Source organism: Bufo gargarizans, chromosome 6, assembly GCF_014858855.1.
Source record: "Bufo gargarizans isolate SCDJY-AF-19 chromosome 6, ASM1485885v1, whole genome shotgun sequence".
NCBI lineage: Eukaryota > Metazoa > Chordata > Amphibia > Anura > Bufonidae > Bufo > Bufo gargarizans.
The window spans coordinates 347,411,259-347,476,630 of record NC_058085.1 but is presented as its reverse complement, the minus strand read 5'-3'; the positions used below and the strand labels follow the sequence as shown (position 1 = coordinate 347,476,630).

The window sequence follows — 65,372 nt, the reverse complement described above, 5'->3', positions numbered from 1 at the left end:
GAATGCACGGGCACTGACCATGTGCACTCCATAGTGTGGATGCGGGCCCATTGACTTGAATGGGTCGGTGATCCGAAAAATACGACAATAGGACATGTCTCATCTTCTGCGGTGCGGAGGCACGGACCCAAAAGCCCACGGAAGCGCTTCCGATCCATCCGTGCTTCTGTTGGCAGTATCTTGCTGATCACAGACCCATTCAATTCAATGGGTCAGCATTCACACCACGGAGCGCGCACAGCCAGTGCCTGTATATTGTAGACCCGTACTTTACGGTCAGCAATACGGGCACGGAGCCCTTACATTTGTGGGCATGACCTTGTATTGGGGGTTTCCACTGTACAGGTACTTCAGGGGTTCTTCAAATGTGATGTAGTTTCTGAAAACCATTCCAGCAAAATCTGTACTCCCAAAGCCAATTGGCGCTCCTTCCCTTCTGAGCCCTGCCGTGTGCCCATACAGCAGCTTACATGTACATTTCTAGAATTACCCAGTAGAACCTGCCTATCTATTTAAAGGGTGTAGGTCTCTCTGATGGCACACAATGAGCACAACATATTGGGCACTAAACTGCCATATATGTTGAAATATTACTATTTTCATTTTGCACTGACCTGTGGCATCAAAATGATCACTCCAAAATGGGTCACTTTTTGAGAGTAACACTTATTTCACCCCGGAGCCTCTACAGTTGTCGGCACAAGCTGCATAAATCACCACATTGGGCCTGAAATGCACATATTGGTTGTTTCTAAAACCAGGAAAACCGCATCACAGGGTCTTGCTTTTCACACTGTGTTGTTAAATTTTCTGCTGTTAACTAGAGATGACCCCTGCCTAACGGAAACGGGGCGGATCCGTTTTGCAGCCCATAGACTTCTATTATGACGAAATGAATAACGGAATGCCTCTAAAGGCATTCCGTTATCCACATTCCGTCATAGAATTGCGTTATGGTCCAGAATCCATAACGCAATTCACTTTTTACCACCAAACAAAGTGTGAATGAATTTTAAAATATGTAATTCTCTAATCTCTACTGTTAACGCTTGATTTTACTGGAGAATGGATTAAAAAGGAAATCTGCCAAAAAAATACATTTTTAAAATTTCTCCTCAATTTTCCTTAAATTCCTGCGGAACACCTAAAAGATTAACAATTTGAGTTTCTAAAATGGGGTAATTTATGGGTGGTTTCTATTATTAAAACCCCTCAAAGTCACTTCAGAACTGAACTGGTCCTTAACCCCTTAAGGACCGGGCTCATTTTCACCTTAAGGACCGGGCCATTTTTTGCAAATCTGACCAGTGTCACTTTAAGTGCTCATAACTTTCAAACGCTTTGACTTACCCAGGCCGTTCTGAGATTGTTTTTTCGTCACATATTGTACTTCATGACACTGCTAAAATTGGGTCAAAAAAGTTATTTTTTTTGCATAAAAAAATACATTTTTTACCAAAAATTTTGAAAAATTAGCAAATTTCAAAGTTTCAGTTTCTCTACTTCTGTAATACATAGTAATACCCCCAAAAATTGTGATGACTTTACATTCCCCATATGTCTACTTCATGTTTGTAGCATTTTGGGAATGATATTTTATTTTTTGGGGATGTTACAAGGCTTAGAAGTTTAGAAGCAAATTTTGAAATTTTTGAGAAATCTTCAAAATCCCACTTTTTATGGACCAGTTCAGGTTTGAAGTCATATTGTGAGGCTTAGATAATAGAAACCTCCCAAAAATGACCCCATTCTAGAAACTACACCCCTCAAGGTATTCAAAACTGTTTTTTCAAACTTTATTAACCCTTTAGGTGTTCCACAAGAGTTAATGGCAGATGGAGAAACAATTTTGAAATTTCTATTTTTTGGAAAATTTTCCAATATAATAAATTTTTTCCAGGAGTAAAATAAGGGTTAACTGCCAAACAACACTCAAAATGGGTTGCCCTGATTCTGTAGTTTGCAAAAACACCCCATATGTGGTCGTAAACTACTGTTTGGCCGAACGGTAGCACATAGAAGGAGGGGAACACCATATGGGTTTTGGAAGGCAGATTTTGCAGGACTGGTTTTGTTTATACCATGTCCCATTTGAAGCCCCCTGTTGCACCCCTAGAATAGAAATTTCAAAAAAGTGACTCCATCTAAGAAAGTACACCCCTCAAGGTATTCAAAACTGGGTTTACAAACTTTGTTAACCCTTTAGGTGTTCCACAAGAGTTAATGGCAGATGGAGAAACAATTATGAAATTTCAATTTTTTGGAAAATTTTCCAATATAATCAATTTTTTCTAGGAGTAAAACAAGGGTTAACTGCCAAACAACACTCAAAATGGGTTGCCCTGATTCTGTAGTTTGCAGAAACACCCCATATGTGGTGGTAAACTACTATTTGGCTAAACGGCAGGACATAGAAGAAGGGGAACGCCATATGGTTTTTGGAAGGCAGATTTTGCTGGACTGGTTTATTTACACCATGTACCCTTTCAAGCCCCCTGATGCACCCCTAGAGTAGAAACTCCATAAAAGTGACCCCATCTAGGAAACTACGGGATAAGGTGGTTGTTGTTTTGGGACTATTTTTGGGGTAAATTTGATATTTGGTTGCTCTATATTACTCTTTTTTGAGGCAATGTAACAAAAAAATTAAAATCTAAAATTGTTTCTACATTCGCTATTTAGTTTTGTGGAACACCTAAAGGGTTAACATAGTTTGTAAAGTAACTTTTGAATACCTTGAGGGGTGTAGTTTCTTAGATGGGGTCACTTTTTTGGAGTTTCTAGTCTGGGCTACATCAGGGGGGGCTTCTAATGGGACATGGTGTCAAAAAAAAAACTGTCCATCAAAATCTGCCTTCCAGAAACCGTATGGCGTTCCCTTCGTTCTATGCCCTGCCGTGCGGCTATATAGCCATTTACGACCACATATGGGGTGTTTCTGCAAACGACAGAATCGGGGCAATAAATATTTAGTTTTGTTTGGCTGTTAACCCTTGCTTTATTACCGGCAAAATGGATTTAAATTGAAATTTTGCCCAAAAATAGGTGTTTTGGCACCGTTTTTATTTTATATTTTTAACACCGTTCATCCGAGGCGTTTGGTCAAAAGTTATTTTTATAGCGACGACTTTTACGCACGCGACGATGCCCAATATGTATGGCTCTCAGACTTTGGAGACACTAAGCAGGCATCCTAAAACTGCGGCCCTCCAGATGTTGTAAAACTACAATTCCCACCATGCCCTGCTGATGGCTGTAGGTTGTCTGGGCATGCTGGGAGTTATAGTTTTACAACATCTGGAGGGCCGCAGTTTGAGGATGCCTGCACTAAAACTAATATTTTTGGGGGAAAGAAAAATAGTTTTCGTGTCTCCAAAGTCTGAGAGCCATAGTGTTTTATGTTCTCTAGTGAACTGTTGGGGATTATAAAAATTTAGTACTCCATGGAAGTGTGATACTCCCTGAAGCAATCGATAACGCAGAGGCCCGGATGATCGGGGCACGTGTCGCACTGAGTGGTGGTGTCCTTCCGTATCCCCCTCCTGCGACACACTCTGCACTTTTTTTGGGTTCGTCCCTTCTTTCCAGTATGGGGGACCACACCTGGAAAGTGTTGGCCAGGGACGATCCGGGCGCCTCCAGTTCCCGAGGTACTCCGGCCTGCTCTTTCCCGGTCCGAAAAGATCAGGTCCTTGAGGACTGCCTCATAGAATTGGAGGAATGTCCCTGTGCTGCCAGCGCTTCGGGATAGTACAAAAGAGTTGTACATGGCAACCTGCACCAAGTAGACCGCAACTTTTTTGTACCATGCCCGGGTTTTGCGCATGGCGTTATATGGCGTGAGGACTTGATCCGAGAGATCAACTCCTCCCATATACCGATTGTAGTCGACGATACAATCGGGCTTGAGGACCGTTGCCGCGGTACCTCGCACAGGGACTGGGGTGGTGCCGTTACCGTGGATTGTGGACAGCATAAGGACATCCCTCTTGTCCTTATACCTGACCAGCAACAGGTTTCCACTGGTAAGTGCACGGGTCTCACCCCTGGGGATAGGTACCTGGAGGGGGTAGGCAGGGAGGCCGCGCTGATTTTTCCGCACGGTCCCACAAGCGAACGTAGATCTGGCGGCAAGGGACCTGAACAAGGGAATGCTGGTATAAAAGTTATCCACGTACAAGTGGTAACCATTATCCAGCAGTGGGTACATAAGGTCCCACACGAGTTTCCCGCTAACACCCAGAGTGGGGGGACATTCTGGGGGTTGAATACGGGAATCTCGCCCCTCGTACACACGAAATTTGTAAGTGTACCCTGAGGTACTCTCACAAATTTTGTATAGCTTCACGCCATACCTCGCTCGCTTTGTGGGAATATATTGGCGGAAACTGAGTCTCCCCTTGAACGCAATGAGCGACTCATCAACCGCGACCTCCCTTCCAGGTACGTAGGCCTGCTGAAATGTGGCCCCAAAGTGATCGATGACAGGCCGTATCTTATACAGCCGGTCATAGGCAGGATCACCTCGGGGTGGACATGCTGCATTATCGGAATAATGCAGACATTTCCGGATGGCCTCAAACCGGGAGCGTGTCATGACCATACTGTACAGTGGGGTCTGGTACAGGACGTCCCCACTCCAGTATTGCCTGACACTGGGTTTTTGGACTAGACCCATATGCAGCACGAGGCCCCAAAATGTCCTCATTTCGGCTGCACTGACCGGCGTCCAGCCACCGGGTCTAGCCAAAACTGAGCCTGGGTTTTGAGCGACGAACTGTTGGGCGTACAGATTCGTCTGCTCCACCATCAAATTCACCAGTGGGTTACTGAAAAAAAAACTAAAATAGTCAATTTCAGTAAACCCCACTGTGGGAATCTGGATTCCAGGATTGCCAGCGAAATCCGGAATCTCAGGCTCAAAGTCCACTGGGGGACACCAGCTAAGTTCATCGGCAGGGGTCTCCGGTGAACTTATTTGGTGGGCCGGGAAACCAGTACGAACCCCAGGGCGGCTCGTACTAGGGTGGGCCACAGGATCCCTAGCATGTGCGGCCCCTGGCTCCGCCTGGCGGCGTCTCCGCCGCCTTGGTGGCTCATCGTCATCCGATGATGATGAGGAGGATGCTGATGATAAGAGGAATGTGGGGTCATCCTCATCCTCACTGGGGCTCTCGGAGTCGGAGGCAATCTGGGCATATGCCTCCTCGGCCGAGAACACCCGGCGGGCCATGGGTGTGTGTGCGTGTAGGTGTGCGTGTGTGTAAAACTTTATTATATGTGCGTGTGTGTGGGGGCAACGGGTGTTCGCGTACTAAAAAAAGGAAAAAAGGGCAAGTGTTAGGAAAAAAAAAAAGTTGCTGATTAGCGGTACAACGCTGATCAGCGGTGGGGCAGGCGATGCGCTAACAGTGGACGGACGCTAAAAAGTGCCGACCAGTCAGCGAACGCAGAAAAAAAAGTGGTGGTGAGGGGGCTAGTGGTGGTGGTGGGGGGGGGGGGTTGGGGGGAGTGGTGGGGGGATGGGTGGAGGGGGCTGGTGGTGGTGGGGGGCTGGTAGGGGGGGGCAAGTGGCAGGGGGGGGTCTGGGGTCTGATAGATGGATCAAAAAAAGTTTTGTGTAAAAGTTAAAAGTTTTTTTTTTTTTTTTTTTCCTAACTAACTTTTCCCTTCTTTCCCTGCCTAACGATGCCTCTCCCTCACTGACCCTAACCTACCTGGGTGGCGATGGGTGCAGGAGGGTGATGGATGGCGATTAGGGGGACACAGGAGCTGGTGCTGGACGATGCTGCCGGGTGCTCGTGCAGAACAGGAAGAGGAGGGGAGAGAGGAGCGCAGGAAGTTTGAATCTCGCGCCTCTCTCCCCTGCACCAATCAGCACCCTGGACAGCAGTGTTCAGCACCAGGGCCAGCACCGCCTCCTCAAATCCTCGGACTGCGATTGGTGGTGTATAATTACGCCACCGATCGCAGTCTTTTTCCGGTTCATCGGGTCACCGGACACCCGAATGGACCGGAAACGCAGAAAACCGCAGGTCTGAATTGACCTGCGGTTTTCTGCGATCGCCGATACGGGGGGGTCAAATGACCCCCCCCTGCGTTGTTACGGGATGCCGGCTGAATGATTTCAGCCGAAATCCCGTTCCGATTAACCCCCGCGGCGCCGGAATGCCGATTTTAAGTCAGGACGTACCGGTACGCCCTTGGTCCTTAAGGACTCGGGAAATAGGGCGTACCGGTACGCCCTGTGTCCTTAAGGGGTTAAAAAAGTCAATTTTGGACATTTTCTTGAAAATGTGAAAAGTCGCTTCCAAAGATATGCCTTCTAGAGAGTTAATATAAAGTAGATATAAGGTGAATGTTAATTAAAGGGGTATTCCGATCACAGACAATGGGGGCATATCGCTAGGAGGTGGTGGCCGGAGGATCCCAGATTTCCCGGGGTCCAGCCACCGTCAAACGCTCTCACCATACAAGTGAATGGGAGCGCACAGATGCGCGGCCACAGCTCCCATTCATTTCTATAGGGCCGATGGAAATAGCAGAGCCAGCGGCTATTTTTGGTTGCCCCACAGAAATAAATGGAGCGCGGCAGCGCATGTGCAGGGCGCCCCCGGCCACTCCGTTCTTGGTGTAGGTGCAGATCCCAGAGGTGGGACCCGCACCTCTCAGACACCTCCTAGCGATATGCCCCCATTGTCTGTGATGGGAATACCACTTTAAAAACTATTTTGTGAGGTATCACCAACTGTCTTAGAAGCAGAACATTTTTAATTTTGAAAATGGATTTTTTTTCCCCAAATTTTCTGCAAATTTGGGATTTTTTTAATGAATGAAATTAAAACATTTACCACTAACATGAAGTACGTGTCAAAAAAAATCATCAGTGGGTCTATGTCAGTGTTGGGCCACTGCAAGACTTACCGGGGTCCTTATGATTTACTTGTAAATTTAAGTGCAATATGGTGAATGCTTCTCAGATCTGTAAAGTCTATGATATTAGAAGGCAAACCACAGTAAATGTTTAACCCTTTATTATTTCATGTGACAGATTTCTATGTACATTGTCCAAAATTCTATGCAATTCAACAGATATAAAAAAAATATTCCCACTTTAAAGGGGTTCTCCAGGAAACAAATATTGATGGCCCGATCCTCATCAATATCAGACTGGTGGGGTCCGACACACCTGCCGATCTGCTGTTTCAGGCTGCGCAGCGGGAAACTATATTGTAAACATAGGTGAAGGCGGACAGCACCATATACTGTGTTGTGACCGTTCTGGGGTACTGCAGCTCAGCTCCCATTCAAGTGAACAGGAGGAGGAACTACACATTGTCCAGAGCCTTCTGCTTACATCCGTACTCTGGTAATTTCCAGCACTGCAGCGGCCCAAAACAGCTGATCACTGGAGGTACTGGGAGTCGGACCCCCACCGATCTGAAATTATGACCTATCCTGAGGATAGGCTATCAATATCTGTAACCCAGAGAACCCCTTTACGGTACTTTCCCACTTGCATTTTTCTTTTCCGGTATTGAGTTCCGTCCTAGGGGCTCTATACTGGAAAAGAACTGATCAGTTTATCACCATGCATTGTGAATGGAGAGCAATCCGTTCAGGATGCATCAGGAGGTCTTCAGTTCAGTCTTTTGACTGATCAGGACAAAGATAAAACCGCTGCATGCTATGGTTTTATCTCCGGCTAAAAAAACTTAAATGAAAAAAAATAAATGACAGATCGTTTTTTTTTTTTTAGATGACACCGGAAAGACAGATCCGGCATTTCAATGCATTTTTGTGACTGATCAGGATCCTGATCAGTCTTACAAATGCCATCAGTTGGCATACGTTTTCCAGCAACGGAACTGCTTGCCGGATCACTCTGCCGCAAGTGTGAAAGTAGCCTTAATAATTCATTAGTAATTGCGACGCCGTCATCAGTATTCTAAACCTGAAAAAACCCTTTAATGTGCAGTAAATGTCGCATCTATCTACCTAATAAATAATACTCTCGTGTATATGAGACATGGCCCCAGGAGGACATTGATTACCGGGTACGTTTGGTTCATGCACCGATTTCCCCTTCTGTCCATTTACATTCAATTTTTAAGGGTTTGTTTGAGATTAGAAAAAAGGGGTTTGCTTAATTTTTCATATACAGCGCTACCCTTCTTCATGGGCTGTATCTGGTATTGCACCTCAGCTCCATTTACATGAATACTGCAATACCAGACATGACCCATGAAGAAGGGTGGCGCTGTTGTTGATTTTTTTTTTTTTATCTCACACAAACCCTTTAACTGCACCAATTAAACACCAATCTCTGCATCTCTGCCCTGGCCGACCAGCTTTCTTTGGGCTTATTTTCTCTGCTTTCTCCTAAGAGCTATGACGTGTCAGGGCGGTACAGAGTGGACGTGTCAGGGGGCGGTACAGAGTGGACGTGTCAGGGCGGTACAGAGTGGACGTGTGCAGGGGATGGAGTCAGGACGATGGCCGGTGAGGCGGTCCCTACAGGAGTGGTATACGCGAAGGCTCCCACAGCTTACGAGCCAGGTCCCGGCACTGCTGGATGATGAACTCCGGCGGGATAATGCCCAGGTGCAGGGTCAGCAGCTCGTAGCACTTCACCACCTCCGTCTGGTGATGGTTAATGTAATATCGAAGTAATTTCCTAGAGGGAAAAGATTTTTTTTTTTTTTTAGTAAATTTGGCACAAACCTGTCAAATTCCAAAAATCAATCATTGCAGACATCATATAGTACAGGACAATCTCTAATAAAGATAGAACCAGCCCTGTACCTCACATGGACCCAGAGATCTCCACATTCATTGCTCCAATTCTTCTAAGAATTTTTTTTTCCAGCTGGCAGCTCGGGGGTGTGTCCCTTCTGCTGCAGTTCTCCCTATCACAGCTCGGAGGAAGGGAGTGTCCATCCTGCCACAACTCTCTCCTCATCACAGCTCAAGGGGTGTGTTCCTTCAGCTGCAGCTCTCTCACCATCACAGCTCAGGTGTGCCCTTTCTGCTGCAGCTCTCTTTGCATCACAGCCCAGGAGGTGTGCCCTTTTTGCTATAGCTCTCACCGTATCACAGCTCAGGGGCCATGTCCTTTCTACTGCAGCACTCTCCCCATCATACCCTGGGCGGGGGTGGGGGTGCCTTCAGCTGGAGCTCTCTGCCTGTCACTGGTACAGTTTCTGAGGTGGACGTAGACATAAGGAAAGAACAGCAGGTGGCGCTATACAGATACATTTTATTGAATATCTCAGTAGCTATACTAAATACCTGCAATTACAAAAAAAATGCACAACCAGCTGCTGGTTTTACAAATGTAGGATATTTTGTTTGTGGGATAAATCGATGATTATTATGAATAACAACAAGAATTATTATTCTATATAGATATAATCTACTGTTTTACTGGAAACTGCCCTTAAAAGAGAGGACTCTTCACGGACATTCCCTTTAAAGGGGTTTTCGCACAAAAAATATTATTCAATAAAATGTACCTGTATAGTGCCACCTGCAGTTTGTTCCTTTCCTTACTTCTTTGTCCTGCTCACTGAGAAGGCCGCACATGCTCAGTTTCATCCTTCAACTGCCCCCTGAGCTGTGATAGGGAGAGCTGAGACACGCCCCCTGAGCTGTGATGATAGGGAGAGCTGAGACACGCCCCCTGAGCTGTGATGATAGGGAGAGCTGAGACACGCCCCCTGAGCTGTGATGATAGGGAGAGCTGAGACACGCCCCCTGAGCTGTGATGATAGGGAGAGCTGAGACACGCCCCCTGAGCTGTGATGATAGCGAGAGCTGAGACACGCCCCCTGAGCTGTGATGATAGCGAGAGCTGAGACACGCCCCCTGAGCTGTGATGATAGCGAGAGCTGAGACACGCCCCCTGAGCTGTGATAGGGAGAGCTGAGACACGCCCCCTGAGCTGTGATAGGGAGAGCTGAGACACGCCCCCTGAGCTGCAGCAGAATAGACACTCCCCTTGAGCTGTCAGCTTGATAGAAATCTAGCAGAGCAATGAATGTGGAGATCTCTGGATCCATGTGAGGTACAGGGATGGTTCTAGCTGTGTTAGAAAGAGTTTTTCATGTACTATATGATGATTTTCATTTTTTACATTAGTCATGGATTAACCCCTTTAAGGCCACTATTGCAATAGGCTGATCTCCTTGGATCTGGCTTGCGGGGCCACAGACAATTTGTGGTCAGCTGCTCACTTCTCCTGCAGCGGCCACTACAGGAAAAAAGTAGTATTAGATATGCGGCCATTCAAATAAAAACATGGATGGCCAGATCTCACTAGCTGGTGGAGAACCGCTGCCGGCTCCTAGATTGGACTCCCTAATAACATGCATATGCCTAAGTGGGTTACCCGCTTTATATGTCATGAAGACCTTGGAAAATTGTCAGCCCAATCCTTAGGCCCCCATACACATTAGATAGCAGCCAGATACCATGTAGAAAACGTTCAACACCCCTTATCAGAGAAAATGCCGTTAATTGAACGCGCGCCTCTTATTCTAGATGGTCTCGTGTATACGTGGGAATACCGGGATGTTCTCCCTTTAGTAAGTGAAGCGAGATAACGAAAAGCTCTTTGCATCTAATTAACATTTAAACCAATTGCTGGGTAGAGAGGCGATAATGTGAGATCTCAGCGGAGCACTTCACAAAGACAATCTACACTCCTTAATACACAGCGGTGGAGACACGACAGGTGAATAATAAGACATCTATAGGCCTTAAAGTGGAAGAAATCCCAAAATCATCGTAGACACAAGTCAGGGGGGTCACCTGAGGTCCGAAGGACTCTGGATCCAGTGGCACAGGATCCGCACTGCACTGGATCTCTACTGCAACCTGCTGAGCAAAGACTCGCTAGCCACTTTAAAGGGGTATTCCAGTTGTTACAGATTATCCACAGGATAAGGGGTAACTATTAGATTGGTGGGGCGAGCATGCACACTGCTGATCCGTTTATCTCTATGGGAATTTTGGAGATAGTCGCGTAGAACACTTAGCAATTTCTGGACCTCCCATAGAGATGAATGGAATGGCAGTGCACACGCCCGACCTGGTGCTCCATTCATTTCAGGGGGCTCTATAGGGGTCCCCAGCAGTAGGACCCCCACCAATCTAATAGTTATCCTCTATCTTGTAACAGTCGGAATACTCCTTTAAGCTAGACATACACACTAGACAAAGGTTGGCCGAACCACCCAATGATTTCAGCAGGGCGGGCTGACCATATAACGTGTCGGGGCCTCCCAACTCTCCCCTGACCACAAATGTTAGAGGAGACAACGATCACGCAGTTTGGTCCAGGGGTATTTGGCAGCTACTTTCTCCGCTCTCCCCATTCAAGAGACATACATGCTTAGCCAAGTTTTCATACGTATGGGGGGGTCGGGAGACATAGCGGTCACCGAATGAGCGTTCAGAAGACAGCTATGTAATATGTATGGCCAGTGTCAGTCAGTTACAACGTAATAACAATTCTGGAGAATCTACTCTTATGACTCTATGCTGTGCCTTTGCTCTGTTATTTCTACTAGAAATGTATGAATGAATTAGCAGCAGCTGGCAGTAAAGGTACAGAAGGGTGATACCAGTCAGGGGGGTCTCCCTGCCCAGTCTGACACCAGCAGCACTGATTGGACAGAGTCAGACACACCCACTACTGGTAACACCCAGCAGTACCTTTACTGCAGACTGCTGGAAATTTATTTGTAAACTTCTAGCAGGAATAATAGAGGAATGGCACAACATAGAGGCATGAGAATAGATGCCCCAGAATTGTTATTACATGGGGGATGCAAGAAGTTACTAAAGCTGACATGTCAGGGGAGGGGACAGGTCTATTCATACAGGAATTGGGTGGTGGTCTAAGCTTGTGGACTCAATTTCTCATATACTTTGCATTTCACATTCTGGCCACGACCCCTGCTTGCTGTATAGGCTGCACTACTCGTTTTTGCTCATAATCACCGATGTGAGAACTGGGCCCAACAATGCGTGAGTGCAGGGAAATGTATCAGAGGTCATTGTACTGACTGGATACAATTGAAGCAAACTCAGCTGTGAGGAGTATTAGCTCAGGACAGGTTTTCAGTCTTTGGATGGAAAAAAGAATGTTCCTATTTATTGAAAGCAAGCAGGGATCTTGGAAAAGTGAGGGATTAGATCACAATGTATATAAGAAAGTTGCAGAACTTTTCATTATACTATGAGTCAAGGGGTTGTGCCAAGATTTAGACTTATAAATGTCTGATCATGGAGTCTAACCGCTGGGACCCCTATCAGTCGTGAGAATGGGGGTCTGTACGAATGCGGCAGCGCATGTGTCCTTCTGCCCACTCGCCTATATTTGTCAGTCCCATAGACTTTCAATGGAGCGACAGTGCACATGCTTGACCACCAGCTCCATTCAAACAGGGACACGGGCCCCCCATTCTCATGATCAGTGGAGATCGCAGCAGTCAGAATCAGATGTATCAGGCACGTATCCACTATGCCAGTGTTTCCCAACCAGTGTGCCTCCAGCTGTTGCAAAACTACAACTCCCAGCATGCCCGGACAGCCTTTGTCTGCATGGGCATGCTGGGAGTTGTAGTTTTGCAACAGCTGGAGGCACACTGGTTGGGAAACACTGCACTATGCTATGGATAGGGTATAAGCTGAAATATAAGCACAATCCCTTTAACCCCTATGGGCCTGGTGTATGGAGCAGGTTTAGAACGCCTAGCGCTGTCTTTTACGCCTGCGCTGTTGTGCAAAGACTTGACTTGCTTGGCACCGACCATGTCATTCCACCCAGAAGTGGAGGCTTCCAGGTAGAATGATGTGGTCGGCGCCTGCGCCATTTGAATCTGCTCTGCTTGTCATGAATACAAAGCTAGACATGATGTCTAGCACTGTCAAGGGGGAGGGGGGTTCATTGTGAGCACTAAGAGGGTAGCTGTAGTGGTGCTCGAAGCCCTGCAGCCAGCCCCTTGGTGCTCCAAATGGCTCATCTGCATACTGATAAAAGTACAAATAACAATAGCTATAAAAGAAAGAAATATGTTGTTTTAATCAGCATGATCAACCCTACTAGGCAATATGCCTGGTTTAATGGGATTGATCATGCTGACAGAGGCTCTTTAAGGGGTTAAGCTTTATTAATGTAAAATTAGACAAATTTAAACAACCCCTTTAATTTTATTCAGAAAAAAATAAAATAAAATCATACCATTACCTATAATATTCTCCTGCTAGCATTCCTATTGGAGCAGAGTCGTCTCCAAGCACCGGTACATCAATGGCTTCCAGTTTATCCCCCTGTTATAAGACCACAAATACATGTGAGATATATACAGTATAGACTCACATTAAGGGACAGACACCTGAGGCCCCTGTGCAAGAACAGTACGTGGACCCTTTGCTCTCCACCTGTAGTTGCAACGGGGGTGCTGCCGTTACACCTAGAGGCTCTGCTCTCTCTGCAACTACCACGCCCTGCACTTTGATTGACATGACCAGGCGTGATGGAGTTTACACTTTTGTGGAGAGGGCTCGGCAGTTGCAGAGAGAGCAGAACCTCTAGGTGTAACGGCAACGACTCCATTGCTCCTAGAGGCTCATTTGCATATATCGGTCTCCCTCTTACTAAACTCTCCCCCCTTAAGTCTGTCCTAAATGCTGCAGCCAGGCTCATCTATCCATCCAACCGCTACACTGATGCTACTAGTCTGTGCCAGTCACTTTACTGGATGCCCATCCACCACAGAATACAGTTCAAACTTCTCACCATCACCCACAAAGCTCTGCACAGTGCTGCACCTCCATACATCTCCTCCCTCATCTCCATCTACCACCCTACTCGTGCTCTCCACAGTGCTGCACCTCCATACATCTCCTCCCTCATCTCCATCTACCACCCTACTCATGCTCTCCACAGTGCTGCACCTCCATACATCTCCTCCCTCATCTCCATCTACCACCCTACTCGTGCTCTCCACAGTGCTGCACCTCCATACATCTCCTCCCTCATCTCCATCTACCACCCTACTCGTGCTCTCCACAGTGCTGCACCTCCATACATCTCCTCCCTCATCTCCATCTACCACCCTACTCGTGCTCTCCACAGTGCTGCACCTCCATACATCTCCTCCCTCATCTCCATCTACCACCCTACTCGTGCTCTCCACAGTGCTGCACCTCCATACATCTCCATCTACCACCCTACTCGTGCTCTCCACAGTGCTGCACCTCCATACATCTCCATCTACCACCCTACTCGTGCTCTCCACAGTGCTGCACCTCCATACATCTCCTCCCTCATCTCCATCTACCACCCTACTCGTGCTCTCCGTTCTGTTAGTGACCCAAGATTAATAGCCTCCATAATTTGTACCTCTCACTCCAGTCTTCAAGACTTTTCTCGAGCTGCACCTACTCTCTGGAATACTCTTCCCCGGAATATTAGGTCAATTCACAACTTCTCCACTTTTAAACATGCCTTAAAAACACATCGTCAGGCAGGCTTATCAAGCTACCTAAACTGACTTTTCCCCGACTAAACCTCCCCCCACCAACTCCTCTGGCCTGAACTCTATATTCTAGTAGTCCCAAACCCGAAGCAGATCGGCCGGCACCACTCCTGTCAGTTCAATAGTGACTTGAATCCTACTTATCACAATCAACTACCTTATGTGTCACCCCCAATTCCTTATAGATTGTAAGCTCTTGCGAGCAGGGCCCTGACTCCTAGGGACCAACACAGATGCCTTCAGCTGCCATGCGCACATGTACAGTTGTGTTCAAAATAATAGCAGTCAGACATCGCTAACCTGATCAATCACGGTTTTTGGTAGAAATGACATTTCTACATGGCAAATTATTTAGTAGCAGGATTTTTCAGTACTGCTTAACCAAAAAGTTAACACTGTAAAAAACATTTTATGACTCATTCTGCAAAGAGGAAGTCGCCGAAGTGATAAAATATATGAAAAACGCTCACGGCTTCGTTCTCAAACCACAGGAAATAGCAACAATAATAATCGCCATCTCGAAACGTGAGTGTGGTGTAGCCCTTCTGAAGATAGCGGCGAGACATCCCGATCAGGAACCAAACCTAGGAAGACACACAAAGCAAGGAGTCGTCAGTCACCGTGAGGAACTATAGTCGTGGCCAAAAGTTTTGAGAGTGACACAAATATTAGTTTTCACAAAGTTTGCTGCTAAACTGCTTTTAGATCTTTGTTTCCGTTGTTTCTGTGATGTAGTGAAATATAATTACACGCACTTCATACGTTTCAAAGGCTTTTATCGACAATTACATGACATTTATGCAAAGAGTCAGTATTTGCAGTGTTGGCCCTTCTTTTCAGGACCTCTGCAATTCCACTGCGCATGCTCTAAATCAACTTCTGGGCAAATTCCTGACTGATAGCAACCCATTCTTTCATAATCACTTCTTGCAGTTTGTCAGAATTAGTGGGTTTTTGTTTGTCCACCCGCCTCTTGAGGATTGACCACAAGTTCTCAATGGGATTAAGATCTGGGGAGTTTCCAGGCCATGGACCCAAAATGTCAACGTTTTGGTCTCCGAGCCACTTAGTTATCACTTTTGCCTTATGGCACGGTGCTCCATCGTGCTGGAAAATGCATTGTTCTTCACCAAACTGTTGTTGGATTAAGTTGCTGTTGGAGGGTGTTTTGGTGCCATTCTTTATTCATGGCTGTGTTTTGGGGCCCACTCCTTTGGATGAGAAGCAACCCCACACATGAATGGTCTCAGGATGCTTTACTGTTGGCATGACACAGGACTGATGGTAGCGCTCACCTTTTCTTCTCCAGACAAGCCTTTTTCCTGATGCCCCAAACAATCGGAAAGAAGCTTCATCGGAGAATATGACTTTGCCCCAGTCCTCAGCAGTCCATTCACCATATTTTCTGCAGAAGAGCAATCTGTCCCTGGTGTTTTTTTTGGAGATAAGTGGCTTCTTTGCTGCCCTTCTTGACACCAGGTCATCTTCCAAAAGTCTTCGCCTCACTGTGCGTGCAGATGCGCTCACACCTGCCTGCTGCCATTCCTGAGCAAGCTCTGCACTGGTGGCACTCCGATCCTGCAGCTGAATCCTCTTTAGGAGACGATCCTGGCGCTTGCTGGACTTTCTTGGACGCCCTGAAGCCTTCTTAACAAGAATTGAACCTCTTTCCTTGAAGTTCTTGATGATCCTATAAATTGTTGATTGAGGTGCAATCTAAGTAGCCACAATATCCTTGCCTGTGAAGCCATTTTTATGCAACGCAATGATGGCTGCACGCGTTTCTTTGCAGGTCACCATGGTTAACAATGGAAGAACAAGGATTTCAAGCATCACCCTCCTTTTTACAGGTCAAGTCTGCCATTTTACCCCAATCAGCCTGACATAATGATCTCCAGCCTTGTGCTCGTCAACATTCTCACCTGAGTTAACAAGATGATTACTGAAATGATCTCAGCAGGTCTTTTAATGACAGCAATGAAATGCAGTGGAAAGTTTTTTTCGGATTTAGTTAATTTTCATGGCAAAGAAGGACTATGCAATTCATCTGATCACTCTTCATAACATTTTAGAGGATATGCAAATTGCTATTATAAAAACTTGAGCAGCAACTTTTCCAATTTCCAATATTTATGTAATTCTCTAAACTTTTGGCCACGACTGTACTTCAAATACAGGGTCTGAGGGGGCGTGACACAGGGATCAGCAGCAAGTCATGCAGCACCCCCTTAAGGTCTTTCACTAGGCATAACACTGTATATCAGCTTGACCAACAATGTATCAATAGTATGTGCCGAAATATTGGCGTTGCCATTACTCCTAGAATCTCAGGCAGTGAAAATGTCATCACACCTGGTCCTGTCAATCAAAGTGCAGGGGGTGTGGCAGTTGCAGAGACATCAGAGCCTCTAGGTGTAATGGCAACGCCCCTGTTGCTCCTAGAGGCTCATTTGCATATAATAAAACATTTAGTTTTCTCAGCAATGCGGGCACATGTGAACATGGGACCAACACAGATGCCTTCAGCTGCCAAGCGCACAAGTAACAGGTCAACCGGTGTCTTAGGGACAAATGCTCTTTACCACAATCAGGATGAATGATGGAATATTCACACAAGCATAACACTAACATACAGGTGTATTCTTTGTGATGCTAATTATCAAACAAGAGAATTCTCCAAGAGTTTCATCTCCAAAGACCTGGAACGGAATTGGTTTTTATTGTGATTTTTATTTTATTTTTTACAAATTACTAATTAATTTGTGTACGTTGTGTTCAAACACCTGCTTGTAACGATTATCCCATTAGCAACCATTCTGCAACCTGTGGCTCTCCAGCTGTTGCAAAACCATTAGGGCCATGCTGGGAGTAGTAGTTTTGAAACTGCTGGAGACCTAGGAGGTTGCATACTGGGATTTGTAGTTCTATAGCTTTCTCTGCATCGATCTTTCTTCACAGATCTTGTGCATTACAAATTCTGCCGGACCCCCAGGACACATTTCCACCCACCAAGGATATTGAAAACTGTTCTGTGACTATGTCAAAGAGTTTTCTTTGAAGATCTGCCGGCTCATCTGTTAACGCTGTTCTCGCAGCACATTAGCCACGCTGAACTCCCGCACTGAAAATACCTTGTTTTTTATGAAATTCGCCAATACGCTGTTTCCGAGCTCCGTAGTGGATTTATCTTCAATGGTTATGGAAGGAGCCACCATTTGTCCTACTGTGCGATCCACATAAATAAAATGCACCAAGCCAGGAAATTCTTCCAAGTAAGTGAATAGAACGGTTAAGGGAAAAATTGTCATTTTTGGCTTTCCCTGTGTATAGGATTGCTTCAATAAACTGCAGTAAAAGTACTGAGGTATTAAACAGCTGAAACATTGATAAATGATACAGGGGCAACGGCTGAGTAATAGTTGCTACTTAAGTGGTTGCATCTTTATAGCTAAGGGACACATTCAGGACAATTTTTTTTTTCAATGTTTGCATTTCACTCATTTTAGGCTAAAAATTTTTTTTTTTCAATTGGGCTTTATTAATAATTTTCAGCCGTTTTTGAGATACAGGGGTTAAAAATCAGCTGACAGCTTATGTGAAACCTTATCTCTGATCTCCTGACCTCTTACACACTTATTAAGTCATATCATCATCGGTCTCATAAGAGCTTGGCTATAATGAGTGTTTATGAAGTCAGGAGATCAGAGAACACTTCACATGAGCCGTCAGCTGACAGGAATACGAAGTGATACTCTGCAATCAGACTGATTTTTTTTACCTGTGTAACTCAAAAACAGCTGAAAATTTTTAATGAAGACCAATCGAAAACTCCTATGAGGGATATGGCAGTCACAGAGATGGGTCAACTGCTCAGGAACCTACTCTATCAGCAGAGTCACTCAATAACCGAGATTCTTTTTACCGTGAACCCAGTCCTTCCATGTATTACATTACATGATCAACCATTTAGTGGTCATGCTGGGAGAGCGGCAGAGAGAGCTGTCAGATTTAGTGTCTGGACACAGAGTTATTTACAAACTTGCTGCAGAGATCACACCGGTCAATAAAAGATAAACCTGATAATTTTGAGTAGTTCCTAACCCTCACATATGTAAATTTAAAGTCTCTGCACACCTTTGGGAGCAATTTTTTTTATATACAGTTCTGATCAAAAGTTTAAGACCACTTGAAAAATGGCAGAAAATCCTATTTAGCACGGCTGGATCTTAACAAGGTTCCAAGTAGAGCTTCAACATGCAACAAGAAGAAATGGGAGTGAGACAAAAAAATTTTTGAGCATTCAATTTAATCAAAACAACGAATAAACTGAAACGGCTGTTTTTCAGCTGATCAAAAGTTTAGGACCACACCTCCCCAAAAAAAATAAAAAAAATAAACCCCCCCAAAACAGAAATCCAACTTCCAAACATGAACTCAGTAATGAGTAGCTTCGCGGTTATTGTTTATCACTTTAAAAATTCGTTTCGGCATGCTTGATGCAAGCGTTTCCATGAGGTGAGTGGGAACATTTTTCCAAGTGGTAAAGACGGCCGCACGAAAGCCATCTACTGTCTGGAACTGTTGTCCATTTTTGTAAACTTCCCTTGCCATCCATCCCCAAAGGTTCTCAATTGGATTTAGATCAGGGGAACACGCAGGATGGGCCAAAAGAGTGATGTTATTCTCCTGGAAGAAGTCCCTTGTCCTGCGGGCATTGTGTACTGTAGCGTTGTCCTGTTGAAAAACCCAGTCGTTACCACACAGATGAGGGCCCTCAGTCATGAGGAATGCTCTCTGCAACATCTGGACATAGCCAGCGGCCGTTTGACGCCCCTGCACTTCCTGAAGCTCCATTGTTCCACTGAAGGAAAAAGCACCCCAGACCATTATGGCGCCCCCTCCACTGTGGTGCGTAGAAAACATCTCAGGTGGGATCTGCTTGTCATGCCAGTAACGTTGGAAACCATCAGGACCATCAAGGGTACATTTTTTCTTATCAGAGAATAAAAAACTTTCTTCCACCTTTAAATGTGCCATGTTTGGTGCTCTCTTGCAAAGTCCAAACGAGCCGTTTTGTGGCGTTCAAGGAGACGAGATCTTTGAAGACGTTTTTTGTTTTTGAAGCCCTTCAGTCTCAGATGCCATCTGATGGTTATGGGGCTGCAGTCAGCACCAGTAAGGGCCTTAATTTAGGTCGAGGATCGTCCAGTGTCTTGACGGATAGCCAATTAGATCCTCTGGCTCAGTGCTGATGAAATTTTTTTGGGTCTTCCACTTGACTTTTTTGTTCCATAACCCTCAGGATCATTTAAGAAATTCCAGATGACTGTCTTACTGCATCCCACCTCAGCAGCCATGGCGCGCTGTGAGAGACCCTGCTTATGCAGTTCAACAACACAACAACGTTCAAAAAGGGAGAGTTTTTTTGCCTTTGCCATCACAACGTGTGACTACCTGACAGAAAATGACAATGAATCCACATCTTTGCACAGATTTGGCCTTTTAAAGGCATGTGGTCCTAAACTTTGGATCAGCTGAAAAACAGCCTGTTTCAGTTTATTCGTTGTTTTCATTAAATTAAATGCTCAAAAAATGTTTGGTCTCACTCTCATTCCTTCTTGTTGCATGTTGAAGCTCTACTTGGAACCTTGTTAAGATCCAACAATGTAAAATATGATTTTTTGCCATTTTTCAAGTGGTCTTAAACTTTTGATCAGGACTGTAATTGCATACAATTCATAAAAGTGAGAGAGTTTTCAATGTCCAATCAGACTGGGTTAAAAAGAAAATGATCTGACCAATCTCGTGGTTCTCCCGTTCTGACCCTACCCGGTCTCCATTGGTCTCTACTTCCTTCTCCGGTCTTGTAAATATCCGCTCAGCCAATTACTGGCTAAGGGTCTCCACTGCGGCCAGTGATTTCCAGTGTATTGAAACAGGACTGAGGAGTGGACCAGGGACCTGGGTTATGTCATGATGGGAGCAGCAGGGGATCGGTGAGGCGAGTACCCGCCCGTTGTTTAATTTTTTGCAATAGGGAGCTCCTCCTCCCTCTCCCAGCATGCATTGCATTCTCAATGAAGAAGACTGAGAGAAAGGGGGGGAAAAAATAAAATAAAACAAAAGAGGGGAAGGGAGACATAGCACATACATCTGCCTGTCCTGTATCGACTATATTACTAGATGGTTTTTGGAGGAAGACACCACTATCATCTGATGGGTATTTATTACAAACTTTCCTGTATTCTGGAAGGAAAAAAAGAATACAAGCTATAACCAATAGGCTCCTAAGAGAAGTACCCGCTCTCCCTATGTATCCACTATACGCTCTTCTGCTGCACTTCATATTATATGCTGCGTGCTTTTTATGTTTGAGCTTGTTATACATGCATTGTGTGTAGTATAAAGACCATGGCGGTGATGGATAAGAATAAAACCGTCTCTTCTGTTTATATTCTTTAACAATTTTTTGTATTGTTATACTTTAAAGCCGCTTTGATGAGCAGGATTCACATAATACACATTTTTACATAGAAAGAAACACAGGAGTGATAATTGTGGGCAGGTGCTATGCCAGCGGAATCCGGTGCGAATGAGAACACCGCCATCTAGTGGTGTACACATGAAATCCAAGTATATGAGCTACCAGGTATGTTTTACTATACATAGGGATTGTCCGGGATTTAAATATTGACGGCTCATCATCAGAAGTCTAAATCAATATTAGACGGGCAGGGTCCGACACCCAGTTGTTCTGGAGCTGGAAGTCGACACTGATACTACAAAGCTCCGTCCGTTGTGCAGCGCTGCTCCCACTGTACAGATTCTGAACCAGTAAGGGAACATGGGCCTTAAAGAGAACCCCACTATATACTGGTGTCTTCCTAAAGTAATAATTCTGGAGCGTATATTTTATTAAGGCTACATGCACACGAACGTTGTTTGTTTCCGTGTCCGTTTTTTTTTTTTTTTGTGGATATGATGTGGACCCATTAATTTCAATGGGTCCGCATCAGTATGTTCGTTCCGTAGCCCCGCAAGAAAATATAACATGTCCTATTCTTGTCCGTTTTAAGCATTGTTAGATGTTGGATCCGCAAGAAAAAGGGATGGCATACGGATGTCATCCGTTTTTTTTTTTGCAGACCGCAAAACACATATGGTGTTGTGCATGTAGCAAAGGGCTCGTTCACACAAACGTATACGGAACCATTCATTTCAATGGGTCCGCAAAAGATGCTCTGTCCCATGGCCCCGCAAAAATTATGAGACCTGTCCTAATCTTGTCCGTTTTGCAGACAAGAATAGGCATTTCTATAATGCGCCTCCTGTTCCATTCCGCAAATTGTGGAAGGCACACAGGCGGCATCCGTTTGCAATTTGCAGACCGCTAAAAACGGCACGGTCGTGTGAACAAGTCCCAACTCTGCGCTATGCCATTCCTCTGTAATTCCACCTGGAAATGTGGGAATAAATTGGCTATTAGTATTTCCTTTGTCCAGTGCTACCATTGCTAGATTGTAGAGGGGCATGCCTGCTGGAAAGAAGAATGGTAACGGCCAGTTGACAACTGATTTATACATTTCCGGGAGCGATAACAGAGGAACGGCACAGAGAGTTAGAAGAAAAGATGCCCCAGAACTGTTACGTCATGGGGAATACAGTTATTTACTAAAGCAGATAGGTCAGGATTTTTTGGTTTTAGGTTAGTAAAGTGTAATAAATAAACATTTCTACAACTTTCTAATAGTCGTCGTCGTCTATTCTCACCATTTGCAAGATGTATGTTTGCTGTCAGTGAGTGAGAACACTCTTGTTTACATTCAAAGGCAGTAAACCTGCACATAGCTCCCCCTGCTCTCAGATGGGAGGTGGATACAAATGAAATCTCTCAGGTAGTTTGCTACAATGTATCAGCCTGAGAGCATGGCCTAGACTGGATACCATTGTATCCACTTCTCAGCAGGAAGAGCTACAAGCACGATTATTGTCCCCGAATGTGAACAAGGCTCCATTCAGACATCCGTAGTGCATTGCGGATCCGCAATACACCCGGCCGGCACCCCCATAGAACTGCCTATTCTTGTCCGCAATTGCAGACAAGAATAGGACATGCTCTATTTTCTTGCGGAGCCGCGGACATAGTGTGCTCTCCGCATCTCTTCCGGCCCCATAGAGAATGAATGGGTCCGGATAATTGCGGAACGGATGCGGATCCATTCTACGGATGTCTGAATGGAGCCTTAGAGTGTTCTCATTCACTGACAGCAAACACATATATAGAAAATGGTGAGGAACTGACACAGAGTATAACAGAAAGCTGTGGAATAATTCATTTATAAAAAAATATTATTTACATGAAACTGGAAATCTGGTTCTGAAATCCTCCCCTCCCCCTGCTGTGTAAATGAGGGTCTTACGTGTAGGCGGAGGGCCTCTTTAACTACGACATTGCAGGCCTGTGTAAAGGATATGTCACCATGGTAATGTTTCTCTTGCTCTTCACCAGCAGAAATTCCTTCCAGTCCATCAGTTTCTCTCTGGAAAATGAAAACAAAATCAATCTTCCCATCAACCTTCCTTCCAGACATCTTATCGTCGGGCGGGAGCCTTCACATCTTATCTCCAGCCATACAGGCTTCTTCACTTATACTGACGCTGACCATTTTTCACACAGGAGGCAGTCAGCAGATTCCCCCATTGTCCTGCATTGCTTTACACTGATAGAGAGTGCAATGGGGGTCATTTATCTAAAAAAAAAAAAAAAAAAAAAAAAAAAAAAAAAAAAAAAGTGGTGCAGGCCATATAGATTTGATACAGAAAATGTAAATTTGGTTAAGGAAACATTTAACACAATATCAGAATAGGTTAGCAAAATCCTTGACAGGCTGCAGTTCCCATTACAACCACTGGGTGGCCACAGTGGTCGGTATAAGGTAATATATGGTTTTTACACTACATCTACATATGTTCATATTGGGGGAGGGAATAACTCAGCAGAAAACGTTCCCATACAGCTCAGCATTATAGCACATGCTGGGATTTAATTTCTTTTTTTCTGCATGTAGGGTATAAACTGTGGTGTCTAAGGCATAAGTAGGTTTATGCAAGTTCTTAAGTGCATTTCTGCAAAATGCCCCTTCACTGCATTCACCATGACTGCATCATATAACTTTTTACATAGGGTGGTTTCACGGGTCAGTGATAGCATTCCTGTAATATTCATGGTGGTATAGAGAAGTAACATCCAGTATCTCTGTGGATCCAGGGTGATGAAGGGTTAATATTGATTTCCAAGGTGGGCTAGGCTGATTATAGGTTAATATCTTATAGCCTATAGCTCTATAATCTTATAGAGAGATACAAATACCCAGTATCCAGGATGGTATTCCCATCTTAGGACTTTAAAGATATGTTCAAAATGTCTGATCGAGCCAGGCTCTGGCTCGGATATTTTCGGAACTCCGATAGCAATGAATGGAGAGCATGCTGTACGTTGGAGACTCTATTCTAGAGGTGGGACCTGCACCTACCTGACTTTGTTGGCATATCCTACCAATATGCCATCAATGTCTAAAATGAACCAACCCCTTTAAACTGTCCATCAAACCCAGTAATAAATCAGCATGCAGTGTGCTCCCCCTAGTGGTGACAAAAAATTATTTTATTTCTACAACTTGGTTTCCAATCAGGTCTAATACTGTATTTAAACAGTGTAAATAGACAAGTTTTTGTGGTTCACACTGTACAATAAATTTGGTTCATGCCGCTACACGTTAGACACTTTTGTTAACCCTTTAATGACCAGGAAGTTTTAGTTTTTTACTCCCAGCGCTCCCAAAGCCATAACTTTATTATTTATTTATTTTTTACATTTCTTTTTTGCAGGACAAGATGCACTTTCTAATGGCACCATATACGGTTGCATAAAATGTGGTGGGAAGTGGGAAAACATATTCCAAATGGAGTGGAATTATAAAAAAAAAAAAACACCATTCTGCCACAGTTTTTATTTTTATTACACCATTTCCTTTGCGGTAAAACTGACCTGTTACTTTTACTCTCCAGGTGATTACGATTACAGTGATACTCCATAGCTATAGTTTTTCTTGTGTTTTAACGCTTTAAAAAAAAAAAAAAAAAAAGATTTTTTTTTTCCCTTTTCATAGCTATATTCTGGTATTCTGGCACCTCAAATTTTTTAGTAGTTATGTGTAGGGAGCTATGCGAGGGCTCATTTTTTGTGAGGTGATCTGTACTTTTCGATTATATCATTTTGGGGTTGTGTGACTTTTTGATCACTTTTTATTTAATTTTGTGGGAAGTGAAGCGAACCAAAAAATGGCAAATAGTTCGTTTTGAAAATTGGGAAAATTATTTTTATATTTTAATAGCATAGGGGTTTTTGCATGCGGCGATAACCCACGATGTGTATTTTTATTATTGCTTACATATTTTTATTTACAGGGCAATTACATTTTTCAATATCTTTCTATTTTAAAAACCATTTTTTCGACACTTTTTCTCATAGTTCCCCATAGGGATCTATAACAAGCAATCATCAGATTAGCATTAGCATTGGAGTCTATGAGAAATTTACTATGTTCCTATGGAGCCCATAGAAACTAATATGCTGCAGCCTCCTGTCACACAGGAGGACAGGGGTTGCTGTATACGCGCTCTGGTTCCCCCGATCCCCACAGCATACCCGGGAGCGCGCGCTTCTGGGTTTTACAGCAGCCAGATACCGTGGTCACATTTAAGCACGGTATCTGAAGGGTAAAATGTCAGTTAAAACAGCAGACACCCGGCGGCCATAGTGCCTGCTGAGCGTAAATTTACTGTCAGCGGTCGGGAAAGGGTTAAGCTTTATTGCTTGACTTACTTTGTGCCAAATTTTTTGCTGGCCCACTTTCCTCCAAACCAAGCCCCCTTGTCACAAAAAGTGTCTAAAACATTTAAGTCTGGTGCACGGTATAAATGGCATATTTGGCCAGAATTCTAATACATTATGAATAGTAAATCTGCCCCAATGTTTGATGGAGCAGCGCCGACACATCATGGAGGGGAGAGTGATCAGTAGGCGATTTTTTAAAATGTTTTAGATGTGCGAATTTGAAGTATATTCATTATTAAAAGGATTTTCCACGCTAAAGATATTGATGAAGCCACAGAAATGCACTTTGTAAAGTAGATGCAAGCATTATATATGGACTAAGTCCTCATTCTGATATGCTAATATCTGAGACACTTAGCCAATATATTTTGATCAAAACACATCTGTGCCCGCCTACCAAGCGCCAAGGTAGTCTCAGGTCAGACGGGTCCTACGCTAAACCTACCTAAGCCATTGGGCTTCTATGTTCAGGAGCGAAGATGGCTTAGGTAGGTTTAGCGTAGGACCCGCCTGACCTGAGACTACCTTGGCGCTTGGTAGGCGGGCACAGATGTGTTTTGATCAAAATATATTGGCTAAGTGTCTCAGATATTAGCATATCAGAATGAGGACTTAGTCCATATATAATGCTTGCATCTACTTCACAAAGTGCATTTCTGTGGTTTTCTGTGGTTTCCTTAATGATATGGCCAGGGACATCCGCACTTTTCCATATCATATCGTGCAGGATGTTTTTATCTTCGTTTTTTCTGTGTTTGTTCTAAACATATTGATGACCTATCCTCAGGATGGGCCATCAATATCAGATAAATGAGGGGGGGGGGACCTGACACCTGACGCCTCCACCGATCAGCTATTTCCTGCAGCTTCCAGGGCTGGAGCTAGCACTTGAATGGATGCAGAAGTACCGCTCTGTTCAGGGTAGTGACCGTGCCGGGCTACTGCAGCCCTGATGCCATTCATTTCCATGGGAGCCTAGCTTTTCTGCTGCCTGGGGGAAAAACTGAAACGGCGCCCCAACCCCCCAATGCCATTTTCTGAACCTAACCCCTTCCCTCCAGCCCTACTGTTAAAGACATACTTGGAACATATTATATACAGAGTAATACAGCGCCACATACTGCGCTTCCCAATACTATACTGCAGAAACAGATAACCCCCCTTCGGTTGCCCCCCTCTTGCCCCTACCTGAGGCAATCGCCTCACCTCGCCTCATTGGTGGTGCACCCCTGGCTGCAATAACCCGTCACGGCCTCTACCCTTTGAATGGACCCGTGGTTCGGGCTCCGTTCCGATGCAGGAGGCTGCAGTGTGTCGAGAGTCAGACCCCTAACGCTCAGATATTGATGGCCTATCTTGAGGATAGATCATCTGTATCTTTAGCCTGGAAAACCCCTTTAAGAAGTATCTGCCACTATTACTGATGAACACCTCACTCCCTGAGCAGCGGCAAGTAGTCATTCTTTGTCTTTCTGACAACAGGTTGTCAGGTAAGAACCTTAACAAATGTAGAACCTGGAAAAAGAGCAATAAAATTGTACAAAGTAACAGAACGTATCATTCACCGCAAATCCCAGACGCGTCGAAACTCCGGATTATTAGTGTTCTTGGCTTCAGCCGCAGGCATGTGCTATATCAAACTGCTCACTTCTGAAATATGGCTCATCAGGAATCCTCATACGGTGCGCTCAGTCTAGATGGATGTACAGATTTATCTTCCATGGCTTACAAAGCGCCAGCATATTTTGCAGCGCTGTACACAGACCGTCACTAATACCATCATGACCTGTGCCCGGTGGGGCTCACAGTCTAATTTCCGTGTCTCATGCACCTCGAGAGCCAGGGCTGGATGCAGGCTTACATGGGCCCTTAGTCTATAGCGACACAGTGGGCCCCCTTATACCTTAAAGGGGTTTTAAATATTGATAATCCATTCTCAGAGTAGGTGATTGAGATCACATCACAGTGGTGGGCTTCCATCTCCTGGAACCTCCACTATAAAACGTGAAGGGCTTGTGGCGCTCCAGAGAGTTCGCTGTATACCTAGAATAGCGCCGTAAAGCGTTTAGTGGCCAGTGTTGGTATTGCAGCTCAATCCTATTCACTTGAATGGGACTGAGCTGCACAAAGGTCATGTGACCGATGGATGTGATGTCACCGGTCGAGGAAGAGGCCTCAGCGCTCACCGGAGTACACAGCACCTTCCAACAGCGGATCAGTGGGAGGAATCAGGCATCCATTGATAAGATATTGATGATCTGTCCTGAGGATAGCACATCAAATGAAAACCCCTTTAACCGAAAATAAAAATGAGCACGGATGCAAAATTAGAGCAGATACAAATTCCATGCAAATGATGCCCTGATTGGATTCAAAACCTGGATCCCAATGTTGCAAAGTTACATTGCTAACCACTGAGCCACCATGATGGTGTTAGGAGATAGATAGATAGATAGGAGATAGATTGATGATAGATAGAATGTAGATAATATTAGATAGATAATAGATAGGAGATAGATAGATAGATAGATAGATAGATAGGAGATAGATAGATAGATAGATAGATAGATAGGAGATAGATAGATAGATAGATAGATAGATAGATAGATAGAATGTAGATAATGTTAGATAGATGCCTGTCGAGGGGAGCTGGGCAGATTCCCGCTACACTTTACAATCCAGAAGAGGGCGCTATCATTCTGGGGCCATCTACATGGTAGTAGTGAAGGCTCCCATCACCACAAAGCCTTGCTACACCAAGGGATCCCAGGCAAGGCAAAGCCCCAAAATCAACTTACTGAAGCCCAGCCCGACCAGATAATCACCCCACACCACCTCAGGATCAGGAACACAGTAAACAAGAGACAAGAGGAATACGTCAGTGAATGGAGGAAGGAGGTGAGAGCATCCCAGAAGCCGACGGTGTACCAGAGCCTGCAGAGAGACTACAACCTGGCCCCATATCCGGAGAAACTAGGGAACCCCAGAGACTGGAAAATCCTGAGCCGCTACAGACTGAGCGCCCACAGCCTGGCCGTCGAATCTGGACGGCATCGTCAGAGCTACATGCCTAGAGAAAGCAGACTGTGCCAGCAGTGCCACCTGGAGGCGGTGGAGGATGAGGACTACTTCTTGATATACTGTCCCAAATACTCAGCAGTGAGGGACATCCACTTTAGGAGACTGTCTGATCTCTGCCCAGACTTCAGCTCCATGGAGGAGGAAGAGAAGCTGCCCATCCTGCTGGGAGAGGAAGAGAACACTGTGGACATAGCAGCACAATATATCAGTGCCTGCCAAAGACTGAGAGGAGCCCGATACTCCATGGACTCAGATACCCTGACCCAGGGTGTGTCCCTATTTCTCAACCCCCTATTTCCCCCATACTTTGGCAATACTAATGTATAATTTTATACCTGCCAATAAAGCTTTATTGATTGATTAATTGATTAATATTAGATAGATACAAACAAGTGTTTCTCTGAAAAAATAAAATAAAAGTTTTACTGATGGATGCACAGTGCATTCAAAAAATCTTCAGACCCTTTCACTTTTTGTTATGTTGCAGCCTTTCACTTAATACCCAATAAGGAGAAAGTAAGAGAACGTCTGAAATCTTTGTTATTTTTTGAGAGGGAAAAATGAAAATCTTGCTTTGACATAAGTATTCAGACCGGATCCTCTCAAGTTCTGTCAGGTTGGATGGGGACAATAGGTGGACAGCCATTTTCAGGTCTCTCCAGAGATGTTCCATTGGGTTCAGGGCTCTGGCTGGACCACTCAAGGACATTCACAGTGTTGTCTCCAAGCCACATTCAGAGTTGTCTTGGCTGTGTACTTAGGGTCATTGTCTTGTTGAAAGGTAAATCCTTAGTCCAGTTTGAGGTCCAGAGCGCTCTGGTCAGGTTTTCATTAAGAATATCTCTGTACTTTACTCCATTCAGCTTTCCCTCAACCCTGACCAGTCGCTCAGTCCCATCCAGTGAAAAACAACCACCACAGCAGGACGCTGCCACCACCATGCTTCACTGTAGGGATGGTATTGTGCAGGTGATGAGAAGGGCCTGGTTTCCTCTTCAATCTTGGTTTCATCAGACCAGAGAATATTGTTCCTCACAGTCCCAGAGTCCTTTTTTTTTTTTGCAAAACCCAGGCGTCTTTCACGTGTCTGTCACTGAGCAGAGGCTTCTTTCTGGCTGCTCTTCCATAAAAGCACAGACTGGTGGAGTGCTTCAGTGATGGCTGACCTTCTGGAAGTTTCTTTCATCTGCACACAGGAACTTTGGAGCCCAGCTTAGTGGGGCGTCCAGCTGTAGGAAGAGTCCTGGTTGTTCCAAACTTCTTACATTTAAGAATTATGGAGACCACTGTGCTCTTGGGAGCTTTCAGGTGCAGGAGAAATTTTTTGTACCTTCTCCAGATCTGTGCCTCTACACACTCCTGTCTCTGAGCTCTACAGGCAGTTCTTTCCTCCTCATAGGTTGGTCTTTGCTCTGCTATGCATTGTCAGCTGTGAGACCTTACATAGACAGGGCTGTGTCTTTCCAAATCATGTCCAATCCACTGAAATTACCACAGGTGTAGAAACATCTCAGAGATGATGGAGAAATGGGAGGCCGCAGAGCTAAATGTCATAGCAAAGGGTCTGAATACTTGTGTCCATGTGAAATTATTTTTTTTTATTTTCAATGCATTTTCAAAAACTTTAATATTCTGCTTTTACTTTGTCATTATTGGATGCAGAATGATGGGGGGGGAACTTTTTTTTATTTATTTTTTTCCCTTCATTTTAGCACAAGGCCTCAACATAACAAAATGTAAAAAAAGTGAAAGGGTGTGAAGACTTTCTGAATGCAGTGATCTCCCAACAAAAGGCTGTAGCATAAAATGGCCATTCCCACACGGACAGCTGCTCAGCAGTGTAAACAATGGGGCGGCACAGCAGTGGGCATTACAGATATGATGCAGTATAATGGGCACATGTCACTTTATGCTACTGGTTTCGCCCCCTGTTGATGTGTCTTGAACACCTACCGAAGGTCTTATGGGACATTTTATAATATTCCAGTAGAAGGATACGAGCACCGATATTACATGACAGGTAGTGTGCACTACTTACTGAACTCGTGTCCTGACCCGGGTCTGTATATTTAGAGACAAGGCATGTGTTCCCCTTATCGGGGAGGCTAGAAATAGCTGACGGTATATGCAGCAGAGCTGACGCTTTAGATTTCCGCACACTTGAAGGAGTCTGTGGAGAAAAAGAGAGGAAGTCAAGTAGAGAGGTAGCACAGAGCAGGACATTAGGCACAAGAGGCCAGTGCCCGGGGCGGCCTTGTGAGAATAGACGGGAATAAATTTCTCTTGTCGCCAAAACAATCCCATTCAGATGACAAAGGGATCTTCAGTCACAGAAATTGCTGCCGTGTGTGAATACACCTCGGTATTTTGAGAATTCCTGCAGTGTCGACCAGAAACCGCCTTATCATTGAGCCGTGAGACTTTTTACATTTTTCTTAGTGACTAGACTGCTGCAGCCACTCGCTGTCCTCAGCAGTCACGAGGGCGAGCAGAGCACGTCCCTTTCAGTCTGTTCTTATGTGACTGTTGAGGCCGCTGAGTGGCTGCAGAAGTCTCATGACCAAGAATGGGTCCCCATCACATCTGGTCTAGCCGGAGAACACCGGGAGCTACGGCACTGGGGCGAAGGGCATTTTACAAATTGAGTGAAGTTTTTTATTTTTATTTAAAACACACTACTGACTGTCATTAGATTTTTAATTATGCTGGACAACCCCTTTAAATGGGGGTATTCGGGTAACTTCAAGTCATCTCCTATACACCGGATAGGGAATAACTATTACATCACCATAGCAGGGGTCCCATACATTGTAGGGCCCCTAAAAATGAGCAGCATGAAGGGTCGAGCATGTGCTCTATCAACCCTTTCATCTCTATGGGACCTGCCTGAAAAAGCTGAGCTCTGTCCACCGCTATCTCCAGCAGACTCCTAAAGATGAATGGAATCGCAGCACGTATGAGCGACCGGCTGCCTCGTTCATTTTGGGGGCCCTGCGGCATACAGTTACCCCCCCTTCTCATGATCAGTGGAGGTCCAAGCAGTAGGACCCTCATTGATCTATTAGTTTTAAAATGCCCCTTTAAGGCTACTTTCACACTAGCGTTTCTATTTTCCGGTATTAGGATCAGTCATAGGGTCTCGATACCGGAGAAAACCGCTTCAGTTTTGTCCCCATTCATTGTCAATGGGGACAAAACTGATCTGAACAGAACGGAGCGCTCCAAAATGCATCCTGTTCCGTTCTCATACCGGAGAGCAGCGTGCTGCGGTTTGCTTTCCGTCCTGGGATGCGGAGCAAAACGTCATGACCCACAATGCAAGTCGATGGGAGCGGATCCGTTTTCTCTGACACAATAGAAAACGGATCCATCCCCCATTGACTTTCAATATAGTTTATGTTTTAGTTTCTCATCATTTGCAAGATATGCGATTGCTGTCAGTGAATAAACCCTCTTGTTTACATTCAGAGGCAGTAAACCTGCACATGACCGGTCCTGCTCTCAGCTAAGAAGTGAATACAATTGTATCCACTCTAGACAATGCTAAACACATCGACAGCACAGATCTTGCCGGGTTTGCTACTATGTATCAGGTTGGAGTCTGCTTTGCCTTCAAACTGATACATTGTAGCAAACTATTGGAGAGCTCTGTGCTGCTATTACAGTAGCATTCAGAGCATTGTCTTCTCTGGATACAATTGTATCCACCCATTAGCTGTGCGCAGGATTACTGCCTCTGAATGTAAAGAGGAGTTTTCATTCACTGACAGCAAACCAATATCTGGAAAATGGCAATTAAATGAAACCTAAAATACATTAGAAATGTTTAGAACAGGAGCGGAGCTGCAGACACTGCCATGGTAGGTAATCCAGCTGACTATCCAGTGGCACATCAGGATAGCCGCAGAGCGGTGTATAGTGCAGCAGATTTTAAAGGGCCGGTTCTTCCATTGTGGTCCCATCATTCAGGCATAGCAAGATGTATTTTAAGTAACACACTTTTATTCTGCCATATTTCATAGCGTCACAGGGAGAAAAGCAGAAGAGAAAAGCCATAAATCCACCAACAAACCAATAACCCGAGATTTAAAAGCATCAAAAACAGCAGAGACTCCGGAAAGTGGAAACATAAAAAGTAGTTTAAAACACACAAAACGTTTGACAGCCTCACTCGCCGATCTCTGAACAATCATGACTTTTATCCAAAATCGTATTTTTTACAGAGTTAAAAAAAAAATGCTTTTATGGCAGCCGTTTTACTCTGCGAGGAAACATAAAAGGTGGAAGCACCGACTGCTGCAAAAAGAGAGGCGCCGATTTAATGCAGCAGCCCGTGAAGGTAAACTGAAATACTGCAGCGCCTTGAAGAGCGCGGGGCGGAATATTTGCCCTCACCGCGGGGGAGATTTATCAGGAGAATGGGAATTTATTAAAATCTGTTTTGCGTCGGCACTGGTGCAATTTGCCCCAATGTTTGATAAATTTGGTGCATCTTCACGTTTGTCTAGGGTTGTCACTCCAGATTTTATGTGTCCCCCTCCCACGGCAGTCGGGGCAGTCTATAATGCGGGGAGGGGGGGGGGGGGGCGTTCCGCCCCGGGTGTCAGGCTGTCAGCTACACAGGGGGGTGCTGCCATGCCTGCCGGTGTTCTGTCAGAATACTATACCTTATCAGAATGCTATACCCTCGTCACTTACGGTGACGCGGCGGCACCGGAAGTGACGAGAATCAGCTGGAGGAGGGGGTGTGCATGCGCAAAACCGGCCAGGACATACTGCGCCATAAGCCACGGCTGGATAGGAGGGGGTGCGCACGCGCAGCTTTATACGCCCGTCGGCCACACACATCAGGATTACACCGCGCGTGCGCACTCAGGGGTAGGTAGATTTGTCAGTGCAAAATGTTCCATCAGATCTCCCAAGCAGCGTTTTGGTGTCCGCCTCCAAAGCGGAACGGAGGCAAACTGACGCATTCTGAGCGGATCCTTTTCCATTCAGAATGCATTACGGCAAAACTGATCCGTTTTTGACCACGTTTGAGAGCCCTGAACGTATCTCACAAACGGAAAGCCAAAAGGCCAGTGTGAAAGTAGCCTAATTAACCAATAAGTGCTTTCCCCACCAGTAAGGGAAAATGCTTACTGGTTATTGCATGGCGCCTGTAATTGGCAGGAGGTAGTAATAACCGGGGAGCGCCGTCCTCTTTTTTGCGGCTCATTTAAATAGAGCGATGTGACAATGCGGCCCTCAGACCAAAAAAGGTTGTGCACCCCTGGCCTAGACGCTGCTCAGTCCAATTCAAGTTAGTAAGGCTGCGCTGCAATACCAAACACAGCCACTATCAGGTGCGTTGCTATAGTGGCCTCAGCGGTCTCAATGGAGACTGGGCCCCTAGTCGTTCTGCTGTCCTCAAAAAAATACAACCTGTCCTATTCTTGTCCGTTTTGCGGACAAGAATAGGCAGTTATATTAATGGCTTTCTGCGCCGTTCAGCAAATTGCAGAACGCACACGGACGCCATCCGTGTTTTGTGGGTCCGCAATTTGCGGACCGCAACACACACAACGGTCCTGTGCATGAGGAGAGAGGTTAGGGAGAGGTTGTGTGCATGAGGCCTTAGGGAGAGCTCTGCTTGCTCTGCTAGGCCCAGAAGCCCTGCCTCTAAAAGTCTACATGGTTGCTTGTCCCCTCCTGGGCTTGCATCGCCTTCATCCAAGCTGAAGCTAGAGCTTGAGGTACTCCAAAGCCAGGACAGGAAGTTCCTAGGATTAAAGTAAGAGCCAGACTACAGACAGCTAAACTAAGTTCCAGCAGAAGAGGAAGAGTTTCCTATTTACTCCAGCTAGCATAGCTGAGCTGAGATTGTTGCAGAGAAGTATTTGCCTGCCAGATTAAGCCAATACCCGCTGATAACCAAGATACCATTTGGAAACTGTTTGGATTACCGTTTATGCCAAGTAAAGCTGTGTTCAATATTACAAGTCTGGACTCCATTTATTCTACCTCCTTCACCATGCAAGTCATTCACCCAACTTTTGCACTTGCTTCGGACCACTTCACTCCTGGGATCCAAGGATATCCAGGTAGGAACACCGTGACACGTGTATATAACATCTACAGAGACATTGTAGGACACTACACCACTCTGGCAATCCTACACCTGGGCACCCACACTACCATCTACAAAGGGACTCCATGTCCTTGTTGCTAAACTGCAACTGGCGTCACGCTTACTTGCTCTATAAGGCTCCTTTCACACGGGCAAGTTCTCCACGTGGGTGCAATGCGTGAGCTGAACGCATTGCACCCGCACTGAATCCGGACCCATTCATTTCTATGGGGCTGTGCACATGAGTGGTGATTTTCATGCATCACTTGTGCGTTGTGTGAAAATCGCAGCATGTTTTATATTCAGCATTTTTCACGCAACGCAGGCTCCATAGAAGTGAATGAATAATTAATTAAGTGAAAAATAATAATTAAAACTCGCCTCATCCACTTGTTCGCGCCACCCGGCTTCTCTTCTGTCTTCTTCTTTGATGACCTTGGAGGAAAAGGACCTTTAGTGACGTCACTGCGCTCATTACATGGTCCATCACATGATCCATCACCATGGTGATGGATCATGTGATGAGCGCAGTAACGTCAAAGGTCCTTTTCCTCCCAGGTCATCAAAGAAGAAGAACAAGTGGATGAGGTGAGTTTAATTATTTATTTTTTAACCCCTTCATCACTATTCTACTAAGCATTCTGTATTAAGAATGCTATTATTTTTCCTTATAACCATGTTATAAGGCAGGCATGCTCAACCTGCGGCCCTCCAGCTGTTGTAAAACTACAATTCCCACAGTGCCCTGCTGTAGGCTGATAGCTGTAGGCTGTTCGAGCATGCTGGGAGTTGTAGTTTTGCAACAGCTGGAGGGCTGCAGGTTGAGCATGCCTCGTATAAGAGAAAATAATAAAATTTACACAACACCTAACCCAAACTTCTGTGAAGAAGTCCGGGTTCGGGTCTGGGTACCAAACATGCCGATTTTTCTCACGCGCATGCAAAACGCATTAAAACGCTTTGTACTCGCAGGGAAAAAAATCACGCATTTTACCGCAACGCACCCGCATCTGTTCCCGCACGTCAGCTGCAACGCCCGTGTGAACCCAGCCTAAGAGGGACAAATTTCGTAGAAACCTCCTAAGGGGCAAGGGATACCCCAGATGCCCTGATAGTGGGTACGTTGCATACCATGCTGTTGGGCCACCATGGGGAGAAGGAACACTTTAGGGACATCTACTGGGGGTGCTATGGGGACTTTGGCTCTACTGGGGCACTAAGAGTGAGCATATTTTGTACTGGCACACAGAAGGGGGTATTTTTTGCACTGGCACGCATTATAAGGGGGTTTTTGTTGTGCTTGTTCACATTATAAGAGGTTATTTTTTGTACTAGGGCACACTATAAAGGGGCATTTTTTACATTGGCATGCATGATCCTGAGGATAGATCATCAATATGAAACACTCAGAAACCCCTTTTTGGACTTAAAGGGCATGTCTTCCATCAGGATAACCTCTGTCCTTATGCCTGATTAAGGCTACTTTCACATAGCGTTTTTCTTTTCCGGCGCTGAGTTCCGTCCTAGGGGCTCTATACCGGAAAAGAACTGATCAGGCATATCCCCATGCATTCTGAATGGAGAGTAATCCGCTCAGGATGCATCAGGATGTCTTCAGTTCAGTCGTTTTGACTGATAAGGCAAAAGATAAAACCGTAGCATGCTACGGTTTTATCTCCGGCCCAAAAAACTGAAGACTTGCCTGAATCCGGCATTTTTTCCATAGGAATGTATTAGTGCCGGATCCGGCATTCAAAATACCGGAATGAAAAAAATAATTAAAAAAATGCCGGATGCGTTTTTTCCGGATGACACCGGAAAGACGGATCCGGCATTTCAATGATCAAGACGATCAGTCTTACAAATGCCATCAGTTTGCATACGTTTTGACGGATCCGGCAAGCAGTTCCAGCGACGGAACTGCCTGCCGGATTCCTCTGCCGCAAGCGTGAAAGTAGCCTTAGGTATAACCATTAACCACTGTGCAGAGACGCTGCAAAGAGCTCCTCCAGCTCCACTGGTCCCAGTTCACACACATTACACGGACATATGAATCTCTGCTATGTACTGGTACATGTGCGGGCGGTACCGTGCGGCCGGCCGCGGCTTCCCCTGGGGACGATTGCTGAGGTTAATGAAGCTCGCCCTGTGGCGATCAGATGACTGCTGGGCCGGCTTCACTATTGAAGGTGGTCGGTCACCCTTTCTCGGGGTACGGTCACCCGCAGGCACTCGCTGCTCGGAGGCACTTACTCTGCCGGACTGGCGGTCTCATTTCTGGAGAATGCTTTGTTCTTGAGTTCGAGCCAAATGTTCTGTAACTAAAGGGAATTTTAAAGAAGAGAAAAAGTCACAAATTCAGAATTTACTTAAAATATAACATGAATAAGGAGTAAGCGCTTTGCTTTGCTCATCTTAGGAGGAGAGATCTCTTCTTCTCCAGTCATGCCCAAATCTAAATTCAGGATTATACCAGAGGGCAGTGCATTGTGGGAACCCAGGTGACGGTAACGCCGTTAGGTCACGTGACTGACCGCTAGGTAGACGTAAACTTCTGTACCTTTCCAACAGCAGAGTTTTGAAAGCAGCTTTGGGTGTGAACAGAGATCTTTATAAATCTATACAAAATCACTACCAAAGTGGTTGAAGAGTTTCTCCATTTTACACCTAGATTTGACCTGTGATATGTTGGTGAAGGCAGATCTGACCGACTATAATCAACAGCCGGATGTGAACAGTACATATTCATACCCTCGTATGTCTCCGATTCTGCAGGACTGTCCCAGGGGTCTGACCATCATATAATCTCCTGTCAGCTGGACCCATGGGGCTAGGGAAGTTATATATGCCTCCATCGTTAGGAGACATAATCAGTGCGGCCAGCAGGTGGCAGCATCATTCAGAGTAGCGGCCTCCTACTGATGGAGAGACACAAGGATGGGGGTACTCAAGACCCTCTGTAACAGGGGTCAGCAACCTCCGGCACTCCAGGTGTTGTGAAACTACATCTCCCATAATGCACACTTGCTTTGATGCTCTCTAAACTCCCACACAAGTGGAAAGAGCACGCTGGGAGTTGTAGTTTCACAACAGCTGGAGTGCCGAAGGTTGCTGATCCCTGCTCTATAAGCTGCTGCAAATAACGCCTTATGGACTGTACTGTGGCTGCTGCCAGTGGAGTATATGGCCAGACGCAGCTTCCCCCAATCAGCCGTTATCCTCGAGATAACCCCTTTAAATGTGTACCGACATCATACGTGCACTTTGATACCTTTAAAGGGGTTTTCCAGTAAAAATGTAGTTCCCACAGTTCTATGAGGCTACTTCACACCTGCAGTAAAGCTATCCAGCAGGAACAGGCAGTGGGAGTTCACCGTAGCCAGCATCGCCGGAGCCCATTGACTAATGGGATTCAGCAGGACAAACACTGGAGCGCGCACTGGTTTTGTTCTGGCCAAAACCTGGCGCTCATGCTGAAGAGTGGTCGGATCCCATAGTCATAGGGACTGGCGGTGAACGATCGTGGCCGGCTAGGCAGGATGCGGTGAACTCCAGCAGGCTGTTCTTCTGCCGAAACGGCATTCCAGATAGCTTTACCGCAGATGTGAAACAAGCCTAAGTTTTTAGATGTACAGTCCCCGGGGTGCTGAGTAGAGTCCGACACCTCTCACCTGAACTTCCCGACCACCAAGGCTCTTAACAAACCGATCTGTTCTTTGCTTGAGCTCAGCCATGATGGGATTTGACCGCACAACTTGATGAATGTCTTGCCCCTCCTGGAGTTTCTTCTCCATCACACTGAACCCATCCAGCAGCTGGTACAGGGACAGAGCGATGTGGCTTCCAGAGAACTGTGAATAATATGATAATTACAAGGAAATAATCTTATGTCTTTATTCACTCGGCTATGTGTCATCACCTGGAAACCATAAGCAAGCAGGTTATAAAAAAAAAAAAAAAAAAAAAAAAAAAAAAGCTACGACCACTGGAGGGATTTCATGGTGGACATTCATCAACAGGAGCCTTTTAATCATTTTCACCATCATTTTTTCTGTGCCAAGATAAATGGGTATTCCCTTCTTCCAAACGATGGCATAGCAATATGGATAAAACGCCACTTTATGATGGGTGGGGATCCTGCGAATATTCTACCGATTTGCCGTTACCTTAGACTATTGGAACACCCCTTTAACCTGTATCACAAGATGCTACATTGTGCATTTCCTGACTGCTCTCCACTCACCTTCGTCAAAAGCACCAAGGACATGCCATGCCACAGAGGCAAGCAGTACATGGAATGAGGCATCATGGGGCAGTAGCCCTCTCTCAGGTTGGCATCCAGAAATACCCGCCGCGTGTTGGTAGATTCTGGTGCAGGGCCGACCAGAGTCTTCAAACTGTCTTCAGCAATCTAAAAGAGGAAAGTAAAACGGCATTAACCCAAGAATCTAGACATTCACTCTGGGGGGGGGGGGGGGGGGGGGGGAGGGGGGGGGGGTATAGTATGGGGTGGGGGTACCTGGATCTCAATGTCCCCAAAACTAGACAGCGATGAATCGTCATCCCTCGAGCTGCCGCCACCTTCTGAAAGAAGTCATACAGACACATTGAGAGAGAGTCCAGCAGCCGATGCATATGGGGGCCTCCCGACTCCACAATGGCAGATGTTGGAAGGATGTAGGGTTGGGCACGTTGGATATCAACATGTCCAATCTTCTTGTTCCTGGGGACGAGGACCACGGCTCTGGCTTACACCCCTCTCTTGCAATTCAGATCACACGGATCCTTGACCAAGCAGAGTATACGTGTGTATGGGGGAGGGGAGATAGCCGTCAGCCGAAAACTATGTAAGGGTCCGTTCACATCACCGCCAAACACGGAAGGGCTCCCCTGTGCGTCCTGGTCCGTGCAGACAGGTCTTATTCTTCACTGTGGATGGAGGATCTAGTGAAGTCAGTAGGTCCATGCTGCGATGCAGCGTTCACATGGCTGGTGTCCGTGTTTTGCAGATCTGCGGTTTGGGGTCCGCAAAACTGACAGGGTTGTGTGATAGACCCTAAAGGTGTACGTCCGGCTTGATGTTTCCTTAAGGTGCAGCCATGGGCCCCTGGTAGGTACATTAATCTACAATTAGAGGGGTTCTCCACGCTACAGCCATTGATGACCTCTCCTCAGGATTATTGGGGGTCTGACACCTGGGGGGGTGGGGGTTCCCTTTGCTTACCTTTCAGTATGGCACTTACCTAAGCTGCTTGTGCTGGGGGACGGGTCGGGGGTATAATACTCTTCTGAGGCCGCATTGTCTTCGGTGCCCTGTCGTAACACAATAAGGGTTACGTTACAGCGCCCTAAAGGGTACGACCACATGGCGCGACCAGGCCGTGCTGCGCTCAAGTCCTGCTCGGCCATGCGAACTCAACAGGCTCTAAGTGAACTAATTACATGGCCAATTAGAGTGCTCCTAATTAGTTCAATTAGAGTCCGTTGCAGCTCATAAGGCGGTGCGGTACTCAACCACAGAGCACCCGCGCGGTATCGTTATACCTCTACACAGAAAGATTTTCTGCCCTTTAACGAGCGCCAATCAATAACACAGCATGCGGATCGGCACTAAATGCCCTTTACATGTGCCAGGCGTATGGGGGCGAGCGATCGTTAGGTGATCGTTTGTCCTCAGACAGTTTTCATTCGGTCCTTATCATTGGCCATTGTGAAAGGCCCCTTAAAGGGAAGGAGGGGGAGGGGGGGGGGTGTATCGGTTTCTGAATTTGCATAATATTGTAACTTATTCTGCCCAACGTGCCGGCAGCAGTATGGACGACGGCTGCAGTATCCGACCCTCCTGAAATCTGAAGTGTCTACTGCACTAGACCTGTGGGGAGGTCTGGGGCCGCACCTGTGATAAGGGCCCCAGAACGCATCCATAGGACTATAAGACTACACAACATCCATAGCTATTCCTCCTGACTTCTCCATACAGCTGAGCATGCATGTGTTTCCTGGGGGCATTCTGAAACCTACTGCGCCCAAACCCTTCCCCCGACATCATCTGTCACGGTACAGTCAGGACACCTCCAGTCCTGGGAAAATCTATATGTATGGCCAGGATTAGAAAAATATGTCCGCCTTCTTCCAAAAACAGCGCCACACCTGTCCACAGTCTGTGTGTGGTATTGCAGCTAAGCCCCTTTCACTTCAATGGAGCAGAGAAGCAATACCAGACTCGACCTAAGAACAGGGGCGGTGCTGTTTCTGGAAGAAAGCCACTATGGTTTTTCGAATCCTGGGAACCCCTTTAAGCCCCTTGGTGCAGTCAAACCCTAATTTGTATAAGGAACAAAAGCCTTTTCTTTCTCATGAACTCTGCAATCGATTTTGACAAGACAGGTGTCATGTCTACAGCAGGATCAACCCTACCAGTATGTCTGGTTTCATGGGGTTGATCCTGCTGACATGTTTTTGGGTGGTTATTTTTTTTTTGGGGGGGGGGGGGGCAGTACAAAGTAAAAAACTGAAACATGCTGTACTAGTAATAACCTCATAGACACAGGCTATAATACAGACAATCCACTGTAAAGTTATTATAAGGCAGCGTTACCGGGATGCTCCGCTCCTGCAGTAGATTGATCCCCGGGTACAGGTCCTGGACGATGAGAATCAAGGATAGGAGATCCGCGGGCCTCAGGGAGCTGGCGTTCCGGCTGTATATACAGAAAGAAGTCATAATGGTTCATATATAATAGATGGTATCAGACACCGAGCACCACTTTATCGTGACCCCTCTAAAATAAACTAAGGGTCCGTTCACATAACCATATCCGTTTTGCAGCCCGCAGATTGCAGATCCGCAAAACACGGGTACTGGCCGTGTGCGTCCTGCATTTTGTGGTCCTGCACTTTCGCCCCATGTTAGAAATGTCTATTCTTGTCCACAAAATGGGCACTTTTTTGAAAGGCCGGGGAACGGAACTACGGATGCGGACAGTACACGGTGTGCTCTCCACATCTTTTGCAGCCCAATTAAATTGAATGGTTCCGCACCAGATCCGCAAAAAAGGTTGATGGGATGCTAACCGGAAATATGGCCATATAAATGGATCCTAAGGGCTCATGCACACGACCGTATGTATTTTGCGGTCCGCAAAACACGGATCACCCCCCCAAAAAAAACGAACGACATCCATTTTGCATCTGTTTTTTTTCCAGATCCATTGGAACAACGCCTGTCCTTGTCGGCAAAATGGACAAGAATAGGACATGTTCTATTTTTTTTTGCAAGCCCCGTTGAAATGAATGGTTCCATTTACGGCCCCGTAAAAATATATAAAAAAATAAATAAATAAAAATAACCGGAAGAAAAATATATTTGCGTGCATGAGCCCTTACAACAGAGCTCACCCTGATAGACTAGGCTCCCCATGCTGTACTTCACCCCCATCTCCACGTCAGCCCCCTGAGCACTGGAGGATCTGGTGACTACTATTTTATCCAGCCGGTCATAGATTTTATGGTTATTTTTAAGGAGCAGTGTTATGTTTTTTCACCAGGACAGAGAACCGTAAACCGCCAACCGCCAGCCCCCCCCCCCCCCCCACACTCATTACTAGATCTGAGACTAATGGCAGCCTGCATACCCACCCAGCCTCCATTGTTATTTCATTCTTGCCATCGGGGAGATGTGACTGTGCGAATCCGCAACACCAGGTGCGTTAAAGAGGACCTGTCCCCACTCCTGACATGCCTGTTTTAATAGCTTCATGCATTCCGCATGTAATAACAATTCTGGAGCCTCTATTCTTATGGCTCTATGTTGTGTCATTCCTTTATTATTCCTGCTAGAAGTTATGAATGAATTGCTAGCAGTCTGCAGTAAGGGTACAGAGGGGAGGTAACCAGTGGGAGGTGTGTCCCTGCACAGTCTCGCTCTATCCAATCAGTGCTGCCATTGTCAGACTGTGCAGGGACTCTCCCTCCAAATGGTTACCACCCCTCTGTACCCTTACTGCAGGCTGCTAGCAATTCATTCATAAACTTCTAGTAGAAATAATAAAGGAATGACACAACATAGAGCCATAAGAATAGAGGCTCCCGAATTGTTATTACATGGGGAATGCATGACACTATTAAAACAGGCCTTCTTGAAGAAGTTTATACCAGTTTTACCGAGGTTACAGAACACACCTGGAGAAAAGCGCCAGAAGTTTGGTGTTGACCAGGACGAAGGCATGCAGGACCTCCTCGCTGCCTCGCTCATTGCTGCCGTTAATGTACTGCACGATCTGCTTTTCCAGGAACTCTATGCACTGCTCGCAAAGCTTGGGGTGTATCAGACGCTCTACTGCCTGCGAGGCGAGAGACAAAGCACTAACATGAGCTGACGGAACGGACATCCACGTGCTCTGCCCTGATCCATCATCACCAAAATCCACTAACTGTACACGAGGCCATGGGTATACGTTTTGATCAAAACACAAAAACCCACTCACCGCGTCAAGGTGACCTTTATGAAGTGGGTACCTCTAATTTGGTGCAGTACCGCGTCAGCAGGTGGCATGACCCAGCAGTCCAACAGCACCCCTGCTGCCAGACTAAGCCACCTTGGCCCTTCCAACCCAAAGGCACAGCACCCCAGCAAAACATGGTGTGATACTGCGTTGTTGCTTTGGTGCTGTGCCTGTGGGTTGTTGGTGGCGGCCAGTGCCATGGAAGCTTAGCCTGACAGCAGGGGTGCTGTTGGACTGATGGGTCACACCGCCTGCGGGTGCTGTGTCGCGGCGGCGTGCTCGCAGTGTAGTGCTGCACCAAAATAGAGTAGGGACTCACCTGAAAGAGGTCACCTTGACGTGGTGAGTAGGCTTACGCATTTTAAACAAAACGTATACAAAGAGCCTCATGTACAGTTTATTAATTATGGTGTTGTATACTATTAATGCATTGCACATGGATGTGCGATCCGCGTTTTCTTTATTTTTGGAATTTTATGACTGCTTAGCTTGCTTAAAAGGACCTTGCGCACATTGGCTAGAGCAGGCATCCTCAAACTGCGGCCCTCCAGCTGTAGTAAAACTACAACTCCCACAATGCCCTGCTGTAGGCAGATAAATGTAGGCTGTTCGGGCATGCTGGGAGTTGTAGTTTTGCAACAGCTGAAGGGCCACAGTTTGAGGATGCCTGGGCTAGAGGCTCAGTCATCTGGTCATGTAGGGGTTAAAGAGCACTGCATTCCAGCACTGGGTCTATAAGTTGTGACTAGGAAGCAATGCAAGTTAAAGGGGTTCTCCATGATTAGAAAAACATGAATGCTTTCGTAAAAAAATAAATAGCACCCACCCTGTTGACAGGCTGTTTGTGGTGTTGCAGCTTGGCCCCATTCACTTCAATAAAGCATCAGTAAACTGCAATACCAGACACAACCTGTGGGCAGGTGAGGTGCTGTTTTGTTTTTTTTGCAGGAAAGCAACCATGTTTTGCTAATCTTGTACAACCTCTTTGGGCTCACGTGAGCTTTTACTATGAATTTCTTTGCTTCTAAGTTCATTAGTCTTGTACGACTAATGGTCGTTTATACACTGGAAAATAAAGGGGTTGTCCAGGATTAGAAAAACATGTCCTAGTTCTTCCAGAAACAGCACTACACCTCTCCATGGGTTGTGTCTGGTATTGCAACTTAGCTCCATTGAAGAGAGTGGGGCCGAGCTGCAATACCACACACAACCAGGTGTGGCGCTGTTTTTGGCAGAAAGAAGCCATATTTTTCTGAACGTGGACAACCCCTTTAACATCAGTCCATGGATTTCTGAGTATTTTTGCATATATTCAGCAATGTGAATGACCACATACTTCTGTGTTGGATTGCGGTGGCCGTCAGTGTGCTCACAAAGTCTATACATTCATCTACAAGAAGAGACACGTGAGCTCGTCCCAGTCAAAAGACCTCTGAGAGAGTCATAAAATGCTGTAAACATGTTAAAGGGGCGCTCCACTTAAAAAAAAAAACATGCAATATAAGTCTAATGTAGTCAGAGGCTCAGATGGCTTTTTAGTCCCCCATGCTGTACACTGCAGCTTTGCATTGAGACCGGTTGTCAGGTTTCCAGAAGGAAGCATGTCTCTGTAGACTCCCGGAACCCTTCTTGCTCACTCACCTCTACTGCGAAGCTCTGGTCTTCGTGCTGCAGGCGGCCGTACGTTAGGAGCAGACTCTGGAACGTCTTCCACACGAGGTTCCGCTGATCCGAATCTGGCGGTCGCAGTCTGCAGCGGAATAACACATACAGATCATGCTAGGGTATAACTTTCCTCAGTACTAGGCGCCACCAGCCTCAATATAGACATGCATCCTCTGCCATCTATCCAGTCAATAGGAGAGTGGCAACAGACACTTCTGACCGCCGCTTATCTCCCAGCAGAACAAAGGGTCGGTCAGGAGACCCCCTTACACACTATATGGTCAGTGGGATCCACCAGCCTTTATCGAATGCGCTTTCTTTGCTCACCATTTGCAAAATCTTTTGCTTGCTGTCAGTGAATAGAAACACAAAATCCTGATTATTTTCAGGAAAGCTCCGATATACGCTCGAATGCGCCACATCTGTTCAGGGGTTGTGTGATTACGGGGCTGAGCTGCGCTACCAGAAACAACCAATGGGCAGGGGTGGCGCTGTTTTTTGGAAGAAAGCAACAATTTTTTTTTGTAATCCTGGACAAATATTTTATCATTCTTTATGTGAGCTGGGAGTAGTCAGGAGAGAGGATTGCTTTTGAAACTGACCACAAAGGTGATTTAAATGTTGCTGAACTTTTAATTATACAGCGAGTTACCGAAAACCCACTTTTATGATAGGACAATCTAATTGAACGGAGGCAGATCAACATTTGGAGAAGATTCATGGGGCAAAATGCTGAGGAATTTCATATTGACCCCCTATTTATACCGGAATTTCATATTGACTCCCTATTTATACCGGAATTTCATATTGACTCCATATTTAAACCAGAATTTTGTATTGACTCCCTTCTTATATCAGACAGCAGAGAGTATGGTAAGTTATTGTACTGGTCAGGTAGATACTTACCATGAAGAACGTTACTATTAAGAATAGCAAGAAGAAGAAACGAAAAGAAGAAAGACGTTATAAAAGGTGAAATTGTAGAAAAGCGTAGATCTGGCTGTAATACAAAGAGCAGGGATCACCAACCTCCGGCACTGCAGCTGTTGTGAAACTACAACTCCCAGCATGCGCAATCGCTTGGTTGTTCTTGGAATGCCTATAGAAGTGAAGGAAGCATGCTGGGAGTTGCAGTGTAACAACAGTTGGCGTGCCAGAAGTTTCCAGAAATTCACTGACTCCCCCCATTAAAAGGGGTTAGGCCACAAAAAATGTCCTAAATTTTTCAAGCCAGCACCTAGATCCGAATACTTTTGTATTTAGATGCAATTAAACATTTTGTGTAGCCAGTGAGTTATTCAATAAAATGTATCTGTATGGCGCCACCTGCTGTTTATTCTTTTTCTTATTTCTTGTCCACCTCACTGAGGTGGTCGCACGTGCTCAGTTTAAATCTTCAACTGCCACCAGTCATATGTTCTGTTAGAAGATGTGGCAGTTAGAATGAAAGGACAGACCCCTGAGCTACCAGCCTGAAATAAATCTAGCAATGACTAGGGGGATCTCTGGACCCAGGACTCTGCAGTCATTCCCCCCTGGCTATTCTTTTAGCTAATGTACAGAAAGTAGAAGAGTCGTTGGCAGCCAACTTTTCCAGAGGCAGAAGAATAGAATAAATAAATAATAGAATAATAAATAATAATAGAATAAAATGACGGCTGAGGAGAACTTTTCACTGGTGTCAGAACAGCTCGAGTAAGTGCTTTACATTTAGGTCCTGTCCTCAGGAGAGGTCATCAATGTATAACTGATAGGGAGGTCCGACCCTCCAGAACTCCCACCACCTAGCAGAACGCAATGGCAGTGGCACCCTTCACTGCAGCAAGGTCCGTACACTTGTGGCCGCTTCTGATCATGGCTATCCTGGTGGCTGGACCACCGCCGATCATACACTGATGGCCTATCCTCAATGAAAACATGACAGTGGGTCTTTTGGAAACATTTTGAAAGGGAAAATTAAGCGGACATACTCTTTTTTGATTAGTTGACTGTCCAAAGTGACCAAACCAAAGTGAACTTCAGTGAGTCTCTTCAAGACGAAAATCTTCCTCCTCAAGTCGTCCTCGTTTTCTTCTCTGTCCCCATTGACAGCAATGAAAAGACATTCTCCAAACTGCAAGGATAATATGCTGAATAAGAATACAGTAAAACGGCCTCAAGCATGAAGCCTAGCGCGGACAGGAACTGGTTGTCCATAGCGCAGTTCTTGGCTGCACTGGGTTTCATACATGAGGCCTAAAGTAACCCAAACTGTATGGAATAATATAACCAAAAGTAACTCAAACCATATTAATTAGTATAACCGTAATTAACCCAAACAGTATGGAATATTGTAACTAAATGTGACAACACACGTGTCCCCCCTCTCCCTCATCTGTGCTGAAATTTTACAAAGTGGGGTCTGGTGCAGGGCAAAAGCAGCGGCGGAGAGCAAGTAAGTACGATTTCCTTCATAGGTCCGGCGGGGGCCGCCAATTTAACTGTGGAAACCCATTCGATGCAGTTTTGCTTAAAAAAAAGATCCGTCTTCTGGGAAAACCTAAGGCCTGATTCACACAAGGAGACGCTGAAAGTGGTTGAGAATTGTATCCAGCAAAACTGCATCAAATGGGTTTCCACAGTTAAATTGGCGGCCCCCGCCGGACCTATGGAGGAAATGATACTTACCTGCTCTCCGCCGCTGCTTTTGCCTTGCACCAGACCCCACTTGTAAAAGTTCAGCACAGATGGGGGAGGACACGTGTGTGGCTGCAGTCGATGACCGGTATGTCCCCTAAGCGGCACATCACTGGGTCACGTGTCCCTTGGAGGTCACTGCTACGGCCAGTCATTGGCATCAGCAACACACGTGTCCCGGAGGTTTACAAGCAGGGACTGGAGCGTGGCGAATGCAGTGGTGGACCAAAAGAGCCGGATAGCAGCAGGTTTGGCAGGGAGCCAAAAAGTGTTAAAAAGCTAAAGAACCCCTTTAGGGTCAGTTGCAGACCAGTGTACTATGGATGAGTGTCCTAGTTTACGGACTAACTATCAACCATATGATGCTGTGAGTTCTGGTCAGTAGGCCTGCGGTCATGCACCGACTCTTGTCAGAAATACAGGTGCAGAAATGCGTCTAGAATACGCTGGTCTGAAACCAGCCTAAGGCTTAAAAGGATTTTTATTTTTTATTTGCCCAGAGTACTACAAACACTGCATATATTTGCCCTGTGCACCTGTTTTTCATGTCAGTGCGTTCCTTCCCCTTTTCTCAGTCTCTCTGCATCCTGGCAGGAAGTTTACATACAGAACTTCCTGTTTTCCTCAGCTTCCTGTTAGTATTTCTAATCAATCCCGGCACGCTTTGCTCTGTAACGTTTCTCAGAGCTTGCTCCAGCTTCCGCACTGTTCGCTCTTCAATAGTCACGCCCCCTACACCGCTCCTCTCCGTGTTCGTTAAGCGGAGCAAACCCTGCGAAACATTAAAGAGCAATGCATTCTGGGATTGGTTAGAAAACCCAACAGGGAGCTGATGAGAACAGGAAGTTCCTGCCAGGATGCAGTAATGCTGAGAACAGGGGAAGGAAAGTGCTGACATGAAAAACAGGTACACAGGGAAAATAGACGCAGTTTTTGCGGTACTCTGGGCAGAAAAAAAATTCTATATACAACTGGAGAAGAACTTTAAATCCGTTATTATGACAGTTATTTAACCCCAAGAAATGACATACCATGTGCAGCACACAGAGGTGGCCATTCTCAGCGGTGAAGCAGGTGTACGTGTCCCCGATCTTCTCCAGCAGCGTCACACAAGAGATGATCAGAGGGGCAAAGAGGGTATTGATGCTGTCACCAATGTTCGGAGACTGAATAAAACAAGAAAATAAAGTGCAGATTATATCAGGAGGTGGGTAAAGCAGTGGTAATCTATAGGATTATGTTACGCAGCTTTGGGTGTGACCACATTGTCTTACGCAGCTTTGGATGTGGCCACATTATCTGACGAGATGTAATACAAGGTGTAATTTATAAAATGATTCAATATTATCATCAAATATTATAATTCTGATCAGTGGAGACTTGGCTTCTGACTGTGCAGGGAGCCGCAGCATGGCTCCATGCAGATAAGCACTGTGGCTGCTTCATACTAAACACCCATGGGGACCCAGCAGACCCTTATATAAATCTCATTACAAAAGATACAATTACGTGGAGAGAAAGTATTATCAGATATTTCATGGAAGAAGAGGAGTTTATAATCCTAGTTTCCAGGGTCTTTGTACTGAGGTACAAACACTGCCTTCTCTACATGACCCTACAGCAGCTCATCACCTACCATATATACGGTAATAACCACCAGTCCACTTACCTGCAGCAGCTCCTCACATACCATATATACGGTAATAACATCCAATCCCCTTACCTGTAGCAGCTCATCACCTACCATATATATGGTAATAACCTACAGTTCTCTTACCTGCAGAAGCTCGTCACATACCATATATACAGTAATAACCTACAGTCCACTTACCTACAGCAGCTCATCACCTACCATATATACGGTAATACCCTACAGTTCTCTTACCTGCAGAAGCTCGTCACATACAGAGTATCTGCTGTGTAGATTCTTCTCGAACTCTTCGTCCGCCCAGCAGAACAGGACTTCTGCTCCCTCCGAGACAATGAGTATACACTTCATCTGCCGAGGAGGAAGACCATTATAAAACAGACGTCGCCCTCTTTTGGCAAGTTGCCAGAAATTCGGTTCAGTTCTTTTTGTTTCTAGGAAAGCTGGGTGAATAGCAAGGTTCTCTCCAGTGAAATTTCCACAGAGGTCATTATCCAACTTCCCCATGTAACCTGTACATTACACGGACATGTCACTGGGCAGTAATGCTTCATTCCTCCTGAGAGAGGCATTGTAAGACATTAACCCCCCCGGCTCCTATACAGAATATAAAGTGTAGATGGCTTACTGCCGGCCGCTGCCACTAGAGGGAGCTCTCTGCACAGGGAGTGATACATCTTTACTGAGCTCCCTCTAGTGGTGGTTGTAAGTAGCCCATATTGTATCATTTACCCTATGTGTCAGCAGGGGATTTTCTGTATCAGTAAAGGAGCTTTGTACCTTTATAAAGATATATCAAGAAATTAATCAGTCCAGATAATATCATTACTTACTGTAATATCCGCCGTCCCCCGAGGTCTTCAGCGATGGATCAGATACTGCAGATCCTCAGTGACCCTTCTTCTCCATCACTTCTCTCCTTCTTCTTTGCCTGTTACAGAAAAGTGACACTATAATGCCGGATAGAAGGAATGATGCAGATTCCGATAATCCGTCACCGAAATAGAAGGATTTGTCCAAATTCCATATAATGTGGATGCAGAACAGAAACTTATAGCTAAACGTGGAACCAAAAGCATAAAAAAAAATATATATATATATATATATATATATATATATATATATATATATCCATAAAAAGATTCAGGCAGCACTCCCTTTAGTGCAGAAATAATGCAGGTGCCCGCGGTGGTCCCTCGATATGGGACAAATTCAGTAGAGAAGGAAAGTCCGCAGCACTCCTTTAAGTAAAAAAGTGAATTTTATTCACACATGAATTTTATTCACACATGTCAGACATGTGTGAATAAAATTCACTTTTTTACTTAAAGGAGTGCTGCGGACTTTCCTTCTCTCTCTCTATATATATATATATATATATATATATATATATATATATATATATATATATATATATATATATATATATTATATAAAAAAATCCACATTATACATCTACATGTGCACTTGGGAACTGAAGGCATCTGTGTTGGTCCCATGTTCATATGTGGCCGCATTGCTGAGAAAAATGAAGTTTTATAATGAGACTCTAGGAGCAACGGGGGCGTTGCCATTACACCTAGAGGCTCTGCTCTCTCTACAACTGCCGCGCCCTCTGCACTTTGACAGGACCAGACATGATCACATTTACACTGCCTGGCCCTGTCAATCACAGTGCAGAGGGCACAGCAGTTGTAGAGAGAGCAGAGCCTCTAGGTGTAATGGAAACGCCCCCGTTGCTCCTAGAGGCTCATTTGCATATACTGAATCACCATTTTTCTCAGCAATGCGGGCACATACTGTATGAACATGGGACCAACACAGATGCCTTCAGCTGCCAATCGCACATGTAACAGGTCAGCCGGTGTCATAGCACGTGGGAGGAGCCAACGCAGCCAGAAGAAACTTAGGGTCATTTTTTAAGATCTGCGTTTTAGAAGTCGGTCTTAATAAGCCCCTGCGCTGGCGGTGGATCCGTAAAAGTTATGTAGAGGTGTCGGCCTCTACATAACTTGGGCGCATCCACCGCTTGTGTAAGGGCTCACGCACACGAACGTATGCATTTTGCGATCCGCAAAAAACAACTCGCAAAAAACACAGATGACATATGTGTTCATTCCATATTTTGCGGAATGGAACAGCTGGCCTTTCATATAACAGTCCTATCCTTGTCCGTAACGTGGACAATAAGGCTAGGTCTACATGACGACTTGTGTCGCACAAATGTCGCACAACGATTTTTATAATGATAGTCTGTGGTGTCGCACTGCGACATGCTGTGACTGCAACGCGACAGTCGCAGAAAAATCCGTTTTGAATAGATTTTTTGCGACTGTCACGTCGCAGTATGTCGCATGTCACAGTGTGACACCACAGACTATCATTATAAAAATTGTCGCACGACATTGGTGCAACACATGTCGTCGTGTAGACCTAGCCTAATAGGACATATTTTATTTTTTTGCGGAACGGGAATACGGACATACCGAAACTGAATGCACACGGTGTAACTTCCGTTTTTTTACAGACCCATTGAAGTGAATGGTTCCGCATACGGTCCGCAAAAAAACTGAACGGACACGGAAAGAAAATACGTTTGTGTGCATGATGCCTAAATCTGCCAGCTTCCTTCCTGACGTAGATTTCAACCATTTTCTACACCTAAAACAGGCATAGAAAATGATGAGACGGGCTGCTGTCCTGTGCCCTTCCACCTCCGCGCCAACTTTTTCAGACCCGTGTGACAAAAAAAGTGTTGTACATCTGTTAGTAAATGACCCCCTTAATATTTACTTACGCTAAGGGTCCATTCACATGTCTGGCACCCCCATAGAACTGCCTATTCTTGTCCGCAATTGCGGACAAAAATAGGACATGTTCTATTTTTTTCTGGAGCTGCAGACCGGATGATCGGCGGCGCGCTCCGGAAATGCGGATAGCACACTGTGTGCTGTCCGCATCCATTCCTGCCCCATAGAGAAGGAATGGGTCCGCACCCGTTCTGCACAATTGCGGACGTGTGAATTCAGCCTTACTGTGTAAATTCCACCAGAAATCTGCTTGTAGCACATGGACCTCCCGAGGGGCGCCAAAATAAATGAGGTGCGCGCCTCTTAATAAATATGTATTTTAAAGCTCATTCAGATGACTGTATCCGTTTTTGCGGTCTGCAAATTGCAGACCCGAAAAACACAGATACTGCCTCTTTGCGTTCTGCAAAATACGGCCAGGCCCATGATAGAAATGTCTATTTTTGTCCGCAATTGCTGTTTTTTGCAGGGGCCCAGGCGGAGTATATAAGGACAGGTCATGGAGCTGCAGATGATCCGGCACACGGCGTGTAGCCCTGTTTTGCAGATCCGCAAAACACTACGTTCATGTGAATGCTGCCTTATGTAAAACATACCCATCTTACTGCAGCCCCATTGACATGGATGGGTGCGGAACACAAACATACATTCCCGTCATGTTATTTAATCCTGTAAAAAAAAGTTTTTAAGAGACAAATAAAAAACATATGTGAACCCCCGCAGAATACAGAAAATACCCCAAAAAAAAAAAAACACCCCAGACTTAACGTTTTCTTCCGCAGACCATTAGGCTGAGGCGGTCACAGCCAGAAGGGAGTAGGAAACATAAGGGAAGGACGTACAGTTCTCTGTCCTGCTGCATCCACGCCTGGACTGGCTCCAAAAACCGCATCAAAAACTGCCTGTGTGATCCCAGCCTTACAGATCATGGGCAGCAGCGCAGTCCACTTACCTCCATGCACACAGCTGGGACAGAGACTTCCTGCACTGAAGCATGTGAATGCAGCCCATGTGACCAGAGCAGGGGGGGAGGGGCTGCAGGAAGCAGCAGATGACTGGGGGGCGGAGGGCAGGCTGCTGCATGTCACCTGCAGATCCCTGTCATCGTCCTCCTGCAGACGGTCACAGAATCAGAAATGGTCCCCCTGCTGTCAAGTCAAGGGGGTCTCCTCTACGTGTCTTCTTCCTATTGCTCAGGCTCCTCCTTTCATTATCTTCGCCTGTCTGCATTGTTTTTGTTGCTTTCTGGTAACGCCCCCTGCTGGAGATTATAAGACTATTACAAGTCACTGGTATATAAGGACAGGTCCTGGAGCTGCAGATGATCCGGCACACGGCCTGTAGCCCTGATTTGCAGATCCGCAAAACACTACGTTCATGTGAATGCTGCCTTATGTAAAACATACCCATCGGATTAATTAGAAAATCTGCAGCAGCTGAGGTGTGTATTATGAGGTTCTGCAGCAGCTGAGTTGTGTGTTATGAGGTTCTGCAGCGGCTGAGGTGTGTATTATGAGGTTCTGCAGCAGCTGAGTTGTGTGTTATGAGGTTCTGCAGCAGCTGAGGTGTGTATTATGAGGTTCTGCAGCAGCTTAGGTGTGTATTATGAGGTTCTGCAGCAGCTTAGGTGTGTATTATGAGGTTCTGCAGCAGTGAAGGTGTGTATTATGAGGTTCTGCAGCAGCTGAGGTGGATATTATAAGGTTCTGCAGCAGCTGAGGTGTGTATTATGAGGTTCTGCAGCAGCTTAGGTGTGTATTATGAGGTTCTGCAGCAGCTGAGTTGTGTGTTATGAGGTTCTGCAGCAGCTGAGTTGTGTGTTATGAGGTTCTGCAGCAGCTGAGGTGTGTATTATGAGGTTCTGCAGCAGCTGAGGTGGATATTATGAGGTTCTGCAGCAGCTGAGGTGGATATTATAAGGTTCTGCAGCAGCTTAGGTGTGTATTATGAGGTTCTGCAGCAGCTTAGGTGTGTATTATGAGGTTCTGCAGCAGCTGAGTTGTGTGTTATGAGGTTCTGCAGCAGCTGAGTTGTGTGTTATGAGGTTCTGCAGCAGCTGCAGTGTGTATTATGAGGTTCTGCAGCAGCTGAGGTGTGTATTATGAGGTTCTGCAGCAGCTGAGGTGGATATTATGAGGTTCTGCAGCAGCTGAGGTGGATATTATGAGGTTCTGCATCAGCTGAGATGTGTATAATGAGGTTCTGCAGCAGCTGAGGTGGATATTATGAGGTTCTGCAGCAGCTGAGGTGTGTATTATGAGGTTCTGCAGCAGCTGAGATGTGTATAATGAGGTTCTGCAGCAGCTGAGGTGGATATTATGAGGTTCTGCAACAGCTGAGATGTGTATAATGAGGTTCTGCATCAGCTGAGGTGTGTATAATGAGGTTCTGCATCAGCTGAGGTGTGTATAATGAGGTTCTGCATCAGCTGAGGTGTGTATAATGAGGTTCTGCATCAGCTGAGGTGTGTATTATGATGTTCTGCCGCAGCTGAGATGTGTATAATGAGGTTCTGCAGCAGCTGAGATGTGTATAATGAGGTTCTGCAGCAGCTGAGATGTGTATTATGATGTTCTGCAGCAGCTGAGATGTGTATTATGATGTTCTGCAGCAGCTGAGGTGTGTATAATGAGGTTCTGCAGCAGCTGAGATGTGTATTATGATGTTCTGCAGCAGCTGAGATGTGCATAATGAGGTTCTGCAGCAGATGAGATGTGTATTATGAGGTTCTGCAGCAGCTGAGATGTGTATAATGAGGTTCTGCAGCAGCTGAGATGTGTATAACAAGGTTCTGCAGCAGCTGAGGTGGATATTATGAGGTTCTGCAGCACCTGAGATGTGTATAATGAGGTTCTGCAGCAGCTGAGATGTGTATGAGGTTCTGCAGCAGCTGAGATGTGTATGAGGTTCTGCAGCAGCTGAGATGTGTATTATGAGGTTCTGCAGCAGCTGAGGTGTTATGATGAGGTTCTACAGCAGCTGAGCTGGCTATTAAAAGATTCTGCAGCAGCTGAGGTGTGTATAATGAGGTTCTGCAGCAGCTGAGATGTGTATAATGAGGTTCTGCAGCAGCTGAGGTGTGTATAATGAGGTTCTGCAGCAGCTAAGGTGTTATTATGAGGTTCTACAGCAGCTGAGGTGGATATTCTGAGGTTCTGCAGCAGCTGTGTGTATAATGAGGTTCTGCAGCAGTTGAGGTGTGTATAAAGAGGTTCTGCAGCAGCTGAGGTGTGTGTTATGAGGTTCTGCAGCAGCTGAGGTGTGTATTATGAGGTTCTGCAGCAGCTGAGGTGTGTATTATGAGGTTCTGCAGCAGCTGAGGTGTGTATTATAAGGATCTGCAGCAGCTGAGGTGTGTATTATGATGTTCTGCAGCAGCTGGGGCACAGAACTGTATAATATACACTGTGAATGTTGGAGAAGGGGTATTCCCATCTTAGGCAATGGGGGCATATCGCTAGGATATGCCCCCAATTATAGGTGCACAACCAAGCGCTAATCCCCGCCTCTACCATAGAAGTGAATGAAACACATAGAGAGAATGCACCAAACAGATATAACACTGACTATGCTGGCAAGACATAAATGAAGGTATTAAAAGCTGAGACTTTTGCCAATATATTCCAGTCATGGAGATATCGGAGCCCATCATGCACCTTTTGCACCTGGTAACCTCCATCACATGGTCTGGTGTGGGTGTAGCTCGCGGCCTGGCTTCATCCACATTGTACAACCGCAGTATTCATGCTGGGCATTTGTGGGGAGCTTGGCTGCGAGCTGAATTATATCACCTTCAGACCGTGTTCACACCACAGTTAGAGCAGAGGTTAGGACCCCTTGCCATGCTGAGAACCGTGACGTGGTGCATGATGGGCTCCGATATCTCCATGACTGGAATATATTGGCAAAAGTCTCAGCTTTTAATACCTTCATTTATGTCTTGCCAGCATAGAAGTGAATGGGATTCGTGTTCTATGGGGCAGACGTCAAAAGCAGAGCCAGCGCTCGGCTATTTTCGCCGGCCCCATAGAAATTAATGAAGGGCGGCTGCGCATGCACAGTGCGCTCTCCTTCACTTTCGGGGCTCCGTTCTCGATATACAGTACAGACCAAAAGTTTGGACACACCTTCTCATTCAAAGAGTTTTCTTTATTTTCATGACTATGAAAATTGTAGATTCGCACTGAAGGCATCAAAACTATGAATTAACACATGTGGAATTATATACATAACAAAAAAGTGTGAAGCAACTGAAAATATGTCATATTCTAGGTTCTTCAAAGTAGCCACCTTTTGCTTTGATTACTGCTTTGCACACTCTTGGCATTCTCTTGATGAGCTTCAAGAGGTAGTCACCTGAAATGGTTTTCACTTCACAGGTGTGCCCTGTCAGGTTTAATAAGTGGGATTTCTTGCCTTATAAATGGGGTTGGGACCATCAGTTGCGTTGTGGAGAAGTCAGGTAGATACACAGCTGATAGTCCTACTGAATAGACTGTTAGAATTTGTATTATGGCAAGAAAAAAGCAGCTAAGTACAGAAAACCGAGTGGCCATCATTACTTTAAGAAATGAAGGTCAGTCAGTCTGAAAAATTGGGAAAACTTTGAAAGTGTCCCCAAGTGCAGTCACAAAAACCATCAAGCGCTACAAAGAAACTGGCTCACATGCGGACCGCCCCAGGAAAGGAAGACCAAGAGTCACCTCTGCTGCGGGGGATAAGTTCATCCGAGTCACCAGCCTCAGAAATCGCAGGTTAACAGCAGCTCAGATTAGAGACCAGGTCAATGCCACACAGAGTTCTAGCAGCAGACACATCTCTAGAACAACTGTTAAGAGGAGACTGTGTGAATCAGGCCTTCATGGTAGAATATCTGCTAGGAAACCACTGCTAAGGACAGGCAACAAGCAGAAGAGACTTGTTTGGGCTAAAGAACACAAGGAATGGACATCAGACCAGTGGAAATCTGTGCTATGGTCTGATGAGTCCAAATTTGAGATCTTTGGTTCCAACCACCGTGTCTTTGTGCGACCCAGAAAAGGTGAACGGATGGACTCTACATGCCTGGTTCCCACCGTGAAGCATGTAGGAGAAGGTGTGATGGTGTGAGGGGGCTTTGCTGGTGACACTGTTGGTGATTTATTCAAAATTGAAGGCATACTGAACCAGCATGGCTACCACAGCATCTTGCAGCGGCATGCTATTCCATCTGGTTTGCGTTTAGTTGGACCATCATTTATTTTTCAACAGGACAATGACCCCAAACACACCTCCAGGCTGTGTAAGGGCTATTTGACCATGAAGGAGAGTGATGGGGTGCTGCGCCAGATGACCTGGCCTCCACAGTCACCGGACCTGAACCCAATCGAGATGGTTTGGGGTGAGCTGGACCGCAGAGTGAAGGCAAAAGAGCCAACAAGTGCTAAGCATCTCTGGGAACTCCTTCAAGACTGTTGGAAGACCATTTCAGGTGACTACCTCTTGAAGCTCATCAAGAGAATGCCAAGTGTGTGCAAAGCAGTAATCAAAGCAAAAGGTGGCTACTTTGAAGAACCTAGAATATGACATATTTTCAGTTGTTTCACACTTTTTTGTTATGTATATACAAACCGGATTCCAAAAAAGTTGGGACACTATACAAATCGTGAATAAAAACTGAATGCAATGATGTGGAGGTGCCAACTTCTAATATTTTATTCAGAATAGAACATAAATCACGGAACAAATGTTTAAACTGAGAAAATGTAACATTTTAAGGGGAAAATATGTTGAATCAGAATTTCATGGTGTCAACAAATCCCCAAAAAGTTGGGACAAGGCCATTTTCACCACTGTGTGGCATCTACCTTCTTCTTACAACACTCAACAGACGTCTGGGGACCGATGAGACCAGTTTCTCAAGTTTAGAAATAGGAATGCTCTCCCATTCTTGTCTAATACAGGCCTCTAACTGTTCAATCGTCTTGGGCCTTCTTTGTTGCACCTTCCTCTTTATGATGTGCCAAATGTTCTCTATAGGTGAAAGATCTGGACTGCAGACTGGCCATTTCAATACCCGGATCCTTCTCCTACGCAGCCATGATGTTGTGATTGATGCAGAATGTGGTCTGGCATTATCTTGTTGAAAAATGCAGGGTCTTCCCTGAAAGAGATGACGTCTGGATGGGAGCATATGTTGTTCTAGAACCTGAATATATTTTTCTGCATTGATGGTGCCTTTGCAGACATGCAAGCTGCCCATGCCACACGCACTCATGCAACCCCATACCATCAGAGATGCAGGCTTCTGAACTGAGAGTTGATAACAACTTGGGTTGTCCTTGTCCTCTTTGGTCCGGATGACATGGCGTCCCAGATTTCCAAAAAGAACTTTGAATCGTGACTCGTCTGACCACAGAACAGTCTTCCATTTTGCCACACTCCATTTTAAATGATCCCTGGCCCAGTGAAAACGCCTGAGCTTGTGGATCTTGCTTAGAAATGGCTTCTTCTTTGCACTGTAGAGTTTCAGCTGGCAACGGCGGATGTCACGGTGGATTGTGTTCACTGACAATGGTTTCTGGAAGTATTCCTGAGCCCATTCTGTGATTTCCTTTACAGTAGCATTCCTGTTTGTGGTGCAGTGTGGTTTAAGGGCCCGGAGATCACGGGCATCCAGTATGGTTTTACGGCCTTGACCCTTACGCACAGAGATTGTTCCAGATTCTCTGAATCTTCGGATGATGTTATGCACAGTTGATGATGATAGATGCAAAGTCTTTGCAATTTTTCGCTGGGTAACACCTTTCTGATATTGCTCCACTATCTTTCTGCGCAACATTGTGGGAATTGGTGATCCTCTACCCATCTTGGCTTCTGAGAGACACTGCCACTCTGAGAAGCTCTTTTTATACCCAATCATGTTGCCAATTGACCTAATTAGTGTTAATTGGTCTTCCAGCTCTTCGTTATGCTCACATTTACTTTTTCCAGCCTCTTATTGCTACTTGTCCCAACTTTTTTGGGATTTGTTGACACCGTGAAAATTTGAATCAACGTATTTTTCCTTTAAAATGATACATTTACTCGGATTAAACGTTTGATCTGTCATCTACGTTCTATTACAAATAAAATATTGACATTTGCCATCTCCACATCATTGCATTCAGTTTTTATTCACAATTTGTTTAGTGTCCCAACTTTTTTGGAATCCGGTTTGTAATTCCACATGTGTTAATTCATAGTTTTGATGCCTTCAGTGTGAATCTACAATTTTCATAGCCATAAAGAAAACTCTTGGTGTCCAAACTTTTGGTCTGTACTGTAGGTGCGGGCCTATAAGGTGCGGGCACCTATAAGACAATGGGGGCATATCCTAGCGATATGCCCCCATTGTCTGAGATGTGAAAACCCCTTTAAGTAGACATGTAGTGGGGCATGATCCATATTGACCAGGAGATGGAGCCAAAAGACAAAAATTGTAGAGAAGAGATGTACATGTTGCTATCTACACTACATGGAGAAAAGCATCGGGCTCTGCGTCTTAATCATTACATTCAGGTGTTTCATTCAGTCCCATTACAACAGGTGTATAAGATCCAGGCCCCCAGCCATGCAGTCTGCCATTGCCACAGGTGTATAACATCCTTCACCTCACCATGCAATCTGCCTATGCAGACATTTGTGAAAGAATGCCTCGTTCTGAAGATCTCACTAAATTCCAGGGTGCTCCTATAATGGAATGTCGCTGCCCAACATTTCTTCTAGATCTTCCACCATCACCTGTGAACGGTATTATTAGAAAGTGCAAGGACCCACAGCAACTCAGCTACGAAGTGGAGACCACGTTAAGTTACAGAACTGGGTCACCGAGTGCTGAGGAGCCCTGGGCATAGAAGTCACCAACGCTCTGCTGACTCCATAACTGCAGAGTGCAAACCTCTGCCATTGACATCAGCACAAAAACTGTAACCGCAACGTCACGGCATGGATTTCCATGGCTGAGCAGCTGCATGCCGGCCTTACATCGCCAAGCATAATGCCAAGTGTCAGAGTAGTGTAAAGCAGGCCACCATCGGAATCTGGAGCAGTGGAAACATCATCTGTGGAGTGATGGCTCACACTTCTCTATCTGGAGTCTTATGGACCAGGCTGGGTCTGGTCAATGCCAGGAGAACGTCACCTGTTTGACTGCATTGTGCCAACTGTACAGTCTGGTGGAGAAGGGATAATTCTATGGGGATGCTCATCAGACAGTGGCCGAGGCCACTTAGTTCAAGTGAAGGGAAGTCTTAATACTTTAGCAGTCAAGACATTGTGGACAATTGTTGCTTCCAAGTTTGTGGGAACAGTTTGGGAAGGCCTTTTCCTGTTTCAGCTTGACTGCACCCCAGTGCACAAAGGAAGCACCATAAAGTTATGGTTGGGGGAGTCTGATGTGGAAGAACTTGACTGGCTCCACAGAGACCTGACCTCAACTCCATCCAACACCAGAACGGAGACTGTGAGCCCAGCCCTCTCCTCAAACATCAATGTCTGACCTCACAAACGATCTTCTGGATAAATCTTGTACAAAGCCTTCCCAGAACATCACAGGAGGGACCAACAACCTATTAATGACTATGGATTTAGAATGGGATAAAAGCTCCTGTAGCTGTCCCAATAGTTTTCTACATATAGTATATCTGTTATCTATCTACTGGGAAAACAGGGATACCCTGTGACTGTTCAGGAATCCTATCCAGTCGGGAAGAAGTGGTACATGGATGTGACTCTAAGGCATTGTCTGTCTCCACAACTCCCACGGACTTCAGTGGAGAGCAATGTGAGTGTATGGCCACCTCTTCTCTATGTAGCCCCATGTATTATGTCAGGTCGGTTCAAAGTCTTAGGCTGGGGCTACACAGCGGCCAGTGTCTCACAACAGCAAGTCGCAGAAAAGCCTCAACTTGCTGTTGCGCAACTGTTTTAGAGCTGTGATTTGGTTGTGAAAACACAGACAAGTCGAAGGCAAGCGAGCCACTTACATTAAAGTCAATGGAGCGGAAGTCAAGGCGCCACTTGTAACCTGCAATCCATCAGATCTGGATATTTTGTGACTGTTGCGTCGCAGTCACGGAATATCACGTGTTGCTCTGCGACGCCATTGACAATCATTAGATCCAATGTGGCATGACTTTCTTGTCTTCGTGTAAGCTCAGCCTGAGTCTCTTAGAGGTTGGAAGGGGCTTCCACCAACCCTTGGAGTTCCTTGGTCCCAGCAGAAGATATGGAAGACATGATACAATAAGGAAGGATCCACATGAGGTGTCATACTGTCTGCACCAAAAACTGTAAGATTTCAGACAAAATTATTATTATGCCAGTTTTCTAATGTAAATTTTTATAACTGTTGGGGGATGGTGACCCTTCTCTTTTTGCTAAGCTCAAAGCAGATTTTCAAAAAGTGGAGAGACCAACAACAAACATAACATGTTGCAACATTTTCGCGCAAACTGCCTTTTGTTCCAAATTTGTGACTTTTTTACACCAAAAACCTGCTGTAAAGCCTCTGTAAATGAAACTTCAATGTCTCCGACTGACATCTGCACAGTGTCTACAGCTGGTATGCAGACCTATGAGTCTCCATGACAACAGACTACAAGCAAACCCTTTGTAGTCTTATCCTGCTGTCATGTTACTCCCATGCATCTGAGCCCCTCTGGCTGCAAGATCAGACTACTCAGGGTTATCTTGTAGTCTGGTTCCATGAAAACTCGTAGGTCTACAATCGTGGCCTAAAGTTTTGGGACCGACACAAATTTTGGTTTTCCCAGTTTGCTGCTTCACTGTTTTTGGATCTTTTTGTCAGATGTTTCTCTGGTATACTGAAGTACAATTCTAATCATTTCATAAGACTCAATATTTCCAACGCTGTCGCTTCTTTTTCAAGACTTCTTCAATTCGTCCTGGCATGCTAGATATCAGATTCTGGGCCAAATCCTGACTGACGACAACCCATTCTTGCCCAGTCAGTGCTTGGAGCTTATCACAATTTTTGTGTTTTATTTGTCCACTTGCTTTTTGAGAATTGACCACAGGTTCTCAATAGATTGATATCTGGGAAATTTCCTGCCCATGGACCCAAAAATTCAATGTTTTGTTCACTTAGTTATCACTTTTGCCTTGTGACATGGTGCTCCATCATGCTGGAAGAAGCATTGTTCATCATCAGATTGCCCCTGGATCGTTAGGAGAAGTTTCTTTTGGAGGATGTTCTGATCCCATTCGTTATCCATGGCAGTGTTCTTCGGCAAAATTGTGAGCCCACTCCCTTGGATGAGAAGCTCAGGAATGGTAGCAGGCAGGTGTGAGTGCATCTACACATACCGTGAGATTCAAACTTTTTATTAACAGAAGAAACTGTACATTGATATATATGTTCTTGACACATGTCAAAGTACCAATCTTTACAGTGTTCGTATGAATGTCTGATAACTTCAATCAAACCTTTTACTTTTACAATATACAATTTCCCACTGCACTGATGCCGGCTCCATGCACCTGTATATAGCCATACTATGTCTATATCGTTCTCATGTTCCCATTATACCGATTGAGCCGTGAAGCCTCGAGCTGAAGATATAGCATGTCGCAGTCTCGAGGATGAGTACTGTGTTTGAGGGGCGTCACACCACAAACCCCAGACTCTCTCAAATTTTTGTGGTTTGTCACGATGCTTAAATACCAGCGCTTTGTATGGTAGGATTTGATTTATTTCTTGTTTCCACATGGTCAGGTTCGGTGTATTGGGGTTGTACCATTTGAGGGTACTTTCACCACTTGCGGCAGAGGATTCCGGCTATCCGGACGCAAACGGATGCATTTGTGAGACGGATCTGGATCCGTCTAAAAAATGCATTGCAATACCGGATCCGTCTCTCCGGTGTCATCCTGAAAAACGGATCCAGTATTATTTTTTTTTGCATTTTTAAAGGTCTGTTAATGCACAGACCGGAAAGCCGGATCCGTTTTGCCGGAACACTTAATGCCGGTCCTGGAACTAATACACTTCAATGAAAATGAATGCCGGCATTCCAGCGAGTGATCTGTATTTTTGGCCGGAGAGAAAACTGCAGCATGCTGGGGTATTTTCTCAGTCTAAAAAACGTAAGAGGGACTGAACTGATGCATCCTGAACGGAATGCTCTTCGTTCAGAATGCATACGGATAAAGCTTCTGTTCTGTTTTGTGACAGAACTCAATACCGTAAAAGAAACACGCTAGTGTGAAAGTACCCTTTTGAGAACGTTGTCATATTGTGATCCCACGTATCCTCATTCAATATTCCCAACAGGCATGTCTCAGGTGTGCATTCCACCCTAACTGGCACCAGGCTTGATAGAGAAGATGTCACCTCCACCCAGAATGAAGCAATCGGGCCGCACCTCCAAATCATGTGCCAGAAATCTGCCTCCATTTCCCCGCATCTAGGACCGGCCATGGATGGTGCTCTGCCCATTCTATACCGCCTAGTTGGCGTGAGATATGTTTGATGAATGATGTACAGTTGTATTATTTATTATCAGCTGCTGGTGATACATGTAAATGCGATTCTAGTAAAGTTTATATAAATTCTTCCGTAATTGTGGGTATCGGTCTTTTCCATTTGTCTATAACTACAAGAGGATGCGCGCTAACCTTTGCTTGTACTAGATGTGAATATATCGCTGATACTCGCCCTCTGGGTCCTTGGGTTTTAACAACTCCTATGAGCGGGTATTTAGAGACCGTCGTGTTGGCATTTGGGCGTTTACTCTGTATAGCTGAACGGAGTTGCAGGTATGAGAAAAAATGAGTTCAAGGGATTTAATATTTCTGGGATAATGTTTCATATGTCATTAACATTCCCCGATCATATAAGTCTCCGAGGGTTTTAACCCCCATCATCTGCCATCTGTCTCTCCCCATTACCCTCTGTAATTGTGGTAGCGATTGGTTGTCCCACAGGGGAATATCTGAGACAACCTCTGTAAAACGGGATAATGATTTGGCTTCTCTCCGGGATGTTTGTGCCAGTCTGTGTAGTGGCAACAACGGCTTCTGAAATTTAGGGGGCATTTCCAGAACTGACCAAAGTGGATTTAAGTTAAGATAAATTTTTAGGAAATATTCCGAGGTGGGTAATTCCTCCGAGGAATTGCAGCGGCATGCTATTCCATCCGGTTTGCGTTTAGTTGGACCATCATTTATTTTTCAACAGGACAATGACCCCAAACACACCTCCAGGCTGTGTAAGGGCTATTTGACCATGAAGAAGAGTGATGGGGTGCTGCGGCAGATGACCTGGCCTCCACAGTCACCGGACCTGAACCCAATCGAGATGGTTTGGGGTGAGCTGGACCGCAGAGTGAAGGCAAAAGGGCCAACAAGTGCTAAGCATCTCTGGGAAGACCATTTCAGGTGCCAACCTCTTGAAGCTCATCAAGAGAATGCCAAGAGTGTGCAAAGCAGTAATCAAAGCAAAAGGTGGCTACTTTGTAGAACCTAGAATATAACATATTTTCAGTTGTTTCACACTTTTTTGTTATGTATATAATTCCACATGTGTTAATTCATAGTTTTGATGCCTTCAGTGTGAATCTACAATTTTCATAGTCATGAAAATAAAGAAAACTCTTTGAATGAGAAGGTGCGTCCAAACTTTTGGTCTGTACTGTATATATATATATATATATATATATATACAGTATATATGTCCATGTATGTGGTGAGTGCGTGTATGAGTGCGTCCATGTATGTGGTGAGTGCGTGTATGAGTGCGTCCATGTATGTGGTGAGTGCGTGTATGAGTGCGTCCATGTATGTGGTGAGTGCGTGTATGAGTGCGTCCATGTATGTGGTGAGTGCGTGTATGAGTGCATCTATGTATGTGGTGAGTGCGTGTATAAGTGTGCGTCCATGTATGTTTTGAGTGCCCGTATCAGTGCGTCCATTAAGTTTTGGAGGGGCCCTGTACAAAATTTGCTGTGGGGCCCAGTCAGTTCAAGCTACGCCCCTGAGCTGCAGTCTAGGGGATCTTTATCAGGCTTAAGCAATACTATAATAGTGGCTTCCATAAATGATTCCGGTAGATGACCTGTTTCTAGGGCCTCATGGAGGGTGGTTAGTAATTATGGAGCCATTACCTCCACATATTTAGCATATACTTCTTTAGGAAGTCCATCTGGGCCAGATGACTTCCCATTATTGAGGTCTGATATGGCTTGTGTTATTTCTTCTAAACTAATTGGTTGATCTAACTGGGCACTTTGTATTGTAGTGAGCCTGGGAAGGGATATATCCTCCAGATATCTAGCTATCTGCACCGGCCTCACACGTGGCTCCTTTCCCCTGGCTCCCGGCGAAGCTTCTCTGTCTACCGGCGCGGCTCTCCTGTGCACTCCATCGGATGAGTCTTTGCAGCGCTGAGGTCT

At 45.4% G+C, this 65,372-nt stretch overlaps 1 protein-coding gene across 1 annotated transcript; it reads right to left on the bottom strand.

Moving 5' to 3' along the window:
• Positions 1-7,810: 7,810 nt before the first annotated feature.
• Positions 7,811-52,984, bottom strand: LOC122940696 (Hermansky-Pudlak syndrome 1 protein homolog). The gene is made up of 19 exons (XM_044297402.1): positions 52,892-52,984; positions 49,963-50,060; positions 49,367-49,480; positions 48,513-48,647; positions 46,776-46,918; positions 44,782-44,890; positions 42,818-42,978; positions 41,235-41,337; positions 39,880-39,949; positions 39,156-39,220; positions 38,880-39,047; positions 38,308-38,487; positions 36,890-36,957; positions 30,566-30,697; positions 23,024-23,089; positions 17,681-17,825; positions 15,020-15,133; positions 13,256-13,338; positions 7,811-8,677 (listed from the first exon to the last, which is right to left on the bottom strand). Exons 3-19 carry the CDS (start codon positions 49,478-49,480, stop codon positions 8,515-8,517), a joined length of 2,019 nt encoding a protein of 672 aa, XP_044153337.1. The 5' UTR covers positions 49,963-50,060; positions 52,892-52,984; the 3' UTR covers positions 7,811-8,514.
• Between the last annotated feature and the right edge of the window lie 12,388 nt (positions 52,985-65,372).

Bases quoted from the DNA above. Each gene is read 5' to 3' on its own strand.
- LOC122940696 (XM_044297402.1), bottom strand. From the start codon at position 49,480: ATGAAGTGTATACTCATTGTCTCGGAGGGAGCAGAAGTCCTGTTCTGC. The intron at 39,048-39,155 runs GTACCCCCACCC...TTCCTCTTTTAG, and splicing joins TTGGGGACATTGAGATCCAG to ATTGCTGAAGACAGTTTGAA. The intron at 23,090-30,565 runs GTAAGTAGTGCA...TTCATTTTCCAG, and splicing joins CGGGTCAGGACACGAGTTCA to AGAGAAACTGATGGACTGGA.